General features: G+C 46.0%; 4 non-coding genes across 4 annotated transcripts; 2 read left to right on the plus strand and 2 right to left on the minus strand.

The window, feature by feature from the left end:
• Positions 1-1,620: 1,620 nt before the first annotated feature.
• Positions 1,621-1,702, minus strand: trnas-gcu (transfer RNA serine (anticodon GCU)). The gene has a single exon. It is a non-coding gene; the product is annotated as a tRNA-Ser (tRNA).
• A 24,968-nt stretch (positions 1,703-26,670) lies between these two features.
• On the minus strand, positions 26,671-26,743 carry trnaf-gaa (transfer RNA phenylalanine (anticodon GAA)). Its single transcript has one exon. It is a non-coding gene; the product is annotated as a tRNA-Phe (tRNA).
• Positions 26,744-33,078: 6,335 nt separating this feature from the next.
• On the plus strand, positions 33,079-33,169 carry trnar-ucu (transfer RNA arginine (anticodon UCU)). The gene is given in 2 exon segments: positions 33,079-33,115; positions 33,134-33,169. It is a non-coding gene; the product is annotated as a tRNA-Arg (tRNA).
• A 24,043-nt stretch (positions 33,170-57,212) lies between these two features.
• Positions 57,213-57,295, plus strand: trnal-uaa (transfer RNA leucine (anticodon UAA)). Its single transcript has one exon. It is a non-coding gene; the product is annotated as a tRNA-Leu (tRNA).
• Positions 57,296-72,089: the final 14,794 nt, after the last annotated feature.

Consider the following 72,089-nt stretch of genomic DNA (forward strand, 5'->3'; position numbering starts at 1 on the left):
ATACCTAGCACAAAACAAGATGTTGTGGTTAGTGGAGGCCAATCATCTCAGCCCAGGACATTGCCTCAGGAGTTTCTCAGGGTAGTGTCGTAGACCCAAACATCCCAGCTGTTTCATTGACGACTTTCTCTTCAACATAAGTCAGAAGTGGGAATGTTAGATGATGATTCACAACTCTTCAGATACTGAAGCAGTCTGTGCCTGCAAGCAGCAAGACCTGAGCAACATTAAGGCTTGAGCTGATAAGTGACAAGCAACCTTCTGGCCACACAAGTGCCAAGCAGTGAACATCTCCAATGAGAGAGAAAAAAAATCTACCTTTTGATATTCAGAAGCATTATCATCGTTAAATCCCCCACCATCAACATCTTGACCAGAAACGTAACTGGACCAGTCACATCTATGCTGTGGCTATAAGCGCAGGTCAGAGATTACGAATTCTGCAGCAAGTATCTCACTTCCTGACACCCCAAATCCTGTCCACCATCTACAAGGCACAAGTCAGGAGTGTGATGGAATACATTCCACTCAACAACACTCAAGAAGCTCAACACCATCCAGGACAAAGCAGCGCACTTGATCGGCACCTCACCCGCCACCTTAAACATTCAATCCCTCCACAACCAGTAAACAGTGGCTGCAGTGTGTACCATCTCCATATGCACTGCAGCAACTCGCCAAGTATCCTTCAACAGCACCTTCCAAACTCGTGACCACTACCACCTCGAAGGACAAGGGCAGCAGATGCATGGGAACTCACTACCTGCAGGTTCCCCTACAAGTCACTCACCATCTTGACTTGGAACGATATCGCCATTTCTTCACTGTTGTTGGGTCACAATCCTGGAACTCCCTCCCCAATAGCACTGTGGGTGTTCCTGCACCATATGGACTGCATCAGTTCAAGAAGGCAGCTCTCCACCACCTTCTCAACGGCAATAGGAATGGGTAATAAATGCTAGCCTTATCAGCGATACTCACACCCAAGAATGAATAAAAACCAAATCACTCTCCACAGATTCCCCACAATCTGGGCTTGGACATATACTTCAGGAGCACAGAGCTTTATATCACGACAACATGAGTTCCAAACTTCAGATTCTGTTCACTTTTCACATTATTTTCTACCAGCTTTTATCAATTCAGTATTCGGGTCTCTGCTCCTCAACCGTTTCTAACATTTCACCTCTTACAAAAAAACACTCTGATCTATCGTAGGTAGTAGATGACCCCTCATTTTAAACTCCATCTGCCAAAGCATTGCTCACTCACTTAATCTATCAAGAAGATTTGAAAATACATTTCTTGCCAAAGGATAATTTTCTGCATCTGCTCCCTCGCCATTTGCTTTTTCCATTTGTCTTTCACTTGGTGCAAATCCAGAGAAAGTAATGATGGAAGGAAGGAGGGGAGGAAAAATCCTGCTCCGTTTCGTGATCCCTATTTGATCTTCATTCCAGTGCAGTTTGGGTGAAGAATTCCAATTGTCTGTCTCAATTTTAATAAAGTATAACAAATTCTGGAATCACTGTCTGGACATTGACAAGAACAGGTTTCGAGGCTGACTTGACACATAAGCTCACCCAACATAAGTAATACACGAAACAGCTCATAAACTAGCGACAAGGCTGAGATTCGAACCCACGTGTGCAAAGCACAATGGATTAGCAGTCCATCGCCTTAACCTCTCGGCCACCTTGTCAGTTGCAGAAACACAGCTGTCACCTTCAGCACAGCTTCTGGCTGTGCAGCCAGCTGTGGAATGATGGAAATATATCTTCTGTCAGTAAATGAAGTTGTGTATGGAGCAGTGTGAAACATTTCCAGACCATGTCCAACACGTTTCTACTCAGTGTGAAAACCCACCACGGAAAGACTGGAACATACAATCATTTCATCACATCATGATTAACATCACTCAGACACCTGAACCATTCGGTCACTGATGAAGTCATGATGACCGAATTTCTCATGAAATGAAAACTGAACGAACTGACTGGAAGAATTGCTTTAACCCCACATGATCAGCGAGCCACAGCATCAGGCCGACTTGTCGGGTGGTGTAAACAGATATCACTGCTTCTGATCTTCACCAGAACAGAGAGTGAGATGTAACATTGATCATCAAACAGACTGTGAGAGAATACAACAGAATAAAACACATGGAGAGACACTGTGGAATAACAAATAGATTTGATTGGAATGTTGAAATTTTGATTGGAATGGATAAAACACCAGAAACAGCAGATTAAATTGGGATTCTCATCATTATATTGATCTGGACAGAAAAGAGAAACTGATGGAAAGAGGAGAAGAAGGAAGAAAAGAAAGGATGGAACTGTTCAATCTTTTCAGTTTTTTCACTCGCCCATCAAAGCTGATGAAAAAAAGTTGCAAATAACAGAGAATTTCACCAAAAAGGGAGATTAAATGTTGCTGAAACCTTGGATCGAAGGATGCCCCAAAACATCACCTGTTTAACTGTCTCCTCACTAGGGGATTTCAATCAGTGAGCAATATTATTCTCTACTTTTTTTGTTAATTGGTCCCAGAACTGTCACTTGGAATTAATATCTGTGTTCCGACTCCTGAATAATAAAATTGTGAGTTTCTCGATATTTTCTGGACACAGTTCCTGCTGAAAGAACTAAGAACTCTTTTCTAATTTGCACAATACTCTATACACACTCATCAAGCCTGCTAAGCTAGCATCCTTGGTGCTGCTCTCTCTTCTCCAAAACTTCATCTCATGTGACTGTTCTATCATCACTCTGACAGTGGGAGGGGTTGATCCCACTATCTTCAGCATTAACCCTTTACATCCTTATACCACACTGTCTGTCCAAAAAAAATGGGTGGAGGGAACTTCCTTCATTTATCAAAACACCAACAGCAGCAGAGTGGCGCAATGGTTAGCACCGCAGCACCGCAGCCTCACAGCTCCAGCGACCAGGATTCAGTTCTGGGTACTGCCTGTGTGGAGTTTGCAAGTTCTCCCTATGTCTGTGTGGGTTTCCGCCGGGTGCTCTGGTTTCCTCCCACCTCCAAAAGACTTGCAGGTTGATAGGTAAATTGGCCATTGTAAATTGTCCCTAGTGTAGGTACGTGGTAGGAGAATGGTGGGGATGTGGTAGAGAATATGGGATTAATGTAGGATTAGTATAAATGGGTGGTTGCTGGTTGGCACAGACTCGGTGGGCCGAAGGGGCTATATCTCTAAATAAGAAAAGTAAAATAAAAGCTACCAGTCGTAAATCAACTCAAACCCATTAGAGAGATAGAGGGAGACTGTCAGAGAACTTCCTGCATCCAGTCCTGACCCTGTCACACTCAGCAGCTTCTCACCCAGACCCCACTCTCATCAACACTGAACATTGTTACCGAGACCCTTCAAATACTGTTTATAAAAGGGAGAAAAATTCAAACTTTATCACAGCTAGATTGAATAGAACAAAGTTTAATATCTTCTCGTCGTCACTCGGTAACCACATGAGACAGTCCTGAAATCAGTAGCATAAATTATCAGCTGGAAGAATGTTTGTCATTGGGTTGAATCATTTCTGTGTGAGGAATGTTCCAGCATCATAAACCAGGGGAACGTATTGACTGAGCTGTGTCTTCATCTCTTCTGGACAGTTCACCCTTCATTCTGCTCTGATTCACTTTCCCAAAGCGGAACTACAGATTCTCAAATCCGGAGACTGGGATTTCTTATTTTGTTCCTTTTGATTTTTCTTGCTCCTGAATGATAATATATTCCAACCTCGGATCAACCTTGCCCTGTCTCCCAGTCTTGGTTAAAAGCGACAAATAACGGCAACAACATTCTGAAACAAACAACACGGTCACATTCTGCTTCAGTGAGATTAATGCTGAGGCCGTTTCTGTGTCGAATGCGATTGTGAACAAATTCCTCTCAAGGAAATTGTGAGTGATCAAGTATTTGCAATGAATTTCTGTGCAAGAAGGGACAGTTTCAACCAGCCATTCCCAAATCACTTCCTTCACAAAGACAAAGACTGTGCTGTCTTAACGTGTGAATCAACTTCACAAACAAATTTGAACTCGAAGTTCAGGAGAAGACAGAGATGTGAATGATTGACAGTGTAATCTTTAAATCATAATTTTCCGTTTCTTCGTTGACGTGAGGCTCAACCCTAAGCCACTAGAGATCGCGGAAAGCTGCAAACTTGGATCCAGAAATCAGAAAAGTAGTGAAACAGTTGGTGAGTACATTGTGACACTGAAGAATTTATCACCACATTGCAACATTGGCACATTCTTAGACCGTACATTATGAGACAGATTTCTGCTTATATTGGTGGATGAGGAAAGATACTAAACACACAAAATCCCAATTTGAGCTAGTGTGTAAGATTGCTCTTTCCACGGAGATAGCATCAAAGAATGCTCGTGAATTTCATCCTATGCCAGTGACAGTAACACTCTTCAGAGGAACTTAAACACACTGGTAAAATGGGCTTTCACACAACAGATAAAATTTTACACAGAGACTTGTGAAGTGATACAGTTTGGGAGGAAGAATGAGACAATGTACACCAATCTTTTTTGATCAAGGTTTGAAAAGGTTGCTAAGAGCAAACAGGACACTTGGCTTTATTAATAGAGGCATAGAGTAAAAGCAAATAAGTTATGCTAAACCTTTATAAAACACTGGGGCTGAATGACCTACTCCTGTACCTCCACGGAAAGCTTCCACTCCAGGCTCGGACACCCTCTTCAGGATCACTCTCGATACGTCCCGCCACACCACACACGGATATCTCCCTCAGGATCAGATCACAGCTCTACAGTCCTGCCACATCCAGTCGTGAATGGTGGTGGATAATTAAATAACTAACAAGATGAGGAGGCTCCAAAAACATTCACATCCTCAATGATGGTGGTGCTGAGCACGTCAGTGCAAAAGATGAAGCTGAAGCATTTGCAACCATCTTCAGTCAGAAATATTAAGTGGATTTGATCTGTGCTAATTTCAGCTCCTCATGCTCGCTGGTGCCTTGGTTCTCTGGTGCTAATTTCAGAGTAAATCATGCAGCTTGACAATTGGAGCCAAAGAAAAATACACAGGAGAGTTTGAAAGTGCCAAAACCTGGTATTGAACCAAGAACTGTTTAACTGTTAGTACAGCACGAACTCAACAAAGCTATTTCAACAACACACTAAAGCCACCATTCTGTCACTGCTTTGGAAGACAATATTTACATTAAAGTGTTTGTAAAACGTTACAGAACACAACATGTGAGTAACATTCCCCATTGTTTTCTCAGTACTGAGGGATTGTGAAGTGGGACACAGCCAGAAGTCCCACTGTGCCACACTGACCCTGAGCTGTGAGTGAAATGAGATAAAGTTCAATCTTTAGCAGAGAGATTCTGGAGAGAGGTAAGAGTCCTGAATCAAGGAAATACTTTCTGACACAATAAAAGCAAAATACTGCAGATGCTGGAAATCTGAAATAAAAACAAAAAGTGCTGGAAATACTCAATAGCTCTGGCAGCATCTGTGGTGAGAGAAACAGAGTTAACGTTTCTGGTCTGTGACCTTTCATCAGAACTGACACAGGTTAGAAAAGAATTAGGTTTTAAACAAGTGACGGGGAGGGGCATGTGGGAGAGAACAAAGGGGAAGGTGTTTGATAGTGCAGAGGGAAGGAGAGATTAAATAACAAAGCTGTCCTGGGACAAAGGCAAAGAGTGTGTTAATGCTTGTGGTTGCCTGACACCAGTCATGCTCTGATGTTATTGAACACAATGTTCAATTCACAAGGCTGTAGACTGCCGAATCAAAAGGTCAGGTGCTGCTCCTCGAGCTTGGGTTGATTTTCACTGGAACACTGGAACAGGCCAAAGACAGAAATGTTGACATGAGAGCAGGGGAGAGTGTTGAAATGGCAAGCAACCCGAAGCTCAGGATCATGCTTTCGGCCTGAGCAGAGGTGTTCCATCTAATCTCCGTTTGGTCTCCCCAGTTTAGAGGAGCCCGCATTGTGAGCATTGAATACAGTATACATAATTGAAAGAAGTACAAGTAAATCGCTGCTTCACCTGAAAGGAGTGTTTGGGGCTTTAGATAATGAGCAGAGAGGAGGGAAAAGGGCAGGTATTATATCTCCTGCGATTGCATGGGAAGGTGCCTTGGGAAGGGGACGAGGTATTGGGGGTAATGGAGGAGTGGACCAGGATGTCGAGGAGGGAACAATCCCTTCGGAATGCTGACAGGGGAGGGGAGGATGCGTTTGGTGGTGGCATCACGCTGGAGGTGGCGGAAATGGTGGAGGATGATCCTTTAGATGTGGAGGCAGGTGGGGTGGAAAGTGAGGACAAAGGGAACCCTGTCGCAGATCTGGGAGGGAGGGGAAGGGGGAAGGCAGAGGTTGAGAGTCCTGTCAACTACACTGGGAGGGGGCGGGATGGGAGTAGTTGAAATCTGGTGATGTTGTTGAATTTAATTTCAACCACTCCTTGAATTCTCTGCTGATGAAGACTGAAAAAGGGAAGAACAACCACACAACAAGGGTCTCAAATCCAAGACCCTGAGATTAAAAGTCCCATGCTCTACCAACTGAGTTAACAAGGCCTGATACAGTACTTCTACTCTGTCTGTTATTGGACAGATGCAGCTTTTGGCTCCACCCCAAGGGCGGGAATTTGTTCCACCAACTATGAAGCAGCTTCCTATCAATTCCTCATATTATCAGTAAATCCACTTCCAGAAGCCCCAAAGTGTGATATATTCCTCTCACTCATCAATAATAAAACTGAAATATTTTTACCTTCCAAATTCTGCCATCCATTTTGTCAGTATTTATTTCTCTCTCCTTTTTATTTAGTTCATGCATTTCTTCAGAATTTTTTTTTCAATTATATCTGAGGGAAGAAATGAACAGATCTGGCAGCTCTAAACTGGACATCCATGAGGCACTGTGGGTCATCAGCAGCAGCAGAATTGTATTTAAACACAATATGTTACCTCATGGCCTGGCATATCCCTCACTCTACCATTACCATCAAGCCAAGGGAGCAATAGTGGTTCAATGAAGTGTGGAGGAGGGCATGTCAGGAACAGCACCAAGCAGACCTAAAAATGAGTGAAGCGACAACACAGGATTACTTGCATGTCATATAGCGGAAGCAGCATGCAATAGACTGAGCTGAGTGATCTCACAACCAACAGATCAGATCAAAGCTCTGCAGTCCTGCCACATCCAGTCCTGAATGGTGGTGGATAATTAAACAATTAACAGGAGGACGAGGCTCCACAAATATCCCCATCCTTAATGATAAGGGAGACCAGTATATCAGTGTAAAATACAAGGTTGAATCATTTGCAACCATCTTCAGCCAGAAGTGCCAAGTAGATGATCAATCTCGGCCTCCTCCTGAGGTCCCCAGCATCGCAGGTGCCAATCTTCAGCTAAATCCACTTCACTCCACATGATATCAAGAAATGGCTGAAGGCTCTGGATACTGACAACATCCTGGCTGCAGTGCTGAAGACTTGTGCTCCAGAACTAGCCACACCGACCGCCAAGCTACAACACTGGCATCTACCCAGCAATGTGGAAAATTGCCCAGGTATGTTCTGTATACAAAAGGCAGGACAAATCCAACCCGGTCAATTCCTGCCCGATCAGCCTCCTCTTGATCATCAGTAATGTGATGGAAGGTGTCGTTGACAGTGCTATCAAGCAGCACTTACACAGCCATAACCTAGTCACCAATGCTCATTTTGGGTTCCGCCAGGGCCACTTAGTTCCTGACCTCATTATGGCCTTGGCCCAAATATGGACAGAAGAGTTGAATTCAGGAGGTGAGGTGAGGTGACAGTGACTGCTCTTGCCAAGGGCATCAAGGAGCCCTTACAAAATTGAAGTCAATGGCAATCAAGGAGAAAAATCTCCACTGGTTGGAGTCATACCTTGCGCAAAGGAATATGGTGCTGGTTGTTGGTGGCCAATCATCTCAGTACCAGACATCGCTCAGGAGTTCCTCAGGGTAGTGTCCTCGGCCCCAACCGTCTTCAGTTGCTTCATCAAAGAACAAACAAAGAACAAAGAAAATTACAGCACAGGAACAGGCCCTTCGGCCCTCCAAGCCTGCGCCGATCCAGATCCTCTATCTAAACATGTCGCCTATTTTCTAAGGGTCTGTATCTCTTTTCTTCCTGCCCATTCATGTATCTGTCTAGAATCAATAAACTTCCTTCCATCATAAGATCAGAAGTGGAAATGTTCACTGATGATTGCAAAATGTTCAGTTGCATTAGTAACTCCTCAGATACTGAAGCAGTCCGTGTCCACATGTAGAGAGACCTGGGCAAGATTGGGCTTGGACTGATAAGTGGCAAGTAACATGCACGCCACAAAAATGCCAGGCAATGACCACTTCCAACAAGAGTGAATCTAACCATCTCCTCTTGACAGTCAATGACATTACCATTGCTGAATCCTTCACAATCAACATCCGGGGGGTTTCCAATGAGCAGAAACTGAATAGGATCAGTCATATAAATACCGTAGCTACAAGAGCAGGTCAGAGGCTGGGAATTCTGCTGCAAGTAACTCACCTCCTGTCCACCATCTGCAAGGCACAAGTCAGCAGTGTGATGTAATACTCCCCACTTGCCTGGATGAGTGGAGCTCCAACAACACCAAAGAAACTCAACACCATCCAGGACAAAGCAGATCACTTGATCAGCACTCCATCCACTACTTTAAATATTCACTTCCTGCACCACCAGTGAACAGTGGCAGCAGTGTGTACCATCTACAAGATGCACTACAGCAACTCACCAAGCCTCCTTCGACAGCACCTTCCAAACCCCCAACCTCGACCACCTAGAAGGACATTGGATGAATGGGAACACCACCATCTGCAAGCTCCCCTCCAAGTTACACGCTGTCCTGACTGGGAACTATATCACCATTCCTTCACTGTCACGGGATCAAAATCTTGGAACTCCCTTCCTAACAGCACTGTGGGTTTACGTACAACACATGGACTGCAGCAGCTCCAAAAAGGCAGCTCACCACCACCTTCTCAAGGGCAATTAAGGATGGACAATAAAGGCTGCGTTTGCTGACAACGCAACCACTAGGTGGCACAACTCGCTTTCTCCCCCTGCTTTGCACCGGCCGCTTCCACCCTCCATAGTCGCTCGCTCCAGACCTCGCTGCTCCCCCCCCCCTACTTCCCTGGCCGATTGTCTCCCGATCATGTCACCCCATTCTCCAGTCGTTCGCTCACTCCCCACCCCCCTCCCCTCCAGCCACTAGCTCTAGGCTGCGCTGCTTCCCTTCTGTCGGCCACTTGCTCCCACGTTTGTCCAGTCTCCACGCGCCGCCCGAAGAAGCAAGGTGGGCTGCAAAGTGTGACGTAGGAGTGAGTAGTGAGTGGCCTAGAGGAGGGAAGTGGCATGGCCTAGAGCTGGCGGCTGGAGCGTGGGTTGGGGGGCAGAGAGCAAGCGGCCATAGAGCTGGATGACGCGAGTGGGGAACAATTGTCCAGGGGAGCATCGAGGTGTACAGCGAGCGGCTGAGGGGAGGAAGCGTCGAGGCCTGGAGCGAGTTGCCGACGGGGGAGAGCTCCAGCCTCAAAGTCTCCTATTCAGCCGCTTCCTCCAGCTGAGTGAGGGGCTGGATACCTGATGACGCTTTAGCGCACATGTGCGAAGATGGACCAAGCGCGGATCTGCGATGATGTTGGCGCTGCGCAATGACATCATCCTCCACATGTGCCACTTAATCCTGGCAAGATGTAGCTGTGCCTATGCACAGCTTGGCACAGCCCGATGATGTCAGCGGGCCGCTCCGTTGATAGGAATCACATTGTGTCAGCAGTGCCCACATCCCATGAAAGAATAAAAAAGAGATTTACCACAATGGTAGCAGGGTGAGGGATTTCAGTTATGTGGAGAGATTGGAGAAGCTGGGGTTGTTCTCCTTGCAGCAGAGAAAATTCAGAAAAGATTTGACACATTTGTTCAAAGTCATGAAGTTCTTCAATAGTTTAAATCAGGAGAAACTGTTTCCAGTAGTAAAAGGGTCAGTAAGCAGAGGACACAGATATCAGGTGATTGGCAGAAGAACCAGAGGTGACATGAAGAACCATTGTTTACACAGCAATGTGTTGTGATAAAGAAAGAAAAGACTTGCATTTATATAGCACCTTTCAAGACCACTGGACATATCAAAGCACTTTGTAGACAATGAAATACTTTTGAAGTGTTATCACTGTTTTAATGTCAGAAATGCAGCAGCTAATACCCACAAACCGCAATGTGATAATGACCAACTGATCTGATTGAGGGGCAAATATTGATCACAACACCAGGGAGAATTGCTCTTCACTTGTTTGAAATTGCAGCATGGGATCTTTTACATTCACCCAAACATGCAGACCAGGTCTTGGTTTAACATCACACCTGAAAGGCAGCACCTTCAACACACTCAGTGCTGCACTGGAGTGTCAGCTGTGAAATCTGAACCCAGAAGCTTGTGATTTCGAGGTGAGTGTGACCAACTGAGCCACAGCTTTTACCTGAGTCTCAATCCTTCTACCAACAATTTCTATCTGGTCTGTCACGACCCCTCATGATTGTGAACACCTCTATCATATCTCCTCTCTGAAGAGAACAACCCCAGCTTCTCCAATCTATCCACATAACTGAAATCCTAACCACATGTTTCAGAAATCGATTTTTCCTCAAGTTCCTTCTGGTTTTGTGAGTCACCTTAAATCTATAACCTTCGGTTGTTGACCTTTCAGCAGTTAGAAACAGTTCCTCAGTATTTACTCTACCTCAAACCTTCAAGGAAGCTCTGCAAAGTAACTGAAAATCAAGTTGTCAGAAGTGGGATTTAAACACATGCCTCCAGTGAAAGCTGCAACCTAAACAGAGAAGCTGAAACCGCTCAGTCACCTCAACTGTTCAGACCTTTTTGACCTCGTCCGCACTTCTGTACTTTGAAAGGTTCACTCAGTTCAGGAACTTATTCAATGTTGCTGGAATGCTCAGTGACTGGGATATTAACTCCCCCGGGTTTTCCTGAGCTTGTTCTCGGTGTATGGGGATGTTTATCCTGGGCTGTGGAATCTTGCATCCCTGTAATGGACATTAACCCACTGATTGAATCTGTATTCACTGCTTTCCACTGGTGCTGGGTAATTGCAGAGTGTGGGGCCGGAATGTTGCTGCTTGTCCTGGCCTCACTCACTCTGGGAAAGAGTGAATAATTGATGCATCTGTTTCTGTATCTGAAATGTGGCTTAGATCTACTATTATTAACCGAGGCAGCGCTGCAGAAGGATACGTTAATAATCTCTCACTAATCAACTGCAAATAGTCAGAATGTGTAACTTTGAGCAGCGCTTTCTGCACCGTCAGGGCTGGAAAGTTGAGGGAGGGAGAGACACTGTCAGTATCTGAGTGTATACAGCACTGTACAGAGAAAGAGCCAATATACCGGGGCTGAGACACAGTGCATCTTTTCACATTTAATCACAATAATATCCACAGTCAGGAGCTCAAAATGATGAAAAACCGAATAGCAAGAGCAAAATTAAGAAATGTAAGTAATTATAGATTAGCTGATCAGCTTTCACTGTGTTACCTGGTAGTCTACTGTTTTATATTCAATGCTGTCTCCACTGTGGCCAGGGAATGATTTCTTCTCAAAGGCTGAACATTAACAAAACTGCTTGTAATTTAAAATCTTTTAAAAGTAATTCCATGGAGCGAATGGGGCAAAGTCAAATAACTGCACCAATTATAGGAGAGCTGGTTGGTGATGACGTGGATGTGTCTGCAGTGTGCAGGACCAGACTGTTTCTATAGATTCACAATGAATGTTCTACCCTTTATTTATAACAGTAAAACTGATAGTGGACAATGGCTATTCTGGTTGCAGCAACCTGAAGCTTTAACTCATTAACACCCTACTTTAGGGTAATTTAGAAAGCACAACATGCAGCTCTGTCAGTTAGTATGTTTGTTTGTTAACCCACAATTTGATGGTTCAAGCACATAAATGGATGAGGCTTCATTAACTTAAACTCTTCTACATCTGCTATATTACTCTTGCTGTTGATTTTTCAAAGATAAGGTTCATCAAGTCTTTCTTTATGAAATCCATGCTGACTGTGTTTTATTATTTTTCATTTCCATCTGTATTTTCTACTTTGGAGGATTACAGGATATTATCATTTTTTTAATTCATTCATGGGAGGTGGGTGTCGCTGGCTAGGCCAGCATTTATTATCCATCCCTAATTGCCTTGAGAAGGTGGTGCTGAGCTGCCTTCTTGAACCACTGCAGTCCATGTGCTGCTGTTATGAAGAGAGTTCCAGGATTTTGACCCAGCAACAGTGAAGGAACGGTGATACAGTTACAATTCAGGATGGTGTGTGGCTTGGAGGGGAACTTGCAGGTTGTGGTGTTCCCATGCATCTGCTGCCCTTGTCCTTCTAGGTGATAAAGGTCGCGGGTTTGGAAGGTGCTGTCTCAGGAGCCTTGGCACATTGCTGCAGTGCATCTTGTGGATGGTACACACTGCTGCCACTGTGTGCCAGTGATGGAGGGCATGAATGTTGTAAATGGGGTGCCAATCAAGCGGGCTGCTTTGTCCTGTTGAGTTTCTTGAGTATTGTTGGAGCTGCACCCAGCCAGACAAGTGGAGAGTATTCCATCATACCCCTGACTAATGTCCAGGCTTTGGGGAGTCAGGACGTGAGTTACTTGCCGCAGGATTCCTAGTCTCTGACCTGCTCTTGTAGCCATAATATTTATATGGCTACTGCAGTTCAGTTTCTGCTCAATGGTAACCCCCAGGTTGTTGAGAGTGGGGGATTCAGCGATGGTAATGCCATTGAATGTCAAAGGGAGATGGTTAGATTCTCTCTTGTTTGGGATGGTCATTGTCTGGCAGTTGTGTGGTGAGAATCTTATCCATCTTTATTGTAGGGTACTCTATTGTACTGTTGAGTGACTACACTTTAAAAGTCCTTCCTTCATTGGCTGTAAAAGGCTTTGCAATGTCCTGTGGTCGTGAAATGCAAGTCTTGCTTTTTCCCTTGTTATCAGTGTCATTGTGATCAAAAGATAGGATTCATGATCACAAAGTTTAAATCAATTTTGATTAAAATAATGTAAAAGCATCTATATTTTTGCACTGTACTTAATAATCTCCATCTTCCTATCCTAACCAAGTACAATGTCTTTGACCCTGAAATTGATTCCACAATCGCAGTCCCTCAGACAATTTCAGCTCTTTTCTGATGAAAGGTCACAGATCTGAAAAGTTAACTCTGTCTCTCTCTCCACAGATGCTGCCAGACCTGCTGAGTATTTCCAGCATTTTCTGTTTTTATTTCAGATTTCCAGTATCAGCAGTATTTTGCTTCTGTGTTACTTTGAAAGTTAAAACTGACCCACCTGTCTACAATTCACACTGGGGTCTCCCATGAAATGATTCTGTATAATGTTGATGTAATGAATACAGACTCCGAGCACAGAGCTTCCTGTGGGGAATTGGGGATATGAAAACCAGCAGACTCTGCAGGAATTTCCACTGGGAGCACAAATTCACAAAATCTACCTTTTACATATCGATTCATTTTGATTGTCCTTCTGGAAAATTATTTTGAAGCAATTTAAACATCAACCCACAGCTCCATGACTGGGTCAATTATGAGGTCATCCTCTGACAGGTCATGTGACAGCTGGAGCCACAAGACATCAGAACCAGATTTGTGACTGGATTAAAACCCGGAATCCTGTCCCAATGGCTTTTCAAATAAAGCTGTTGCTGTTTGAAAACACAGCAGTTAAACTTTCTGCCTGACCATGAGGGGAGCGAGGGAGAAATTTACAAAACTAAATCCTTTTACAAAATAGTTCAAAAACCATTCACTGAAAAATCATGTGAGGATTCATCTGCAGTAGAGAAACAAGCAGAATACAGAAAGTACAGAGGAGAGCTGAAAAAGGAAATGAGATCAGCAAGAGAATGTATGAGAAACGATTAGCAGGTCACATAACTGGGAACACTGAAGTCTTTTACCAACATATGGACAGTCAATGAAAGGGTGGGTCAATAAGGAGATCCTGTGGAGGCAGAGGGTGTGGCTGAGGTAATAATTAAGTACATTTCATCTGTCATCACAAAACAAACAATTGTGCTGCAAATGTCACAGTAAAGGAGGAGGAAGTGGAGAATTTGGAGGGAATGAAAATAGTTAAAGAGGAGACAATTACAAGGTTTGCAGTGCTCACAGTAGAAAAGTCACCCGGTCTGGATGGGCTGCATGCTGGGTTGCTGAGGGAAGTCAGGGTGGAAATAGCAGAGACTCGAACCACAATCTTTCAATCCTCCTTGAATATGGGAATGATGCCAGAGGACTGGAGGATGGAGGTAAGCTTGGGTAGTTCGATCTCAGTTTAACTTGACCATTTTTATCATGTATCCATTGTCATAACTAACAACGTTAAGAAAGCCATTTTATAATGAACACATGACCAAAGGAACCATTTTGTGTTCAGTACTAACGTTTATATCCTGTATAATTAATGAGTAGCTACCCATCCTGAAACAGATGATTGTAAAAGTAATGAATCTTGATTGAGTTATAATTAATGAATCAATAAACATTTTAGAGAGAATGGGTTTTCATTTAAAGTTAGTTCAATCTAATTACTGTGAGTTTCTGTGTCTGTGTGGGAAAGGACAGTTTCAGCTAAATGTATTCAAACAATGGACCTTTCTCGGACCCCTGATAAAACCCATGGTGTGGTACATCGTGACCTTCAAGAGTCTAGATTTAATGGACAGGAAACTTGTTTCAGATCAGATTGGGAGACAGTGTGAAACCACTCCATTGTACTCATGTCTGAGATTCTGAGGACAGGTGACTGTTAGTGGAAGACATTATTAAGAACCAATTAAATGTACCTAGCAACAGTTAGGACCAATTATTATTTTACATGGTGGTGTGATGGCCATCCAGGGGTTAAAAGTAGGGATCTTGTAAGGTTTCAGTGTGCAGGAACACTAGAAGGTCTCAGGGGTAAAGACTCAGATCATCAACCAAGTTCTCCATCTGACGAGGGATCTCGACTGGACAAAGAGGACCGTGACACTCTGAGACCAAGCTCGACCAGTCCCCAGAGCTGTAAAGTTATATTCCCCAAGTTTGTTAAGTATAATTTTACTTTCAATTATTAAGTACTATTTTACTCTCAATAAAAGTTCTGGACTTATTAATCAAGTATCCTGTTGCTTTAATTGGTTAAAGTCATGCCCAAAGTGATTGTCTGCAATAGACTTTGCAGAATTAAAAGATAAGTCTGCAAGGGTTGTGAATATTACAGCCCTGTTTAAAAAGAGAGATAAACCCAGGAACTACAGACCAATTAGTCTAATGTCGGTGGTGGGGAATCTTTTAGAGACAATTATCCAGGAGGAAATTAACTGTCACTTGGTAGAACATGGGCTGATAAATGACAGCCAGTACAGATTGGTTAACAGAAGATTGTGTCTGAAATAATTAATGAATTAATTTCTTTGATGAAGTTTCAGAGAGAGTTGACGAGGGTGGTGAGGTTAATGGTACGTGTCTGGACGTCAAAATTGTGTTTGAAAAGGTACAATAAACTAGACTTGGGGCAGCACAATGGCACAGTGGTTGGCACTGCAACCTCACAGCTCTCGCACCCCAGGTTCAGTTCTGGGTACTGCCTGTGCAGAGTTTGCAAGTTCTCCCTGTGACTGTGTGTGTTTCTGCTGGGTGCTCCGGTTTCCTCCCACAAGCAAAGACTGCAGGTTGATAGGCAAATTGGCTGTTGTAAATTGCTCCTCGTGTAGGTAAGAGAATGGTGGGGATGTGGTAGGGAATATGGGATTATGGTGTAGGATTACTATAAATGGGTGGTGGTTGGTCAGCACAGACTCAGTGGGCCGGAGTGCCTGTTTCAGTTTTGCATCTCTCTATGACTTGCTAACAAAATTCAAGCAGATGGGATTAAAGGGGCAGTGGCAGTGTGGATCCAAAATTGGCTGCAGGGTAAAAAGTAGGGTGAATGCTTGTTTTTCAGAATGGAGGGAGTAATACAGCAATGTCCTTGTTGTTGCAATATGTTCAATGTCAAACCCCGAGCTGTCCGAGGGATGGGGCAATTTGTGATGTTCCTGTGGTTGCAATATTTGCAGTGTCTGACCTTGATCTGTCACAGGGACGTGGCATTTATGAGGTCCCTGTGGGGTGCTGTTTGTTTGGTGTATCACACTGACCTCTCCCAGAGAGCGGGAAGGTTGTGATGTCCTTGTGGGTTGCAATCTGTTCAGTGTCTGACTCTGATCTGTACCAGAGATGGGGCAGTGTGTGATATCCTTGTGCATGTCATACAGGCCCACTGGTGTGTGGTTCCATCCTGATGCCAAGAAACAGAGCCCCGTCTCTGGGCAAAAAGTCTCACTTCTCAAGGGGTGTCTGGAGAAGACACAGTGGCGCAGTGGTTAGCACCGCAGCCTCACACCTCTAGTGACCCGCGTTCGATTCTGGGTACTGCCTGTGCAGAGTTTGCAAGTTCTCCCTGTGACTGCGTGGGTTTCTGCCGGGTGCTCTGGTTTCCTCCCAAACCAAAGACTTGCAGGTTGACAGGTAAATTGGCCATTGTAAATTGCCCCTAGTGTAGGTAGGTGGTAGGGGAAGTGAGGGGATGTGGTAGGAATATGGGATTAATGTAGGATTAGTATAAGTGGGTGGTTGATGGTTGGTACAGACTCGGTGGGCTGGAAGGACCTGTTTCAGTACTGTATCTCTAAATAAATAAATAAGAAGGCTGAGGCAGTAAACCTGGACAGTTAATCCGGAGTGGAGTCATGGGGTTGGTTCCCTGTGACTTATCAGGCAGTTTTCCAGCAACTCCTACAACAGAACTGGTAACAAACAGTACTGGTTTTTCCTTTCCTTTGGACAATACGAGCAATGCTGAGAGGGGGTCCTGATGGTCAGGGTCTCCATACTGTTTGCCCAGGCCTGTGCCCTGGAGAGGACACTCCAGCTTCGTGGTTAAACATGAGCACAACCCGGGAATAAACAGTTACTGATTATAAGCTCTCATTCAATTGGTGTAGAGTATGAGCGCCAGGGGTTACTTCGGACAGTGGGAGAGCTCTTAGTGTCTCATTGGATAGCTACCATTCATTCCAAGCTGGGCAGCCCCCAGTCAGTTAGGTGCTGTGAAGCCACGACCTGCTTGCTTCAATGGGTGCTTGGAGCTTGGAGAGTCATCTCTCAACAGACGCATTGATAATCTATGCACCAAGAAAAACAAACTCAACAAAGAAGACACCAGTCCTTCGCATCACAAGCTGGAATGTGAGGACCATGTGTCCTGGCCTTACCGACAACCTTCTGCAGGTTGATGACACACACAAGACAGCTGTGATCGACAAGGAACTCACAATGCTCAATGTGGACATTGCTGTGCTGCAAGAAACTAGACTCGTTCAAAGTGGATCCCTCAAAGAGAAACACTACACCTTCTTCTGGCAGGGGAAAGCCCAAGAGGCAACTCGTGAGCATGGAGTGGGTTTCACAGTAAAATACACGCCACTTCAAATGAGTGAACCACCCACAGTAGGCTCAGAGAGACTTCTTACTCTTCACTTGTCAACAAGTGTGGGCCCAGTTAATCTCATGTGCATCTATGTCCCGACACTCACCTCCACCCCAGATGTCAAGGATCAATTCTATGTGACACTTGACACTGCCATCAGTAGAATTCCCAGCACTGAGGGACTGTACCTTCTAGGAGACTTCAACACAAGCTTGGGTACTGACTACACAGCTTTGCCAATGTGCATAGAGCACCAGGGGATTGGCAAGATGAATGAAAATGGACAGAGGTTGCTGGAGCTATGCTGTCACCATGGATTCTGTGTGATGAACAGCTACTTCCAGGTCAAGCTGTGCTAGAAGGTGTCCTGGAGACATCCGAGATCATGCCATTGGCACCAGCTAGACCTTATCTTCACCAGACATAACACCCTCAGCAGTGTCCTCATCACTCGCAGCTATCACAGCGCTGACTGTGACACTGATCACTCCCTGGTGTGTAATAAGTTCAGGCTTCAGCCAAGGAAGCTTCATCCATCCATGATAAAAGCTCGTCTTCTGATCAACACTTGCCGAACCACTGATCCAGAAGGGACCCAGGAGTTCCTCAACATCCTCGATCAGGCTCTTTCAGACAACAATGCTCAAGGCCTCAGTGCAGTGTCAAAGTGGAATCATCTGCACACCACCATCTATCACTCTGCACTCACTGTGTATAGGAAAAGAGATGGGAGGAATGCTGACTGGTTTGAGGCTTATTGGACTGAATTGGAGTCAGTTACTGCAACTAAGAGGAGAGCCCTCATGAACTACAAACAAGTCCCCAGCAAACAACATCTAAATGCTCTCAGAGCTGCCAGAAACATGTCTCTGCAGACTGCTCGGCACTGCACCAATCAATACTGGTTAACACTCTGCTGATGTATCCGGGGATGCTATGTTTGAAGGAATTAAGAAAGCAATGGGCCCAGTGGTAACTAAATCAGCACCTTTTGAAGACAAAGAGAGGGGTGATCATCACTGAACCTAACAAGCAGATGGAAAGGTGAGTGGAGCATTATCTTGAACTCTACATAACGGAGAACATTGTCATTGAAGTAGCTCTCAGTGCCATTCCAGACTTCCCTGTCATGGAGGAACTGGACAGTGAGCCCACCATAGCCCAGCTCAACAAGGGCTCAAAACATGCGTGATGCAAACATTGTCACCTTGTACAAAATTAAGGGGGATCGCAGTGACTGCAGCAATTATCGGAGCCAGCTACTCAGTTCCACTCACCTGCTCGATCCCTTTCCTCCTGCAAGTTCCTTTGCTTCAGGTATCCATCCAATTTCTTTTTCAAATCATTGATTGTCTCTACTTCCACCACACTCGTGGGTCAGGACATTACCACTCACAGCATAAAAAAATTCCACCTCACCCAAGGATGGGAAATATTTATATCTTCTATATTTAGCTTATTCCCTATCTCTACGAGAATAGAATGGCAGTCAACATGAAAGGGAACCCAAAAATCTTCGAGCAGTATATAAATAATAAGCAGGTAGTCAGCGGTGAAGTGGGCCCCATTAGGGACAAAGAGGGTAATATATACTTAGAGCTGCAGGGCAATGTTAATCTAGTTAATAAGTACCTTGTATCAATGATCACTAAGGAAGTGGAATTTGACAAAATATCAGGAGAAGTGGAGAGTGTAGAGGCAATGGAGAGGGTACAAATTGAAAGAGGGAGGTACTGAAAAGGCTGGTTATGCTTCAGGAAGATAAATTACCTGGTCCGGATGGCTTTCATCCCAGATTGCGAAAGGAAATGTGGATGCAGATTACAGAAAGGCTTGCTATAATCTTCCAATCTTCCCTGGATACGGGGGAGGTGTCAGAGGATTAAACAGTGGCAAATGTGACACCGTTATTCAAGAAAGGGTGTAAGGACAGTCCGGCTAACTACAGGCCAGTTAGATTAACAGCAGTGGTGGGTAAGGTTTTAGAAAGAACAATCAGGGAAAAAATCAACAGTCACTTGTAGAGGTTTGAGTTAATTAAGGAGAGTGAGCATGGATTTATAAATGGGAGTTCATGCTTGACTAATCTAACTGCATTTTTTGATGAACTAACAGAGAAGGTTTATGAAGGGAATGCAGTGGATGTTGTTTATATGGATTTTAAGAAACGACACATAAAAGGATGATTAACAACATTGAGGTTCATGGAATAGGAGGGTCAGTGTCCAATTAGATAGAAAATTGGCTTAAGGACAGAAAACAGCAAGTCGTAATAAATGATTCATTCTCAGACTGGAAGGTTGTCGACAGTACTGTTCCCCAAGGGTCACGTTTGGAACCATTGCTTTTTACTTGCGACAGATAAATGACTTGGATCTTGGAATATAGAGTAGAATCTCAAAATATGCCGATAACACCAAACTTGGAGAAGTGGCAAGCAGTGAGGATGAAATGAACCACCTGCAACAAGACAGTGATAGGCTAGCAGAATGGGCAGACAGGTGCAGATGGATTTTAATAGTGACTAGTGTGAGGTGATGCATTTTAGCAGAAGGAATAGGGAGAGGCAATATATACTTAATGGCACAGTTCTAAAGAGTGTGCAGGAATAGAGGGACCTGTTCACTGAACAATGAACAACGTGAACAATTACTTCTTGTTGTGTGCTCTCAGATTTGTCACCTTCACTGTACTGGAGTGAGGTGACATCTACTGGCAGGAAGCAAGAACTGCAATCAAGCAGCAGAAATTCCATCGTCTGTCAGGGTGAAAGAAACATTGCAATGTGAGGAAATAGTGAATGGGTTTGATTGGGTTGGTGGAGACATGATTCCACTTGTGGTGGAGTCCAAAGCAACGGCCAGAAATATAAAATTGTCATTATTAAAAGATATGAGGAATTCATGATAAATGTATTTAGGTAGTGAGTGGTTGGAATCTAGAAAAAATGGAAAGTGAGATTGGGTGGACAGAAGCAGTGTGAAAGGATGGCTCAAACAAAAGGTAAACGCTCTGAAAGGTGAACTCTGTTTGTCTCTCCACAGATGCTGCCAGAGTTTCTGAACACTTCCAACACTTTCTGTTTTTATTTCAGAATTTGCAAGATGTTGCTTTGCTCTGAAAAATAAATGGATGGTCGGCTTTGGCTGCCAGTGAAATTCCACAGGAGCTAAAAGGAAGATCTGATATCAGTGGCATGTTGATTTAGGGGTATGATCCTTGCTTAGGGTGAGTGATTAATTAATGTGTGAGAGATCCTGGGTTCAAATCCTGGACAAGTCCTTCTTCTTTGGCATTTTTAGTTTAAGGTCATTGATTGGTTTCAGCCTTGCAGAAGGCGGAAATGATTTCCATATGGAGCCTGCTTGAGGACCAGAGAGCTGGATTCAAAGAGCTTGATTAACTAAATGAACAGATAGCCAAGTGGGAATATTACGTTGTTGCAGTAATTGTGACCTGACTCCAAAAACAACAGGACTGGGTTCTGGACTGGAATGGAATGGAATTCTTCAGTGTTTCTGTTGTTTGGCTTGCATTGACTCATCGATTTTCTTGTTTTTCACTTTGTCGATGCCTTTGAATAATTGTGGATCCTTCTTCAGATTGTCATCTTTCACCAGGTAGTTCTGACCTCTGATGATGATGATCGTAATGAGCTTCAACTCACTGATAGTTTTGGAACTGAACAGATTTCCTTTGCTTGAGTCTACAACATGGAACTCAGTCTGACATGTGGACCCATGGGAGGATTTGAATGCCACCCCTGCGTTGGAGAATACAGTTGCATCCATCCAATAAGAGACCGAGTAGAAGTGACAGTTCAGTCAGTCAAACATTAAACTTTTAATTTCAGGGTGGTGAGTTTGAGTGCCATTTTGTTTTTCCCTTTTTTAAGGCTTCATTCGCAAAGAGTATTATGGGCGGCACAGTGGCGCAGTGGTTAGCACTGCAGCCTCACAGCTCCAGGGACCCGGGTTCGATTCTGGGTACTGCCTGTGCGGAGTTTGCAAGTTCTCCCTGTGTCTGCGTGGGTTTCCTGCGGGTGCTCCGGTTTCCTCCCACATGCCAAAGACTTGCAGGTTGATAGGTTAATTGGCCATTATAAATTGCCCCTAGTATAGGTAGGTGGTAGGGAAAATATATAGGGACAGGTGGGGATGTGGTAGGAATATGGGATGAGTGTAGGATTTAGTATAAGTGGGTGGTTGATGGTCGGCACACACTCGGCGGGCCGAAGGGCCTGTTTCAGTGCTGTTTCACTAAACTAAACTACAAGGAGTGTCTGAAATGAAATTCAGCAAAAGTATGAGAAAGTCTCTCTTTGATTCGGGACTCATCTCTCTGCAGCATCTCGCTGTGAAAGATTGAACTTCATCTCATTTCATTCCCAGCTCGGGGTCAGTGCGGCTCAGTGGGACTTCTGGCTGTCTCCTGCTTCAAAATCCATCAGAGCTGAGAAAGCAATGGGGAATATTATTCACGGCTCTATAACCAGAGGACACCAATTTAAGGTGAATGGCAAAAGAACCAAAGGCAACATGAGGAAAAACTTCTTTTGCACAGCGAGTGGTTAAGATCTGATATGCACTGCTTGAGAGTGTGATGGAGGCTGATTCAACCATGGCTTTCAAAATAGTATAAGATAATTATCTGAAGTGGAAAAATTGCATGTTTTCATGGAATACATGAGTCTGTGGCATGAGCTGAGTTGCTCGTGCAGAGAAGCAGCACAAGCACAATGAGCTGAATGGCTTCCTTTTGTTCTGTAACTATTCTATGATCTATGATTCTTTTCAGAGTGAAATCAACACTCACATGCAAAAAACTGACAGGTACACTGTGAACTTCGCATTACCAGACAAGAAATTGACAGATACAGTGTGAAACCCACAGTCACGTAGCAGCAGTTGGCAGGTAACGTGTAAAAATCTTTCTTTCATATCCCAACTGCAAGGTACAAAGGAAATTATGTTCAAACCCAGGCTCACACTTCAAAGACTGAGAGATACAAAGCAAAACACATACTCACCTACAAGTACAGAGACGAAGATACACTCAGAGGAGGTGCAGATTAAAGACACATGCATGTAACAGAAACTGATAGGGATAGAATCAAACCCTTTCTCACTTCTCAGAAACTGATAGATATAGACAAAAGCTGATGCTCACATACAAGTTGTTGAAAGATATGTGGTGAAACTCACAGAGCAATAGCAGAAACAAACAAGTACTGAATAATACCCACAGTCACAGACGAAAAACTGAAATATACTGAGTTAAACACCACTTTCTCACACCAGAGACTCATGGCTGCAAAGTGAAGCTGACTCTATCCTCCCAGGCACTGACAGGTGCAAAAGAAAACACTCACAACGATTCCAGGTCATGAAATGTACGTAATAAAACCTTTCAGCTGAAAGAATAGCATTAATGACAGGTGTGATACCCAGAATGCTCAGCGGCCTAGAATCCGCCCTATCTGTGACAGGAGCGGGGCGCGCAGGCGCGGGAGGGAGCTTTGTCAGCAACTCGAGCTGCGGGTTCGGTGTTGGAGCGGGATATTCACAAAGTGCGAGAAGACTTTGCGGGCTCACACAGCTGGAGCAGGGCCTCAGGGCCACAATAAGATGGAACAATCCCATCTGTATCCCTGCGGATGGCGGTGGTGAAGCTTTTCCCGGTGAGGCTTCCCGAAACGGCGTCCATAAATGGATAAGAATTGGGGACTGGTCAGGGAGCGTCTCGAAATGAATAAAATTTGGGTACTGGTCAGGGAGCGTCTGTAAATGGATAAGAATTGAGGACTGGGCAGGGAGCGTCTGCAAATGGATAAAAATTGGGGGACTGGGCAGGGAGCGTCTCTAAATGAATAAGATTTGGGTACTGGTCAGGAAGCGTCTGTAAATGGATAAGAATTGGGGACTGGGCAGGGAGTGTCGATAATTGAATTAGAGTTGGAGACTGGGCAGGGAGCGTTTCTAAATGAATAAGATTTGGGGACTGGGCAGGGAACGTCGAAAAATGCTTCAGAATTGGGGACTGGTTCGGGAGCGTTTTTTTATTCGTTCGTGGGATGTGGGCGTCGCTGGCTCGATCTCAGCTCGAGTAATGTGTCCAGTTCTGGGCACCAGGCTTTAGAAAGGACATCAAAGCTTCTGAGACAGTTCAGAGGAGATTTACTAGAATGATACCATAGATGAGGGGTGTCAGTTCTCTGGACCGGCTGGTGAAGCTGGGATTGTTCTCCTCAGAGTAGAGAAGGTTAAGGGAAGATTTAATAGAGGTGTTCAGAATCATGAAGGGTTTTCATAGGGTAGAGAGGGAGAAACTGTTTCCACTGTCCTGGGGGTCAGTAACCAGAGGACACAGATTTAAAATAATTGGCCAAAAATGTCAAGGGGAGGTGAGGAGAGATCTTTTTACCCAGTAACTGATTCGGATTTGGAATGAATTGTCTGACAGGGTGGTGGAAACAGATTCAATTATAACTTTCATAAAGGAATTGGACAAATATTTCAAAGTGAAATTCTCCAGGATTATGGGGAAATAGGCAGGGGGTTGGACTAATTGCATCTTTTTGTCAGAGAGTCAGCAGAGGCACAATGGGGCCGAATGGCCTCCTTCTGTGCTGCATGATTCTATGAACATAAGAACGAGGAGCCGGAGTCGGCAAGTCAGCCACTCGAGCCTGCTCTGCCGTTCAATACAATCATGGCTGATCTCATCACGGCAGTTCTTGTTTCTTGCCAGTAGATGTCACTTCACTCCAATACAGTGAAGTTTACAAATCTGAGAGAGACAGAACAGGAAAGAATTGTTCACATTATAGTGAATGTGTGGGATTTAGAAATACTAGGAGTGGAGACGAGTTATTACTTGTCTGCTCGATCCCCATAGCCCTGTAAAATTATTTCCTTCAAGTGCCCATTCAAATTCCTTTTGTAATCCTCGATTGTCTCCATTTCCACCGCCCTCTTGGGCAGCGAGTTACAGATCATCACCAATCAGTGTAAAAAAGTTCTTGCGCACATTCCCCCTGTGTCTCCTGTCCAAAACCTTCAATCTGTGTCCCCTAGTCCTTGTACCAATAGTTAACGGGAACAAAGTTTCCTTGCCAATTTATTTAAAACTGTCATAGCCGAAAACACATCTATCAATTCTCCCCTCACTCTCCTTTGATGCAGGTAGAACAACCCTAGCTTTTCCAACCTAACCTTGTAACTAAAATCCTCCATCCCTGGATCCATTCTGGTGAATTTCCTCTGCATCCTCTCAAGGACGCTCACATTCTTTCTTCAGTGTGGTAAGCAAAACTGGAAGCAACACTCCAAATGGGGCCTAACCAGAGCTTTATAATGGTTCAGCATAACTTCCCTGCTTTGTACTCAATGCCTCCTTTTTTCAAGCCCAAGATCCCATATGCTTTGCTAACCACTCTCGCAATATGTCTTGCCACCTTCAAAGATTGATGCACATGAACCCTAAGTCCCTCTATTCCAACACACACTTTAGAACTGTGCCATTAAGTAAATATTGCCTGTCCCTATTCCTTATGCTAAAATACATCACCTCACACTTGTCACTATTAAATTCCATCTGCCACCTGTCTGCCCATTCTGCTAGCCTATCATTGTCCTGTTGCAGGCAGTTCATATCATCCTCACTGTTTGCCACTCCTCCAAGTTTGTTGTCATCGGCATATTTTGAGATTCTACTCTGTATTCCAAGATCCAAGTCACTTACCTTGAGCAAAAAAAGCAGTGGTTCTAGCACTGACCCTTGGGGAACACCACTGTCGACTATCCTCCAGTCTGACAAAGAATCATTTAATAAGACTCGCTGTTTTCTGTCCTTAAACCAATTTTCTATCCAATTGGACACTGACCCTCCTATACCACGAACCTCAATTTTGTTAACCGCCCTTTTATGTGGTACCTTGTCAAACGCTTCCTTAAAATCCCTATAAACAACATCCACTGCATTCCCTTCATCAACCTGCTCTGTTAGTTCATCAAAAAATGCAGTTAGATTAGTCAAGCATGAACTCCCATTTATAAATCCATGCTCACTCTCCTGAATTAACTCGAACCTCTCCAAGTGACTGTTGATTTTTTACCCTGATTATTCTTTCTAAAACCTTACCCACCGCTGCTGTTAATCTAACTGGCCTGTAGTTACCTGGACTGTCCTTACACCCTTTCTTGAATAAGGGTGTCGCATTTGCCACTGTTTAATCCTCTGGCACCTCCCCCGTATCCAGGGAAGATTGGAAGATTATGGCAAACTCTTCCATTATCTGCATCCGCATTTCCTTTCGCAACCTGGGATGCCAGCCATCCAGACCAGGTGATTTATCTTCCCTAAGCACAGCCAGCCTTTTTAGTACCTCCCTCTCTCAATTTGTACCCTCTCCATTGACTCTACTCTCTTCACTTCGACTGATATTTTGTCAAATTCCACTTCCTTAGTGATCACTGATACAAAGTACTCATTAAGTAGATTAACATTGCCCGGCACCTCTAAGCTTATATTATCCTTTTTGTCCCTAATAGGCCCGACTCAACCTCTTCCTACCCACTTATCATTTACATGCTGCTCGAAGATTTTTGGGTTTCCTTTCATGTTGACTGCCAGTCTATTCTCATAGAAATAGAGAATAAGCAAATATAGAAGATGTAAGTATTTCCCATCCTTGATGAGTTGGAATTTTTTATGTTGTGGGTGGTAATGTCTTGGCCCACGAGTGTGGTGGAAGCAGAGACAATCAATGATTTGAAAAGGAAATTGGATGGATACTTGAAGGAAATAAACTTGCAGGAGGAAAGGGATCGAGCTGGTGAGTGGAACTGACTAGATTGCTCCGGGGAGAGCCAGCATGGACGTGATAGGCCAAATGACCACCTTCGATGTTGTAAATGACTCTGTGTTGTTTCTCAAATTCAATCCACTGGTGCTTGGGAAATAATCTCAAAGTAAATTGTGCAACTGGAAAATCAGAACCAAGGCAAGGGACGCATAAGAAAGTGAAATTGCTGAAACCGGGGATTGAACCAGGGACCTTTAGATTTTCAGTCTAACGCTCTCCAAACTGAGCTATTTCAGCCCTACATTAACAGCTGCTTGGTGTCCTTGTTTTGGAAGAAAATACATACATTCAAGTTTTCCAAAAAATTAAAGAACACAACATGTGAGTAATATTCCCCATTGCTTTCTCAGTACTGATGGATTGTGAAGCGGGAGACAGCCAGAAGTGCCACTGAGCCGCACAGACCCCGAGCTGAGAATGAAATGAGATCAAATTCAATCTTTCATAGTGAGATGCTGCTGAGAGGTAAGAGTCCTGAATCAAAGCGAGACTTGCTCATTTCAAACACTCCCTGTACTCTCTGCTCATGAAGCCTTAAAAAAGGGAATAACAGAATGGCACTCAAACTCACAACCCTGCCATTAAAAGTCTCATATTCGACTGACAGAACTGTCACTTCTACTCGGTCTCTTATTGGATGGATGCAACTCCAACGCAGGGATGGCATTCAAATCCTCCCATGGGTCCACATGTCAGACTGAGTTCCATGTTGTAGACTCAAGCAAAGGAAATCTGCTCACTTCCAAAACTATCAGCGAATTGAAGCTGATTACAATCAACATCATCAGAGGTCAGAACTACCTGGTGAAAGAAGACACCCTGAAGAAGGATCCACAATTATTCAAAGGCATGGACAAAGTGAAAAACAAGAAAATCGATGATTCAATGCAAGCCAAACAACAGAAACACTGAAGAATTCCATTCCATTCCAGTCCAGAACCCAGTCCTGTTGTTTTTGGAGTCAGGTCACAATTACAGCAACAACTTTATATTCCCACTTGGCTATCTGTACATTTAGTTTATTGCAATTTTGTCGACAAGCTCTTTGAATCCAGTTGTCTGGTCCTCATGCCAGCTCTGTTTGCAAGTCAATTCCACCTTCTGCAAGGCTGAAACCAATAGATAACCTTAATCTAAAAATGCCAGCAGGCCAGGGTTCATCTTGGATTAGAACCCTGGATTTCTTACCTGTTAATCAACCACATTCCCTAAGCGAGAATCATACCCCTAGACCAACGAGCCACTGACTAGTCAGGTTTCTTTAGCTGCTGTGGAATTTCACTGGAACCCCCCAGCCAATCATCCATTTTTTTTTCAGATCAAAGCAACATCCTGCAAATGCTGAAATAAAAACAGAAAGTGCTGGAAATGTTCAGCAGCTCTGGCAGCATCTGTGCTGTGAGAAACACAGTTAACGTTTCTGGGCACTCACCTTTTGTTTCAGCCATCCTTTCAGACTGCTTCTGTCCATCCAATCTCACTTTCTATTCTATCCACATTCGAACCATTCACTACGTTACTACATTTTTCATGAATTCCTCATTTCTTTTATTAATGACAATTTTGTATTTCTGGCCTTTGCTTCAGACACCACCACAAGTGGAATCATGTCTCCATCTACCCAATCAAACCACTTTGCTGCATCCTCACATTGCAATGTTTCTTTAACCCTGACAGACTGTGGAGTTTCTGCTGCTTGATTGCAGTTCTTGCTTCCCGCCAGTAGATTTCACCTCACTCCAATGCAGTGAAGTTTACAAATCTGAGAGAGACACAACAGGAAATAATTGTTCACATTATAGTGAATGTGTGGGATTTAGAAATACTAGGAGTGGAGACGAGTTATTATTGCACTCTGCTATTACATCTTTTATAATGGACACCAGCATTTTCCCCACGACTGATGTCAGGCTAACCGGTATATAATTCGCTGTTTTCTTTCTGCCTCTTTTTTTAAATAGTGGAGTTACATTAACTACCGTCCAATCCATTGGAACTGTTCCAGAGTCGATAGAATTTTGAAAAAAGACCAGAAATGCATCTGCTATTTCAAGGGCCACCTCCTTAAGTACTCTGGGATGCAGATTATCAGGCCTTGGGGATTTATCGGCCTTCAATCCCATCAATTTCCCAAACATTCCCTACTAATACAGATTTCATACAGTTCCTCCTTCTCATTAGACCCTATGTTCCCCAACATTTCTGGGAGGTAATTTGTATCGTCCTTTGTGAAGACAGAACCAAAGTATGTATTTAATTGGTCTGCCATTTCTTTGTTCCCCATTATAAATTCCCACGTTTCTGACTGTAAGGGACCCACATTTGTCTTCACTAATCTTTTTCTCGACACATATCTATAGAAGCTTTTACAGTCAGTTTTTATGTTCTCTGCTAGCTTACTCTCATACTCTATTTCCCACTTCTCAATCAATCCTTTTGTCCTCCTCTGCCAAATTCCAAACTGCTCACAATCTTCAGGTTTGCTGCTTGTTCTGGCCATTTTATATTTCTCCTCCTTGGATCTAATACTTTCCTTAATTTCTTTTGTAAGCCACAGTTGAGCCACCCTTCCTGTTTTACTTTTGCACAGACAGGAATGAACAATTGTTGGAATTCATCCATGCTCTCTTTAAATGCTAGCCATTGCCTATCCACTGTCAACCCTTTAAGTAACGTTCCCCAATCTATCATAGCCAACTCCCGCCTCATACCTTCATAGTTTCCTTTGTTTAGATTCAGGACCCTAGTCTCGGAATCAACTCTCTCACTCTCCATCTTAATGAAGAATTTTATCATATTATGGACGCACTTCCCCAAGGGAGCCCACACAACAAGATTGTTAACTAATCCTTTCTCATTACACAATACCCAGTCCAGGATGGCCTGTTCTCTAGAGGTGTTATACACCTCTATCAATTCTCCACTCAATCTCCTTTGATATAGGCAGAATAATCCTAGCTTTTCCAACCTAACCTTGTAACTAAAATCCCCGATCCCTGGATCCATTCTGGTAAATCGCCTCTGCATCCTCTCAAGGACCCTCACATTCTTTCTAAAGTCTGCTGAGCAGAACTGGAAGCAACACTCCAATTGGGGCCTAACCAGAGTTTTATAATGGTTCAGCATAACTTCCCTGCTTTTGTACTCAATGCCTCTATTTATAAAGCCCAGGATCCCATATGCTTTCCTAACCACTCTCGCAATATGTCTTGCCACCTTCAAAGATCGGTGCACATGAACCCCAAGTCCCTCTATTCCAGCACACTCTTTATAACTGTGCCATTAAGTATATATTGCCTCTCCCTATTCCTTATGCCAAAATACATCACCTCACACTTGTCACTATTAAATTCCATCTGCCACCTGTCTGCCCATTCTGCTAGCCTATCACTGTCCTCTTGCAGGCAGTTCATATCATCCTCACTGTTTGCCACTCCTCCAAGTTTGGTGTCATCGGCTTATTTTGAGATTCTACTCTGTATTCCAAGATCCAAGTCACTTACCTTTAGCAAAAAAAGCAGTGGTTCTGGCACTGACCCTTGGGGAACACCACTGTCGACTATCCTCCGGTCTGACCAAGAACCATTTAATATGACTCGCTGTTTTCAGTCTTTAAAACAATGTACTATCCAAATGGACACTGACCCTCCTAATCCATGAACCCCAATTTTGTTAACCACCCTTTTATGTGGTATTTTATAAAATGCTTTCGTAATATCCATATAAACAACATCCACTGCATTCCCTTCATCAGTATTCTCAGATAGTTTATCAACAAATGCAGTTAGATTCGTCAAGCATGAACTCCCATTGATAAATCCATGCCCACTCTCCTGAATTAACTCAAACCTCTCCAAATGAATTGATTTTTTTCCCTGACCTGTTGATCTCATGCTGATAGCAAGCTCACCACATAGCATGTTTTTGGCAATGTGACCGTCATCCATTTGGCCCAGTCAACAGAGTCACCGCTGACTCAAGAGGGCAAACATGCTTCGGATCCCTGCACGCTGGTGTACTTCCGCATTCGGCACTCTGTCCTGCCAGGAGATGCCCAGTATCCATCTGAGGCAGTGGAGGTGGAAGCTGTTCATCCGCTTTTTTTGGCTTGTATAAGTTGTTGATGCTTCTCTACTATAAAGGAGGGTGCTGAGAACACAAGCCTGGTACACGTGGAGCTTTGTATTTTCGGTCAGTTTGCTGTCGGTTCACACTTGTCTTCTCAACTTTGACATGACAGCTGCAGCATTGGCAATCCTGGTGCTGATTTCAGCATCAAGGGACAGATTGCTGGTGATTGTTGATTGAAGGTATGTGAAGCTGTTGACAACCTCCAAAGTGAGGTTGTCGATGTTGATGGAAAGTGGAGTCTCTACGTCCTGGCCCGTAACTTTCATCTTCCTGATGCTGATTGTCAGTCCAAACTCTTTGCAGGCCAGGGAGAACCGATCTACAAGCTGCTGTGACTGAACTTCATTATGGGATGTCAGCACAGCATCATCAGCAAATAGCAACTCACAGACTAGGAATTTACCCACTTTGGTCTTGGCGCACAGTCTTGCCAAGTTGAACAGCTTGTCGTCAGCTCTGATGTGCAGGTGAACACCTATATCTGAGTAATTGAAAGTGTACAATAGCAGCATGGAGAAGAATATGCCAATTATAAAGGATGTGATAACTAGACAGTTCGAAAATGATGACATGATTGGGCAGAGTCAACATAGATTTATGAAAAGGAAAACAGGTTTGAAAAACCTGTTGAGATTTTTGAGGATGTTGCCTATAGAACAGATAAAGGAGAACCAGTGGATGTGTGGTATTTGTATTTTCCTTTGGTAAGGTCCCACACAGGAGGTGAGTAAACAAAATTAGAGCACATAGGCTTGGGGATAATATACTGATATGGATTGAGAATTGGTTAACAGACCGAAAACAGAGAGCAGGAATAACGGGTCCTTCTCAGGATGGCAGGCTGTTACTATTGGGGTACTGCAAGGATCAGTGTTGGAGCCACAGCTGTTAACAACCTATATAAATGAGTTGGACGTGGGGATTAAATGTAATATTTCCAAGTTTGCAGATGACACAAAGCTCGGTGAAGTGTGAGTTGTGAGGAGGATGCAGAGAGGCTTCCAGGGGACCTGGAGAGGCTAAGTGAATGGGCAAGAACATGGAATATAATGTGAATAAGTGTGAAGTTATTCACTTTGGTAGAATAAACAGAAAGACAGAGTATTTCTTAAATGGTGAGAGGTTGGGAAGTGTCGATGTCCAAAGGGACCTGGGTGTCCTTGTTCCTGAGACACTAAAAGCTCTGCTGCAGGTGCAGCAATCAATTAGGAAGGCAAATGGTATGTTGTACCCACACGAGGGGTCATGAGTACAGGAGTAAAGATGTCTTGCTGCAATTGTCTAGACCCTTGGTGAATCCGCACTGGAGTATTGTGTACAGTTTAGTCTCCTCATCTTATGAAGGATACACTTGCCATAGAGGGGGTGAAACAGAGGGTCAACAGACTAATCTTTTTTTTGCATTTATTTCATTTCATCTCAGTTTGTTCAGTTTGCTTACCTGCTGTTTTTTTTCAGGTTTGTACTTCCTGCTGTTCAATATTCAGTCCATTAACACCTAATCTGTACTAATGCTTTGTCTTTCAACACACCATTAACATATTGTTTGCCTTTGCTGCATGACCTTTTGGTCAGCTATGTGACCTTCTCCTTTGTTATATCTTGCCCCACCCCCACCCCACTTGCTTATAACCTGTGACTTTTCTAATATATGTCAGTTCCGAAGATGGGTCACTGACCTGAAACGTTAACTCTGCTTCTCTTTTCACAGATGCTGCCAGACCTGCTGAGTGGTTCCAGCATTTCTTGTTTTTATGTCACCAGACTAATCCCTGGGATGGTGGGATTGTCTTATGAGGAAACTGGGCCTGTATTCCTTAAAGTTTCGAAGAATGAGAGGTGATCTGATTGAAGCTGACAAAATTCTTACAGGGCGTGACAGTGTGGATGTAGACAGGATGCTTGCCCTGGTTGGTGAGTCTAAAACCAAAGGACATCGTCTCAGAATAAGGAGTAGGCCATTTAAAACTGAGATGGGTGGAATTTCTTCACTCAGACGGTGGTGAATCATTGGAATACTGTGCCCCAGAGGGCTGTGGCAGCTCAATCATTGAGCATGTTCAAGACAGAAACTGATAGAAATCTTGATACTCATGACATCAAGGGATATGGGGATAACATGGGAAAGGGGCTTTGAGGTAGGTGATCAGCCATGATCGAATTGAATGACAGAGCAGGCTCGACGGGCTGAATAGCTTACTCCTCTGTTCCTCTATTCCTAAGAGAGTTGGCGCCAGCGCGCAGCCCTGCTTTACCCCACTGCTGATCTTGAAAGCGTCTGATGTTGCTCCATTGTAACTGATGGAACTGTGCATGTTCTCGTGGAAAGAAGAGATGATGCCCAAGAGGTCAGGAGGGCAGCCTGTGTTCCATTGCAGTTTGAAGAGGCCGTCTCTGCTGACAAGATCAAAGGCCTTAGTGATGTTGATAAAAATGTGTGAGGCTCTGTGGCGCAATGGATAGCGTGTTGGACTTCTAAATAATGATTAAGACGATATTCAAAAGTTGTGGGTTCAAGTCCCACCAGAGTCAGATTTTGGACCAGAAACAGAGGAGCACAACGGAACAACAAATGAAGAAATGCGCCAAAAGCACAGACTCGGAGACAGAGCGAGAGGGAGAGGAGCACGGCAGGAGCAGAGCAGGGGGGAAAAAAAATCGATGAGGGACGTCATAATGGAGAGTGAGAGCAGGGAAGCAGAGAGCCGCTGGGGTGAGGACACAGGATTTGGTTCTTTCTTCGGTGCAGTGGAAGGAGCTGTTTGGTGAGGATCTGGTAAGCTGTGACATCACAGGCAAGCAGGTAGTTGATTGGTTTGGAAGAACCGACCTGCTTGATGCGCATCTGGTCAGTGATTCAGATCCATTTAAGTCCGAACGTTTAAAATAGTAAACTAACTAGTGGTAAGTTTAATAAAATATGCAATAAAATGAATAATTGAATAAAATATTTAAGTAGTTAATTGAAACACGTTCAGGATGACAGGACAGGTGATGTGTCACAGCTGCAGCATGTGGGAGTTCCTGGATGCCAGTGTGATCCAGGGCAAACACGTCTGCAGTAAGTGTTTGCGGCTCAAAGAGGGAGAAAAAAGGAATGTAGTGGTTGTAGGGGACAGTATAGTAAGGTGGATTGACTCTGTTCTCTGCAGCAAAAGCAAGAGTCCAGACGGCTGTGTTGCCTGCCGGTGCCAGGATTCAGGACATCTGCTCAGGGCTGGAGCGGAACATACAATGGGAGGGGGAGGATCCAGTCGTCGTGGTCCATGTCGGTACCAGCGACATAGGCAGGACAAGGATAGAGGTTCTGCAAAGTCAGTATGAGGAACTAGGCACCAAATTAAGAAGCAGAACCTCAAAGTTAATCATCTCTGGATTATTACCTGAGCCATGTGCAAATTGGCATAGGACAAATAAGATTAGAGAAAGTAATGTGCGGCTGAAAGACTGGTGTGGTAGTAGTGGGTTCTGGTTCATGGGGCATTGGCACCAGTACTGTGGAAAGAGGTGGCTGTACCGTTGGGACGGTCTACACCTGAACCGTGCTGGTGCCGGTGTTCTAGCGAGCCACATAACGAGGGAAGTAGAGACGGTTTTAAACCGAATAGTGGGGGCAAGGGATCAAATTTGGGAAGATATGGTGAATCAAGGAGGAGAGACAAGGCAAGAGAGAAAGGTATAAATATGGGAAATGATAAACAGACTGTGTCAGGAAGGGACAGAATGTACAAATCTAAGAGTAAATCGACAGATAAGGCTAGAGGTGACAAAAATAATAAAAGGACAAAACTAAATGCTCTGTATCTGAATGCATGGAGCATTTGAAACAAAACAGATGAACTGGGAGCACAAATAGAATAAATAAGTACGATCTGATAGTCATTACAGAGACATGGCTGCAGGGCGACATAGATTGGGATGTGAATATTGGAGGTGACATGGCATTTTGGAAGGACAGGAAGCTAGGAAAAGGTGGCGGGGTAGCTCTGTTAATTAATGATGGTATTAGCGTAATAGAGAGGGATGACCTGAGTTCTGGAGATCAGGATGCAGAAGCAGTTTGGGTACAAATGAGAAATCATAAAGGCAAGAAGTCACTTGTGGGAGTGGTGTACAGGCCACCTAACATTAACCACACTGTCGGATGGGATATAAAGGAAGAAATAATGGCAGCTTGTCAGAAAGGTACTGTGATAATTATGGGGGATTTTAATCTACATATAGATTGGAAAATTCAGATGGGCAGAGGTAGCCTAGATGAGGAGTACATAGAATGTTTTGGGGATAATTTCTTGGAACAATACATTCTGGAGCCAACCAGAGAGCAGGCTATACTAGACCTGGCATTCTGCAACGAGATAGGATTAATTAATGACCTCATAGTTAAGGTGCCCCTAGGTAGTAGCGATTATAATATGATTGAATTTTACATTCAGTTTGAGGGAGAGGAGAGTGGGTCTCAGACTAGTATTTTAAATTTAAATAAGGGCAATTATAAGGTCATGAAAGCAGAGCTAGCTAAAGTGAACTGGCAAATTAGGTTAAGGGATAAGTCAATAGAGATGCAGTGGCAGACATTTAAGGGGATATTTCAGAATACACAGAATAGATACATTTCAACGAGAAAGAAAAGTTCCAAAGGTGGGACTCACCATCCATGGTTCACGAAAACAGTTAAAGATACTATCAAACTTAAAGAAAAAGCCTATAATTGTGCAAAGGTGGGAGGCAGGTCAGAAGATTGGACAGAATATAAAAAAAAAGCAAAGAATTACTAAAAGATTGATAAGGAAGGTAAAATTAGAGTATGAGAGAAAGCTCGCAATGAATTTCAAGACAACTAGTAAGAGTTTCGATAGATATTTTAAAAAGAAAAGAGTTAACAAAGCGACTGTTGGTCCAATAGAAAGTGTGTCTGGGGAGTTAATAATGGATAATTAAGAGATGGCAGATGAATTGAACAGATACTTTGCATCGGTCTTCACTATTGAGTATACAAATAACATCCCAGTATTCGCCGGCGATCAGGAAATTGAAGGGATGGAGGAACTCAAGAAAATTACAATCACCAGGGAAGTGGTACTAAACAAATTGTTGGAGCTGCGGGTTGACAAGTCGCCAGGTCCTGAATTGGCTAGTGAGATCGTTGATGCGCTGGTTTTAATATTCCAAAATTCCCTAGATTCGAGAAGGTTCTGTTAGATTGGAAAAGAGTGAATGTAACTCATTTATTCAAAAAGGGAGGGAGACAGAAAGCAGGAAACGACAGGCCAGTTAGCTTAACATTTGTCTGAGGGAAAATGTTTGGAGCTATTACAGAGGATGTTATAGCAGGGCATTAAGAAAAAATTAAGGTAATCAGGCAGAGTCAACATGGTTTTTTGAAAGGGAAATCATGTTTAACCAATTTAAAGGAGTTCTTTGAGGGAGTTACATGTGCTGTGGATAAAGGGGAACCAGTGGATGTATTGTATTTCGATTTCCAGAAGGATAAGGTGCCATATCAAAGGTTATTGCAGAAAATAAAAGCTCATGGTGTCGGGGGTAACATATTGGCATGGATAGAAGATTGGCTAGCTGACAGGAAACAGAGAGTCAGCATAAATGGGTCATTTTCTGGTTGGCAAGAAGTAACGAGTGGTGTGCCACAGGGATCTGTGCTGGGGCCTCAACTTTTTACAATTTATATAAATGACTTAGATGAAGGGACCGAAGGTATTGTTGCTAAATTTGCTGATCACAAAGATAGGTAGGAAAGTAGGTTGTGAAGAGGACATAAGGGGGCTACAAAGGGATATAGATAGGTTAAGTGATTGGGCAAAGACTTGGCAAATGGAGTATAATGTGGGAAAGTCGGAAATTGTCCACTATGGCAGGAAGAATAAAAAAGCATATTATCTAAATGGTGAGAGATTGCAGAGCTCTGAGATGCAGAGGTATCTGGGTGACCGAGGGCATGAATTGCAAAAGGTTAGTATGCAGGTCCAGCACGTAATTAGGAAAGCTAATAGAATGTTATCATTTATCACCATGGGAATTGAATACAATAGTAGGGAGGTTATGCTTCAGCATTACAGGACATTGGTGAGACCTCTTCTGCAGTACTGAGTACTGTACTGGTCTCCTTATTTGCGGAAGGATGTAAATGCATTGGAGGTAGTACAGAGAAAGTTTACGAGACTAATACATGGAATGGGTGGGCTGTCTTACGAGGAAAGATTGGACAAGCTAGGCTTGTCTCCGCCAGAGTTTAGAAGAGAAAGAGGCGACATGATTTGCTATTTAATTTATTAATTAACAAATTAGCTATCCTCCAGTCTTCCGGTACCTCACCCGTGGCTAACGATGATACAAAAATCTCTGCCAGCGCCCCAGCCATCTCCTCCCTTGCTTCCCATAGCATCCTAGGATACATCTGATCAGCCCCTGGGGATTTATCGACCTTAATGCGCTTCAAAACCTCCAACACCTCCTCCTTTGTAATGTTGATATGCTGCAGGATATCGCTGTTCCCTCCCTTGAACTCACTAGCTTCCATGACCTTCTCCACGGTAAATACAGACGAGAAATATTCATTTAAGACCTCGTCCATTTCGCGTGGCTTCACACATAGATTGCCACACTGATCCTTAAGGGGACCTACTCTCTCCCTAGCTACCCTTTTACTCTTAATACACTTATAGAATCTTTTAGGATTCTCCTTTATCTTATCTGCCAGGGAAATCTCATGGCCCCTTTTCGCCCTCCTAATTTCCTTCTTAAGTATACTCCTATATCCCCTATACTTCTCGAGGGACTCGCTCGATCCCAGCTGCCTATACCTGACTTATGCCTCCTTCTTTGTCCTAACCAGACCCTCAATATCCCTCGTCAACTAAGGTTCCCTAAACTTGCCAGCCTTGCCCTTCCATCTATCAGGAACATGCTGGCCCTGAACTCTTCCTATCTCACTTTTAAAAGCCTCCCACTTGCCAGACGTCCCTTTACCTGTAAACAGCCTCTCCCATTCAACTTTTGAGAGTTCCTGTCTGATGCCATGGAAATTAGCCTTCCCCCAATTTAGGACTTCAACCTGAGGACCAGTCCTATTCTTTTTCATAACTATCTTGAAGCTAATAGAGTTATGGTCACTGGTCCCAAAGTGCTCCCCCACTGCCATATCAACCACCTGCCCATCCTCATTTCCTAAGAGGAGATCGAGTGTAGCCCCTTCTCTAGTCGGGCCATCCACGTACTGCTTCAGAAAACTATCCTGGACTCACTTAACAAATTCTTCCCCATCTGATCCCTCAGCACTAAGGCAGTCCCAGTCAATATTAGAGAAGTTAAAATCACCTACTATTACAACCCTGTAATTCCTATACCTATCTGTGATTTCCCTACATATATGCTCCTCCACTTCCCTCTGACTATTGGGGGGCCTATAGTATAATCCCATCAAAGGGATCACCCTTTTATTATTTCTAAGTTCTGCCAGTATGGCCTCACTGGACATTCACCCCGGGATATCCTCTCTAAGTACTGCCGTGATGTCCTCCCTAATCAATAGTGCAACTCGCCCTCCTCTCTTACCTCCACCTCTGTCACGCCGGAAGGATCGGTACCGCGGAACATTGAGCTGCCAGTCCTGCCCATCCCTCAACCACGTTTCCCTAATAGCTACAATACCACAATCCCATGTACCGATCCATGCTCTGAGTTCATCTGCCTTACCTGTAAGGATGCTTGCATTAAAGTAAATGCAGGTTAGCCCACCAGACCTTCCACGCTCCCTGTCCTGCCCCTTCCTGGCCTGCCTACTGGACTTCCTTGCTTTAACCTCTCCATTTGCCTCAACTATCTCATCGGAGAGACTACTACTTTGGGTCCCACCCCCGCTGCAAGACTAGTTTAAACCCTCCAGTGTATTACTATAAAATCTCCCGACAAGGATATTGGTCCCCTTCCAGTTCAGATGCAACCCGTCCCTCTTGCACAGGTCACCTCTGCACCAGAAGAGATCCCAATGATCCAAGTACCTGAAGTCCTCCCGCCTTCGCCAGTCTGCAGCAAACATTCATTTGCCTAATCCTCCTATTCCTACCCGCACTAGCACGTGTCACAGGGAGTAATCCTGAGATTACAACCCTAGAGGTCCTGCTCTTTAACCTTCTGCCTAACTCCCTATATTCACTTTGCAGAACCTCATCTCTCTTCCTGCCTATGTCGTTCGTACCAATATGGACCACGATCTCTGGCTGCACACCCTCCCCTTTCAAAATTTCCGGCAGCTGCTCCGAAACATCCTTGACCCTAGTATTAGGGAGGCAACATACCATCCTGGAGTCTCGTTTGCGGCCACAGAAACGCCTATCTGCACCCCTTATGATAGAATCCCCTATCACAATAGCTCTTCCACCCCTTTTCCTCCCCTGCTGTGCAGCAGAGCCCTCCGTGGTGGCACGGACCGCGCTGTTGCTCTTTTCCCCTGGGAGGTCATCCCCCCAACAGTAACCAAAGCAGTATCTCTGTTTGAGAGGGGGATGGCCACAGGGGACTCCTGCACTACCTGCCTGCTCCTACTATTCCATCTGGTGGTCACCCATCCCTTTTCTGCCTGTGCATCCATTACCTGCGGTGCGACCACCTCACTAAACATGCTATCCATGATGCCCTCAGCTTCGTGGACGCTCCACAGTGAAACCACCCGCAGGTCCAGCTCCATAATGCGAGTAGCCAGTAGCTGCAGCTGGATACACTTCCTGCACACATGGTCGTCATGGAGACTGGGAGGGTTCCTGAATCCCCACAGAGCGCAGGAGGAGCATATCACGGGGCTGAGCTCTCCTGCCATGACTTACCCTTAGATTAATTAGTTACTCCCTTAATTAAAAAATACTAATGACACTAGGGGCCTTGTTCTACCCACTACAATCTCAAGTCCTTCATAAGCGACACTGAATAAAAAAAACACTTTAGTGGTACTCATCTTATCAGCAGAGGTTTTTTTTCAAGTAAAAAAACTTTGCCCTTTTCTTTAAGATATTTAAACACACTAACAGCAGTGACTCACCAACCAATCACCTTGCAGCTCTCCTCTGACATCACAGTTGGCTTCTTTTTTTTCAAAACTCCAGCACACTGGAAGAGCTCCACTCCACTCCTGGAAGGGAAGAGACTGGGCCTCGATCCTCGGATTGGATTTATAGGCTCCGCTCTCAACGTTCTCCTCATATCGGTCCATATAGGTCTGCTCCGCTCCGCTCCTCTCCGCTCCCGGAAGGTAATTCACCAGCTTTTGCAGAAAAGTAGGTCTTAAGCTGTTGCAGTACCTGTTAGAAAGATAGTCTAAGCTATTCTGAAGTCATCTTCCAATGTCATCTACATGGAAGCAGGATTTTAAAGGATAAGATGTAGTTTTTAAAAGTCACTTCAATCTTGCTCAAGAGTCTTTACAAAGAAGCCAAGTAAATCTTGATAAAAAGTCATATACATTTAGAGATCTTTTAAAAGCACTTCAATCTTGTTAATAAAAAGTAAGATGTAAATTTAAGAACTCTGATCAGGCTATGCTAAAAAGTTACATACAATTAAGAAATAAAATACAACATTTAAAATGTCTGAATTCCCTCTGAAAGTTGACCACTGCTGCTGCCGGTGTCTTCCTGGAATAGTGGAGCTGTTGTGTCAACAGAAAAGTCTTTCCCGAGCAGCCTGTTGGTACCGGCTTTAATCCAACCCAGGTAAAAATCAGGGTACATTGTGGGCAATGAGCCCAAATTGCTGAACTACAGGTCCCTGTCACTTTAAAGAGTGGGCTGGTGCGATTATGATCAGAGGCTCCTTCTAAGCACATTTCTCACCACCACAACTTCCAGATGCTGGTGTTAGTGTGTGCATGTACCAGCAGTTGCAGTGCTGTTCAGACCCTCAATAGCTGTTAAAGTCTCAGAATTCACCGCAATTGGGGCTGTAAAATCCAGGCCAATATCTCACAGTCCTGTTAGATTTGCTCTCCCTCTGTACAAAATCAAACTCCACACATTGTCTTTCACTCACTCCTGTTTCCAGCCCTGATGGTGCAGAAATCCCCTCTCAAAGGTACACAATCCAGTTGATTTCTGATCAAATACCTCCTTCCTCATTCAATAGAGGAAACAGAGACATGAACAGGAGTCAGGTGCAAGAAAGTTTCACCAACAGAGCAAAGAAAACACCAACAAAAGTCACACCTACTTTCCAAATCATTTCATTGGAATATTCTTTCACTTGTTTTCTCGGATGACTGCAATAAATCTGAAAATGAGCACCATGAGGTTTGTGTTCACTGGTCACTTGTTCTCCTGTGTTTGTCTGTCATGTTTGTAATTCAGTTTGTATTGGATATTGAAGAGAATCTCTTTTCAAGATGATTGCACATCGTACTGTGTTTAAAGCAACCAACTTGTAAAATGGCAGAAAATGAATGTTTCAATACCTGTGTGACCAGATTCTTCCAATGCTTTTCAACAGCGAGATTGATGATGCTTGAAATCTGTATCCTGTGGAGAATGGGAGAGGAGAACAAAAACATGGTGCATGAACAGGACAGACTGTGTAAAATGGGAGCACAGAAATACTGCCACCTCATTGAAAGTTAATGAGATTTATTCTAAGTCAGAACCTGTCCACAATGAACAAGTGAATACATTAATTGTCCACTTTCAATCTAAATGGGACTGAGGTTCCAACAGAGAAGTTTTCTGGAAAATACCTGCTGCAGTTTTAAAATTGATGAACTGGAACATCTTATACTAACTTTCAAATAACTGTAGTGATTGTATAGTACTCATAGTGGAGAGAAGGAGTTGTTTATAAATATAAGCAGAAAGACACATTTGTGGATTGGTGAATGAGCTTTATCTTTCTGAAATGTATTTGTCCATTGGTTGCAGGTCACTGGAAATTCTTTTTTACATTTCAATTGTAGCAGCAGCGGTTAGCAGCAAAATGTCTGATTAATCAGAGTAGTGGGTCTGGGAAACACTTAAACAGCCGAGACCCTGTAAAACAGAACTCCAAGTAATAGTTTAAATAAGGCACTGAACTGTCAGGAAAAAAAAAATCCGACACGAACCTGACAGAACCACATTGGACCCGAGCCCGACCCGGCCCGAGTATCTCCGTTTATTCCCGCGCCCGAACCGACCCGAGCCTTACCCGACCACTGGAATGTTCACTTTATCTTCCTCCCGATTCCGAATCGACAGGAAGCTGCAGCATGAGCGCAATGACGTCATAGAGATGCTCACTTGCTCACTGAGCAGACTCAGAGTTTCCCTCCTTGATGACCCGGACTCCCAGCTTAGGTTGGCTTTTCAACTTTTGACACTTATTAAACTCAACTTCCCAGCAGAGTTAAATGTAATACTTACTGTGTGTGTCCGACACGGACTCAGCCCGACCTGGACCCAGCCCGACCCGAACCTGGCCCGACCTGACCCGAGCCCGAAAGCCAGACCCGGAAGAGCGACCCAACACGACCCGGACCCGACACAGGTCGTCGGGTCCCGTTGGGTTCAGGTCGGGTGGCAGGCCTTTTCAGAGCGGAGGTCAGATGAGGATGGAATTAATTTCAATCACTGAATCTAAACAAGAAGTAAATCTGCCAGGAATGGAAGACTTTGCTTTATCTGTGAGCTTGTGGCGCAACGGTAGTGCGTCTGACTCCAGATCAGAAGGTTGTGTGTTCAAATCATGTCAGGCTCGCTTATATTTTACAGCAGCTCAAGTTCCTGGATTTTCTATCAGAAGAGAGTTCGTTCTCTTGGAATGTTCGTGCATGGTAGAATTTCAAGATCAACTTTAATAGATTAAAGTCCTGATTTCTGGTTCCGTTCCATTTCCATGCTGAATTCTTATTTCACACTGTTTTATATCAGAACAATGTTTCAGGGATGTGATGTGTCCATTGTTTGGACAATCGCTCTGTCACCCAGCGTGAGAAACAAAACACAAACCGCACAGCGTGCGGCTCAAACCCATACCTGGCTCTGTCTATAGGCCGCTTAGTTCAGTTGGTTAGGACGCAGTGTTGATAACAACAAGGCTGTGGATTTGATCCCCATGTGCGCTGTCACATGGTCAGTCATTAATTTGACACATTTTTGTTACACTTAAAATCCAACTTTTAGATGCAAACAAGTTTACATCAAATGTCAAAGGGAATTTATTTTGAATAACATCCATTGCATCTTTGTCACTGGTCTGGAGTAACACAGAATTCTTTCCAATTATCTTCCGTTTGCTGATAAACATTGAACTCGTGGCCTGTTCTCGTTAATGGTCACGAGCAGCAAAAACAGACAGAGCAAGTCTAACCACCCAGAGATGTGGAAAAGGCTTCAGTTTGGGACAAATGCAGCAAATCAAATGTTCTCCCGGCCCCGAAAGATTCAAAAACTGGGGAAAAGGACACAAGGAGATAGAGAATAAGCAAAAGCAGACAATGTAAATATTTCCCATCCTTGATATCTCTCTATTCCAATCCAACCTTCAGAGTTGGGTAAATAATTTCAGTGTAAATTGTGCAGCTCAAGAGTCAAAACCAAAGGGCGATGCAGAATAAAGGAGAACTGCCAAAACCCCAGATTGAACCAGGGATCTTCAGTCTAACACACTCCCAACTGAGCTATTTCAGTCTCACAGGCTTGGGATGATAAGTGGCAAGTAACATTCGCACCACACAAGTGCCAGGCAATGACCATCTTCAACAAGAGAGAATCTAACTATCTCCCCTTGACATTCAATAGCATTACAATCACTGAATCCCCCACCATCAACATCATGGAGGTTACCATGGGGAGCCATACAAATAACTTGACTAGACGAGCAGGTCAGAGGCTTGGAATCCTGAGATGAGTAATTACAGTGCAGCTGTTGGCTCCACCCCAGGGGCTGAATTTGTTCTGTAAACCATGAAGCAGCTTCCTCTCAAATCCCAGGTTTATCAATAAATCCTCTTACAAAAGCCCCAAAGTGTGATATATTCCTCTCACTCATCCATGACTCCTGACTCCCCAAAGCCTGTCCTCCATCTGCAATTCACAAGTCAAGAGTGTGATGGAATACTCTCCACTTGCCTGGATGGGTGCAATTCCAACTCAAGAATCTCAACACCGTCCAGGACAAAGCAGCCCACTTGATTGGCACCCCATCTACAAACATTCACTCCCTCCACCATCGGCACACAGTGGCAGCAGTGTGTACCGTCTACAAGATGCACTGCAGCAATGCACCAAGACTCCTTCAACAGCACCTTCCAAACCAGCGACCTTTACCACCGAGAAGGGCAAGGGCAGCAAATGCACGGGCTCCCACCACCTGCAAGTTCCCCTCCAAGCCACACACCATCCTGACTTGGAACTATATCGCCGTTCCTTCACTGTCGCAGGGTAAAAATCTTGGAACTCCCTTTCTCACAGCACTGTGGGTGTACCTACCCCACATGGACTGCAGCGGTTCAAGAAGGCAGTTCACCACCACCTTCTCATGGGCAATTAGGGATGGGCAATACATGCTGGCCTAGCCAGCGATGCCCACATCGCATGAATGAATGAATAAAAATGTGAAGTATCCCTTGTGTCATTCCTTTGGTAGAAAATATAACCCTGGTGGAATTGCCCCGCCCAATCACACCTCACTTCATAGAACATAGGAAATGGAGAAAATTTATGGCACAGAATGAGACCATTTAGCAATCGTGTCTGTGCCAGCTGAAAAAGAGTGATCCAGCCCAATCCCACTTTCCAGGTCTTGGGAATGGGATCTGAACAGATCTCAGAGCTCACATTATGTGAATGTTCTGTTGAAGTGTTGGTGAGCTGATATACCAGGGGAGATTCACACTGTTGGACACAGTGTGAAATACATTCAAGTATTTATAAAACATTACAACATGTGAGTAATATTCCCCATTGATTTCTCAGCACTGATGGATTGTGAAGTGGGAGACAGCCAGAAGTCCCAGTGATCCACACTGACCCTGAGCTGAGAATGAAATGAGAAAAAGTTCAATCTTCAGCAGCGAGATGCTGCAGAGAGGTAAGAGTCCTGAATCAAGGACAGACTTTCTCATACTGCTGTTGAATCTCATTTCAAACACTCCTTGAACTCTCTGCCGAGGAATTCAGAGCTGGAGAATGTCTGTAAAATCAGCCTAAAAAGGAAATAGAAAACACCCACCGTGGGCTCAAACTCAAAAACTTGAGATTCAGAGTTTCATGCTTTCATCGACTGAGCTCACCAGGCCTGAGACAGTGTCCCCGTCCTGTCTGTTATTGGACGGTGCAGCTGTTGGCTCCACCCCAGGGGCTGAATTTGTTCTGTAAACCATGAACCAGCTTCCTCTCAAATCCCAGGTTTATCAGTAAATCCTCTTACAAAAGCCCCAAAGTGTGATATATTCCTCTCACTCATCCAGAATAAAAGTTACATCTTTTGCTCTTTTTACCTTCCAAACATTGACTTCTATTTTACTCAGCATTTATTTCTCTCTCCTTTTTATGTTGTGCATTTCCTAATAAACATTTCATTTCAATTATTTATGAGGGATGAAATGAACAGAAAAGATTTTCTGCAATGGTACCGGGGTGTGGGACAGAGTGAGTGGTTCGGATCTGGAATACACTGCCTGAGAGTGTGCTGGAGGCAGATTCAATCGTGGCTTTCAGAAGGGAATTGGATAAACACCTGAATAGAGAAAATTTGCAGGGCTACAATGAAAGGGCAGAGGAGTGGAATTAGCTGATCTGCTCTTGCAAAGAGCTGTCATGGACATGATGGACTGAATGGTCTCCTTCTGTACTGTAACCATTTGATTCCTTGATTCTAACTCTGTCAAAGTTGTTCTGAACTTGCTCTGCTCCAAGGAGAACAACCCCAGCTTTTCCAGTCTCTGCACATAACTGAAGTTATGAGGAACCATGGGGAACCCACTGTAAACCTTCCTCCAGACAGAAATACAACTGTTCACCACCACACTGTGACCCAGCTGTTCACATGATTTGGATGCGGGGACCAAATGTAGTATTTCCAAGTTTGCAGATGACACAAAACTAGGTGGGAATGTGTGTTGTGAGGAAGTTGCAAAGTGTCTTCAAGGGAATTTGGACAGACTTAGTGAGTGGACAAGAAAGTGGCACATGAAATATAATGTGTAAAAATGTGAGGTTATCCACTTTGGTAGGAGAAACGGATGTGCAGATTATTTGTTAAATGGTAAGAGTGTGAATGTACAAAGGGGCCTGGGTGTCCTTGTCAATAAGTGACTGAAAGCTAACATGCAGGTGCAGCAAGCAATTAGGAAGGCTAATGATATGTTAGCCTCTATCGCAAGAGGATTTGAGTACAGGAGTAGTGAAGTCTTGCTTCATTTGTATATAACCTTGGTTGGACTGCACTTTGGAATACTGTGTGAAGTTTTGTTCCCCTTACATTAGGAAGGATATCATTGCCATCGAGGGAGTGCAACGAAGGTTCACCAGACTTGTTCCCGGGATGGCGGGACTGTCAAATGAAGAGAGATTGGGGAAACTGGGCCTGTATTCTCTAGAGTTTTGAAGAATGAGAGGTGATCTCATTGAAACTTACAAAATATTTAAATGGATAGACAGGTAGATGAAGCTAAGATGTTTCCCCCGGTTGAGGAGTCCAGAACCAGGGGACACAATTTCAACGTAAGGGGAAAGCCACTTCGGACAGAGATGAGGAGAAATTTCTTTACTCAGTGGGTTGTGAATCTTTGGAATTCTCTACCTCAGAGGGCTGTGGAAGCTCAGTCATTGAGTATGTTTAAAGCAGAGATTGACAGATTTCTAAATGCAAATGACAGAGGGGATATGGAGATAGTGTGGGAAAAAGGCATTGAAGTGGACGATCAGTCATCATCATATTGAATGGCAGGGTGGGCTCGACGGGCTGAATGGCCTACTCCTGCTCCTATGTTCCTATCAGTCTGCAAACTTCATATGCATGCTGTCATTGTCCGTTTTATTCCATGGGCTTCAGTTTTACTGGCAGTCTAGTATGTGACATCATCAAGAAGGTTTTCAATAAGTTAAATAAGGAGAAATTGTTTCCAGTGGCAAAAGGGTCAGTAACCAGAGGATGTATTTATCAGGTGATTGAGAAAAGAACCAGAGGCGAAATGAGGAATGATTTTTTATCCAGTGATGTGTTGTGATCTGGAATGCACTGTCTGATCAGGACTTGAAAGCAGATTCAGTCGTAACTTTGAAAAGCGATAGGGATAAATACTGGAAGGAAAAATGTACAGATTACAGGAGACAGCACTGACACAATGGACCAAATGGTCTCCTTCTTTGGGTATCATTCTATGGTTTTATGAACATAATGTTGATACAATTCGCTGAGTTGGAAGGGAAGTGAACCCAGATTCCGGGTATTCTAAACACCAGCCCCAAACGAAATGAACAAGCCCGTTGTTTAATCTCTGTTTTTCACACCAGCTTCTCCTCGCTCTTTTTGTGTTTCCAGCCTGGTCTGTTCCTCTGACCTTCATTCCTGACACTCTATTGAGAATGGCCAACTCACTGCACCTCTCACTCACACCGTCACTCCACCCCTTCACCCACTTCCAAACCTCTCTGTTCAACAGTACCTCACATCTGCTCCTCTGCTCCATTAATATAACAGGAAAACATTTTCAAACAGACGTCTCCAGACAGTGAACGTTCCAGTAAGACAAGGTAAAGAGCAGATTCATTCACTTTAAACACAGAGAGAGCAGCTCTCCCTGTTCAGTCTAAGGAGCAGCTGTAGTTTCACTCCCATTAGTCTTAGAGACATGGGCCAGAATTTTAAGGGACCGTTGGAGACGGGAATAGAGGCCAGGGAGGGGGAGGGGGGTGCATAAAATAGGGATGGAAGACGTTGGACCGGATTTTTCTGTCGGCGGCTGACATGGAGGGCAGACTTCGCACATCCACACGGCAAGAAGGCATTTAAAGTATTTATGAGGCCAATTGTCAGCAATTTTATTCACTGGATCCAATTGAACTAATAGCACACGGGAACCACGGGGCTTCAGAGCCTCGCCTGGTTAAAGGAGGTGACTGGGAGGTGGGAGCTGAGTGTTGTCTTCACTGGGAAGCTATCGGGTGAGACAGCAAAACTTGGCAGCAAGGGTGGAGGGGGAAAGGGCATCGGGAAACACTGTCAGGAGTGGGGGCCAATGTGCCAGCTCTGCAGGGTGACCCACACCAGGGTGTCATTGGGGCAGTGCCACCTCATTGAGGATGACAAGTGAGGTAAATGTGGCTGGGTGTTGTTTACTGTGAAGGCCTTGCACTCAGGGAGGGGAAACCTGTCATGGGCCTCATTCGAGGCTCTCATTGGATTCGAGGCTCCCATTGAGGAGGAGGAGGAGGAGTAGAGAGGAAGGGAGGGAGGCGCAGGCACCAGCAGGGGCACCACAGCAGCTTGGGGGCCCACAGGAAGGCCAGCCTCGAACATGAGGCTGGAGAAGGAGGCAGAGGAACACGTCAGCCGAGGTTCAACTACCTGCAGATGTCCGAGTGACAGTGTCTTCGCAGACTGCACCTCTCCACGGAGGTCGTCACTGATCTCTCTGCCATGATGCAGCTGTGCCCCATGCGACTTGGTGGGCACCTGATGCCAGTGTCACTGAAGGTCACCGTGCCACTGAACTTCTTCACCACCAGATCATTGCGGGGATCCACTGGAGATATGTGTGGAATCTCACAGTCTGTAGTGAATCAGTGCATCAAGGAGGTCACCAATGTCCTGTTCAGGAGGGCCGGTGACTATGTGCACATTGATCCAAACAGTCAAGCTGAGAGAGCTATAGGATTCGGGGCCATCGCTGGATTCCACCAGGTGTAGGGTGTCATTGACTGCACCCATGTGACCATCAAGGCTCCTGCAGACCAGCCAGAAGCCTTCAACAGGAAGGGCTTCCACTTGCTCAGTGTGCAATTGGTCTGCGACCACTGCAAATGGATCCCATAGGTGTTTGCACAAATCCCGGGAAGCAGCCACAACGCCTGCATACCAAGGCACTCCCAGGTGCCAGAACCTTTCCGCGGCCCCATCCGCTTTCAGAGATGGATCCTTGGAGACAAGGGCTACCCACTGAGGACATGACTACTGACGTCTGTGAGGAACCCACGCACGGATGCAGAGGAGAGGTACAACACCTGCTGCGGGTCAACCCGAGCGACCATCAAGGAGGCCATTGGTCTCCTGAAGATGAGATTCAGGTGCCTAGATCGATCCAGTGGAGCCCTTCAGTATGTCCCGGCGAGGGTCTCGCATATCGTGGTGGTTTGCTGTGCACAGCACAATCTGGCATTACAGAGGGGTGAGGTGTTGACTAGTGAGGATATCGTGGAGTGTGGTGTCTCCTCTGATGATGAGGATGTGGAGGAGGATGCTGCCCAAGCAGTGCCAGATGAAGAACCTCAGGCACAGCAGGAAAGGGGCCATGAGATACACACAAGGGAGACATGAGACACCCTTATACATTCAAGTTTCCTTTGAGCCTTACCACCTTCTGGAACCACAGCAATAAAGTCTTAGCTTTAAGCAGCCCTGTTGTCACCTCCTTCCTTCTGTTCTGCAGCGTCCAGGTACACATCGCACAGTGACAAGGCCGAAGCTTTGCAAACTCAGGGCTTGGTCCCTCACTTCCAGCCCCTTGGGAGGAAGGGTTTAAATGAAGTCCCAAAGGGTATCAACAATAAGAAGGAGACATAGTGAGAGAACATCATTTCTATATTCCGTGTGACACCAAAAACAACCCTATCCATCTGGAATGTACATTCACCCGTGAACCCCTCAGTGAATCTAGGTGCTCTTCTTAAATCTTTTCCGGGTGCTCCTACGTGGTGCTCCCCCTGCTCTGTCAACTGAGATGGAGACAGGCTGCTGACCTTGCTGCCCCATGGCTTGGGATGACATTGGTGGCCGTCCTCTTGCTGCCTGAGGCCTGGAGGGCCCCGGCACACTGAGGGCCTCCTGCACAGGTACAGGGACCCCACTCTGTCATCGAGGATGATGGAGGCAGGCACTGGCATCACTTGTGTCACTCGCAGAGGGGCTTTGGAGCTACTGTCCACACCAGGAACACCCTGAGAGGGGACCCCAGATGTAACAGCCAGCTGCTCCTCCCCCTTATAAGACACACTTGTACCTCGCTGCTGACATGAGAGGGACGTGGACCTGGTGAAGAGTTCAGGTGCCACGTCCCCCCTCTCACCTTGTCACCGCTGGATGGAGCTCATGGACAAAGCGATGGAGTGCAAGTCTGCGCACATCTCCGGCAGCCACTGATTGGTCGGCTGGATCTGGCTCTCCATCAGAGTCACCAATCTCTCAAGGAAGGAAGCCAGACACACCCCCATCAGAGACAGTACAGCATGCAAGGCCTGGATGGAATCCTCCATCATCCGAACTTGGGTACACATAACCTCTGGCAACTCTGCCAGATGTTGCCTGACCTCTTGCTGCAGCTGCAGTATTTCCCGTGTTGCTGGTGACACCAGAGGCACGTCATCAGCCTGGGACTCAGCATGGGCCTGGCCTCCCACAGACTTCCAACTGCCAGTGGCCTCGGCTATCACAGCCTCCGTCAGCTGCCCGGGCCTGTCTGTGACGTGCTCACCAGCTTGCGTGGCCAAATCTAACAACAAGTGGATACCCACCGAGTGAGGGTTTCTGTGCTGGTGGAGGGTGCAGGGGAATGAGGTGATGGTGCACCATCTGAGGCTCCCTCCTCCTCCTCAGAGGTGTCTGGATGTCCCCCAGTCTCTCCAGCTCTTCGCTCTTGTCGTTCATCCTAGCCTGCATGTGAAAACAGGGACATTGAAGGGTTAGGGTCTGCCCATCGTGACATTCCTACCACCCCTACTGTGCAGCTCCATTGATGCAGTGGTGAACAGATGAGCAGTATGGCTCCTTTGCAGCGGATGCTCCCTTGTGCCCCAGGAGATGTTCACTCACTCTCTTAGGTAGGTGTCCCTGTCTGTCCATCAGCTCTGGAGCAGCTGCTTTGCTGCCCTGCCTGTTCCATGGCCTCCTCCTCCATCGGAATGAGGACATGGAGATCAGGCATCCACTGCCAGTCTTGACATGCTCTTTCCGATTGTGGACTGTCTTCTCCTGCAGCCACTATGATCAACAAAGTTAGTCTCCCAGCGGGGACAAACCCAATATCTCTGATGGTGATAGTCCAGCAGTCCATGATGTGGACACACATATTCCTCCTGCATGTGGCCCCTCTCGAGGGACTGTGTGAGGTTATACAATGACTGACGTGCACCTCCCACCGAGATGCAGCCAAGCCTCAGGTAGCATGTCCTGCTGCCCTTCCCCAATACACATGACTGGGTGGTCACTCCCTTTCCACCAAACACTCCCTCTCACTCTGCCATGCGCAATGTCCAAAGGGTCCAAAGTGTTTTGAGTTTGCGCCTGAGCAGCCCGGATCCGGTCATTGACCCACTTCGTGCACTGGATCCATGTCTTGGGGGTGACCCCACGGCTGCTGACTTCACCTACTATCTCAAAGCAGCTTTGCTTGGTCAGGTGGACAGGTCTCCACCTCCCATCCCTGGGGAAGAGGATCTTCCACCTATCTGTTGTCACCTGGAGGCGAACCTGCAGGAAGGCATCGCCAAACCATTGGACCATGGTCACTGCAGGTTCGCATTCAGCTCCTTACCTATCAGGCAGCAGAGACAGCAGAACGCGTCCTGGGGCATCAGTGACAGCAGAACGGGTCCTGGGCAGCAGAGGCAGCAGAACAGGTCCTGGGGCAGCAGATGCAGCAGAACAGGTCCTGGGGCAGCAGAGGCAGCAGAACAGGTCCTGGGGCAGTGGAGGCAGCAGAACAGGTCCTGGGGCAGCAGATGCAGCAGAACAGGTCCTGGGGCAGCAGATGCAGCAGAACTGGTCCTGGGGCAGCAGAGGCAGCAGAACAGGTCCTGGGGCAGCGGAGGCAGCAGAACGGGTCCTGGGGCAGCAGATGCAGCAGAACTGGTCCTGGGGCAGCAGATGCAGCAGAACAGGTCCTGGGGCAGCAGATGCAGCAGAACTGGTCCTGGGGCAGCAGAGGCAGCAGAACTGGTCCTGGGGCAGCAGAGGCAGCAGAACAGTTCCTGGGGCAGCAGATGCAGCAGAACTGGTCCTGGGGCAGCGGAGGCAGCAGAACAGGTCCTGGGGCAGCAGAGGCAGCAGAACAGGTCCTGGGGCAGCAGATGCAGCAGAACTGGTCCTGGGGCAGCGGAGGCAGCAGAACAGGTCCTGGGGCAGCAGATGCAGCAGAACGGGTCCTGGAGCAGCAGAGGCAGCAGAATGGGTCCTGGGGCAGCAGAACGGGTCCTGGAGCAGCAGAGGCAGCAGAACGGGTCCTGGGGCAGCAGAACGGGTCCTGGGGCAGCAGAGGCAGCAGAACGAGTCCTGGGGCAGCAGAACGGGTCCTGGAGCAGCAGAGGCAGCAGAACAGGTCCTGGGGCAGCAGAACGGGTCCTGGAGCAGCAGAGGCAGCAGAACGGGTCCTGGGGCAGCAGAACGGGTCCTGGGGCATCAGAGGCAGCAGAACGGGTCTTGGGGCAGCAGAACGGATCCTGGGGCAGCAGATGCAGCAGAACGGGTTCTTGGACAGCAGAGGCAGCAAAATGGGTCCTGGGGCAGCAGAGGCAGCAGAACAGGTCCTGGGGAAGCAGAACGGGTCCTGGAGCAGCAGAGGCAGCAGAACGGGTCCTGGGGCAGCAGAACGGGTCCTGGGGCAGCAGATGCAGCAGAACTGGTCCTGGGGCAGCAGAGGCAGCAGAACTGGTCCTGGGGCAGCAGAGGCAGCAGAACAGTTCCTGGGGCAGCAGATGCCACAGAACTGGTTCTGGGACAGCGGAGGCAGCAGAACAGGTCCTGGGGCAGCAGAGGCAACAGAACAGGTCCTGGGGCAGCAGATGCAGCAGAACTGGTCCTGGGGCAGCGGAGGCAGCAGAACAGGTCCTGGGGCAGCAGATGCAGCAGAACGGGTCCTGGAGCAGCAGAGGCAGCAGAATGCGTCCTGGGGCAGCAGAACGGGTCCTGGAGCAGCAGAGGCAGCAGAACAGGTCCTGGGGCAGCAGAACGGGTCCTGGGGCAGCAGAGGCAGCAGAACGAGTCCTGGGGCAGCAGAACGGGTCCTGGAGCAGCAGAGGCAGCAGAACAGGTCCTGGGGCAGCAGAACGAGTCCTGGAGCAGCAGAGGCAGCAGAACGGGTCCTGGGGCAGCAGAACGGGTCCTGGGGCATCAGAGGCAGCAGACCGGGTCTTGGGGCAGCAGAACGGATCCTGGGGCAGCAGATGCAGCAGAACGGGTTCTGGGACAGCAGAGGCAGCAAAATGGGTCCTGGGGCAGCAGAGGCAGCAGAACGGGTTCTGGGGCAGCAGAGGGCTCTCAGGAAGACACTCCTTTAAACCAGGCAGCAGTGAATGCAGGTCTGGCAGCCCTTTCAATATGGTGCCAGCACCTGCCGTTGTGTCAGATGTCGGTGCCATCGGTGCCTCGTTCCCTACCTCTGGTCCTTGTTTACATGGGCCCCACGCCTCCCCTTCATTAATTGGTCGGCTGCTCCGTGATCGGGGTCGGTCGGCCACATTTCACTCGTGTGGTGACGACACCCACTTCCGGTGCCTCTGCCGAGAGCCGCACCGTTAGTTTAAAATTCAGCCCATGGGGTCAAGAGTGGAAAATCTCCCCTCTGATTCTCTCTACTTAAAATGAAGGAGACACCAAATTAAAACTGATGAAACCAGGGATTGTATCCTGGTTCTTCAATCCAGTGTTCTCCCAACTGAGCTATTCCAGCCTCACTGTGAACTCATCTTCATTGGAGACAAATATAACTCCAGGCGGAATTTCCCCACCCGTTCATTCCTCACTTCAGGGGAATGGGACCCGACCAGATCGCGGAACTCAGATTATGTTAATGTTCTGCTCTTGATATCTTAATATTATCTTGCGTTTGAGCCACTTTTAATCAGGTTCACGGACAAATTCTTCCATCATCCCTTCTCCCACATTCCCTCTCTCTCATTCATTCTTTATTCCTCACAATCCAGAAAGGGTTAGGAATCAGAGCTCACCCCCAAACCCTCTGCACACAGACCTCTATCTGTTACCCTGTTTGATCCAAGAGACCAGTCAATAAATTACACTCTTTATAAACACAGAAAGCTGCCTCAGAGTGTTGGACAGAGATAAATACACTGAAGTCTTTTGAAAAAAGTTCATCTTACGGGTTGTTACTGAGCCCACAGAGCAGGGCGGGCCCAGGCTCCAGCCCCAGCCCCAGCCTGTGCTGTGTTAGCTGATGCCACCTGGTGTGATACTGAGCCACACGGAGCAGGAAAGGGCCTGGTTGTATTCATGGCCTGTGTTGTGTTAACTGATCCCACTCAGTGTGGTAGGAGCCACACAGAACAGAATGGGCCCAGGCTCCTTCCTGAGCCTGAGGGATGATAGTTCTTCTCACACGTTGTTGTCCAGAGCCCCACACAGAACAGGGAAATCTCAGGCTCCATCCCAGGCCTGAGGTATTTTACTTCATCGCACCTGGTATGGTACGGAGTCCCCAGAGCAGGAAAGATCCAGCTTCCATCTCCGGCCTGTGCTGAATTAGCTGATCTGACCTGGTTGGCACTGAACCGCAATCAGGGAAGGATGGGCCGAGGCTCCATGGCCTGTGGTGTGTTAGTTATTCTCATTTGGTGAGGTACTGAGCACCATATAGAGCAGGATGGGCCTGTGCTCAGTGAGCTGATCTCACCTTGTGTGGTCCTGAGACCCACACACAAAGCAGGACAGGCTTAGGCCTCATCCCCGGCCTGTGTTCAATTAGCAGATCTCAGTCAAAAGATTTTGATAAGGTTCCACACAAGAGGCTTCTCTATAAGATTAAAGTCCCTGGTATCAGTGGTAATATATTGATCTGGATTGGGAACTGACTGGCAGACGTAGGCAGAAAGTAGTTACAGATGGATCTGGATCTGTTTGGAGACCAGTTACCAATGGTATCTCACAGGGATCGGTGTTGGGACTGTTGCTCTTTACTATTTTTATTAATGATCTGGATGTAGGTGTAGGGGGCACCATCTGTAAATTTACAGATGATTTGAAGATCTGTGCGAGTGTTCAGACTGTAGACGATACTCGACTATTTCAGGCTGATCTTAATGTGTTGGGAGATTGGGTTCATGACTGGTAAATTATGTTTAATTTGGGTAAGTGCAGTGTTATTCATGTGGACAGGGCGAATGCTCAACATTCATACACCCTTCAGGGAAAAACATTAAAGTAGGTGGAAAAAAGAAAATAATTTTGAGCAGAGATCTGGATGTTCTAGTGCACAGATCTCGAAAGTTACAGCAGCAATGCTGTGAAGTGATAGTTGGAGCAAATAGAGGGTTGGGCTGCATTCAGAGGACAATTGAGTATAAAATGAGGCATATTCTTTCATGGGATGTGAGCGACACTGGCAAGGCCAGAATTTGTTACCCATCCCTAATTGTCCTTGACAAGGTGGCGGTGAGCTCCCTTCTTGAGTTGCTGCACTCCATGTGGTGTAGGTACACCCACAGTGCTGTTAGGAAGGGAGATCCAGGATTTTGACCCAGCATCAGTGCATGAACAGCGCTATATTTGCAGATCAGATGGTGTGTGACTTGGAGGGGAGCTTGCACATGGTGGTGTTTCCATGCATCTGCAGTCCTTGTCATTCAAAGTGGTGGAGGTCTTCGGTTTGGAAGGTGCTGTCTGCGGAGCCTTGGTGAGTTGCAGCAGTGCATCTGGTAGATGGTACACACGACTGCCACTGTGCGTCAGTGATGAAGGGAGTGATTGTTTCAGGTGGTGAATGGGGTGACAATCAAGGCGGCTGCTTTGTCCTGGACAGTGTCGAGTTTCTAGAGTATTGTTGGTGCTGCACTCATCCTGGTTTGTGCCTTGTAGATGGTTGACAAGTTTTGGAGAGTCAAAAATCACAAAATTATTGCAGTGCAGAAGGAGGCCATTCGGCCCATTGTGTCTTCATAGAATCATAGAACATAGAAAGTTTACAGCACAGGCAGGCCAAAAAACGAGCCACCCCGCTGAATCCCATTGCCCAGCAATTGGACCGTAGCCCTGCAGGTTCAGGTACTTGAGGTGCACATCCAGACACCTTTTAAATGAGTTGAGGGTTTCTGCCTCAGCTACCCTTACAGGCAGTGAATTCCAGACTCCCACAGCCCTCTGGGTGAAAAAACCTTTCCTCATCTCCCCTCTAATTGTTCAACACATCACTTTAAATCTATGCCCCCTCGTCACTGACCTCCCTACTAAGGTAAATAGACCCTTCCCATCCATTCTATCCAGACCCCTCACAATTTTGTACATTTCAATCAAATCTCCCCTCAGCCTCCTCTATTCAACCCCAGCTGATCCAATCTTTCCTCATCGCTGCATTTTTCCAGAGCTGGCAACATCCTCGTAAATCTCCTCTTTAACCTCTCTAGTGCAATTACATCCTTTCTGGAATGAGGTGACCAGAACTGCACACAGAACTCAAGTTGTGGCCGAACTAATGATTGACACTGTTCCAGCATAACCTCCCTGCTCTTATATTCTATACATTGGCTAATAAAGGAAAGGATTCCATAAGCCTTCTCAACCAACTTATCAACCTGTCCTGCTACTTTCAGGGATTTGTGGACATTCACTTCAAGGTCCCTCACTTCCTCTACACCTCTCAGCATTCACCCATTAATTGTGTATTCCTTTGCTGTGTTTGACCTCACCAAAGGCATCACCTCACACTTCTCCAAGTTGAGTTCCATTTGCCACTTTTCTGCCCACCTGACCAGTCCATTTCTCCAGCTCTCCGAATGAGCATTTCACCACGTGCCTTGAGCTGAGTTACTCATCACAGAATTCCCACTATCTGATTTCCTCTTGTAGCCAGTGTATGTATATGAATGGTCCAGTTAAGCTTTTGTCAATGGTAACCCCCAGGATGTTGATGGTGGGGGGATTCAGCGATGGCAATGCTGTTGATCGTCAAAGGGAGATGGTTACATTCTCTCTTGTTGGAGATGGTCATTGCCTGGTACTTATGTGGTGTGAATGTTACTTGCCACTTAGCAGCCCAAGTCTGAATGTTGTCCAGGTCTTGCTGCTTCTGGACACGGACTCCTTCAGTATCTGAGATGTCCTGAATTTGTCCTTTTATGAAACCTTGGTCAGGACTCACTTGGAATATTGTATCCAGTCTTGGTCTCCTCACATGATGGGTGATATTGAGGCTTTGGAAAGGGTACAGAGGAGAGACATTCGACGAATTCCCAGTATAAGACATCTTGGTTACCAAGTTAGACTAAAAGAGTTGGGACCCTACACCTTAGAGAAACCTAGACTGAGGGGTGATCCGATTGAGGTTCATAAATAATGAAGGGTCCAATTTAGCATGGGAGAGGAGTCAGAACTTTATATTGGAAAAGACCAGATGGCACCCGGATCACATTAAATTTCATTTTCAGCGGTGGGCTAACGTACCAGCATGGCCGAGTGGTTAAGGCGTTGGACTTAAGATCCAATAGACATGTGTCTGCGTGGGTTCAAACCCCACTCCTGGTATCTGTGCTTACAAAATGTTATTTATTCTTTCCCTGACTTTTGCCTTGCACCATCATCTCTTCTGTCATTTAATCATTCTTGCCTTCCAACTGATCACAGCTTCCTATTATTTGATCTGCCCCAGCACCGTTCCTTGGCTCTGCGCTTGCTTATAAACTGGTAAATCTTTAACTTAATCTCCTCTGTACCCTGACAATGACCTTCTCATCCTTCCTGGATTGTGGTTCCTCACAGGATCCGCTGCCTCTCCGACTCCCCTCCAGGTAACTGAAGGCCCTAAGCCTTGGTCTCGCTTTGTACGCTAGCTGGTAGTTGATTCCTTGCAGGTCTGCCACCGCTCAGGAGAAGCTCAAGACCCAGATCAAGCAAAGTATCAAGAGGAATGTGAACAAAGGCTCCCTGGTGCAGAGCAAGGGACAGGGCGCGTCCGGCTCCTTCAAAATCAGCAAGAAGGAAAACCCAGGGAAAAGTGGGAAAGAAGGTGAAGAAACCAGCAGCCAAGAAATCTTTAGTGAAGAAACCAGCAGACAAGAAATCTTCAGTGAAGAAACCAGCAGACAAGAAATCTTTAGTGAAGAAACCAGCAGACAAGAAAGTGACAACAAAGAAAGTAACAGCCAAGAAAACGAGCAGCAAGGCGGCGGCAACGCCAAATAAGGCGGTGAAGAAAGCAGCGCTTCAGAAAAAGTCTCCTGCGAAGAATGTCAAAAAAGGCAAGAGTGCGGCGGGCGGAAAGGCGCTGAAGAAAGTGCAGACATGGAAGAGCAAGGTCAAGCCGAAAGCAGCGAAGTCTCAGAAAACAGGGTCTGGAAAGAAGTGAAAGCGCGGGAAACTTGGAAACATCTGAACACAAAGGCTCTTCTCAGAGCCACCCACATCTCTCAGGAAAGAGCTGATCCCCTGATCAAATGATCCCTGTCCAGGCCCCGCCTGCAGATTCCACATGGAAATGATTTGGAGTAAATCCAGGATCCCTGGTGACTCCCCTCCACCCAGCCCTTTCCCCACTCTCTGTCATAAAACAGAGGGATGTCCGGCCCTCACTCTAACAGGGGATGTGTTCGGTGCAGTCTCAGTTCACAAATTCAGGGGGTGAGTTTGTAAGACAGTAACACTGGCGGAGAAACCCCACCTCACAACTCAAACCCCAACACATGAGTTTCTCCAATTCAGCTGGAGTCGGGTGACAACAGGAGCTGGGATAGGCTGTGATCGGGAATGTTAGGAATGGATTTGTTCAGGGAGGAATGTACCTGGAATCTCCGAAAATAATAGTTCCTTATTTCCCCAGATGACACATTCTGCAGTGAGAATGAAAAGTCTCTTCACTGCTTCACATTTACTAATTGTTTGGTTCGAGATGAATAATGAGTCAGAGAATAATGACAGGATCTGAAGCTTCTCTCACACCAGCCCTTGAATGACTCAGTGTGAAGTGTCCAATGTGTGAAGCTACTGCCAGGGTTTGTCAATCTGAACAGTTTCAGCTCAGTTACTGGGGGCCTGGAATCCCCGCAGTTTGACTCTGTCTCTGATTGGTCACCCGCTTCTCAATCCAATTCTTAACCAATAGGAGAATCACATATAAGTAAATAGAAGTTCTCATTGGCTTAGATTTTCCAATTGGAAAAAGCCTGGCAATTCCAGAGCAGGAAGGAATTGAAGTGATGGAAAATTTCAATTTTCAGGCAACAATTTTAAAACCTCTCATTTTATGTTCTGTTTTACTGTATTTACCGTCACAAAATCCTGACGCGATTTTAGGAATCGTTTTCATTTGTCAATCTGTTAACTGTAAGCGGCGGGAGGAAGGTCCGGTTCAGCAATTTAAAACGGGACAAATATCAGCTTCCACTCTGTAAAAGGAACAAATTAGCGACTAACCGCTTCTCACAGGCTTCTCGGGGACTGACAGAAACGAGCGGTTTCTGATCTTTTCTCCTGAAAGAGGCGGATAATGCTGCAGGGAACAATGAACTGCCCTTCACTTTCTGGCTGCTAATACACCCCTGACTTTAAACAGTTCAAACAGCGACTGATGCTTCAGCCGGAAAATGAGCAGATTCACCAGAATGATCCCGGTCCATCATGGCCAAAGACATCCAGCTGGCCCGCCGCATCCGCGGGGAACGCACCTAAAACCCAGCTTCAGTAACAAGTGTAACAAGGGCTCTTTTCAGAGCCACCAAATCAGCAAAGGAAAGAGCTGCCATCTCTGTTCATCATCAAACCCATTAGATTGGAGGGGCGGCCACATGGTTTCTGTTTTGTCACATCACTTTCCCGAAAGGCCTGTCGGACTGAGAGCTGATCTGGAATTTAGAAAGCAGCATTACTGGAGACTCATTGCTGCTCAGCACAATCTCAACCCCGCTCCTGGGATCCGTTAGCTGGCATTTGGGGAAAAGAAATGGATCCCAGTTTTATTTGGAAGGCATTAATGGAGCCGGGTCCGTTCACATGAGGGTTATTTACTAACATTACCCAATGAGTTCACTAATATTTGAATCTTTTGGAGATTAGTACACAGGATATGTAAGGCAGCTCGGTCACTCTGACTGAAACCGCCAGTTCCCCGGGGTTGCAGACCCTGACACTGCGGGGAGAGAATCCCCGACTCTATCCCGCCGCCGGGGGAAACAGACAGCTCTGTGTCCGGAGAATAGGGAGGGCCGGGGGGAAGGCACATATTAAAGCGCTGCAATGGACTCAGCTCCTGTGTGTGCACAACTCTCACTGATTCCGTCCTCTGGGAACAGTGCGGTCGAAACAGATCAGGTTAGGAGAGAAACACACAGCCCGAGAATGGCCTCTTCCTTCCTGCATTTACTCTGTTCCGGGAGCAGATTCTCATTGAGAAGCGGCGCTCAGATCACCAGTGAGAAAAAAAAAAACACAATTCAAACTGTCCAAATGAAAAACAGAGAATTAACCCGGACACTTCCATTACTAAATTAATTCATCAGCTCCGAACCAGTTCCCGTTAATGTACCGGGATAATCTCGGGATTTATCAAATCGAAGGCAGCGGGATTTATTAAATTGTTGATTCTGACACCCTGTCGTTCAGTTCTTCACTTAACTAGAGGGGGAGATGTGTGAGCAGAGAAACAGAGCGAAATCCAGAGAGGGAACTGAAAACACACCTGGACAGATGTGAAACAGGTCAATCCACTGTTCCAATAACTCCATCTCTGACTCCCTCCTGACAGTAACCAGCCCTTTCACAGAGACTGTGAGTGGCTCTGAAAAGAGCCTTTGGTTTATTAGATGACATTTTGGCCGCTTTACTTTTTCTGGGAGCTCTTGAGTGCTGGTTTTCTTAGGCAGCACGGCCTGGATATTAGGCAGCACCCCGCCCTGAGCGATGGTCTCCCCTCCCAGCAGCTTGTTGAGCTCCTCGTCGTTGCGGACGGCCAGCTGCAGTTGTCTGGGGATGATGCGGGTCTTCTTGTTGTCCCGGGCCGCGTTCCCGGCCAGCTCGAGGATTTCAGCGGTCAGATACTCGAGCACAGCAGCCAGATCGACCGGGGCTCCGGCACCCACACGCTCAGCATAGTTACCCTTTCTCAGGAGCCTGTGAACACGGCCCACCGGGAACTGCAGTCCAGCCCGGGAGGAGTGAGACTTGGCCTTGGCCCGAGCTTTCCCGCCGGTCTTTCCTCTTCCAGACATTTCCACAATCTCACAAATACTTTCACAAAGAATGAATAATTTCCTTAGCATTGATAATACATTGCAGGCAGTCAGGATGACTGAGCGGTCTCAAGCGCTATGTTCAGGTCGCAGTCTCCACTGGAGGCGTGGGTTCGAATCCCACTTCTGACAAGTTGTGTTTTGACTGAACTGGAGGCGTTTGGGAGCAGCGGCAAAAAGCAAAGAAAAAGCATGCAAGAACATGGACAAACAAAATAACAATGGACCCAAAGATGTTGCATTAAAACATTAGAGTAAGAGGCTACTAAACAAACAGCAGGGCACATAAAAGATCAAAAATGTCTCCTTTGTATCGGGGTGGAAGATGTTGCCAATATCCTTAATGAATACTTTGCTGTTTTCCCGAATGAGGGGGTGATGCAGATATTGTTATTAAGGAGGAGGAGTGTGAAGTATTGGACGTGATAACTTAAGGAGAGAGGAAGTCTTAATGGGATGAGCATCCTTGAATGTGGATAAATCATCAGGACCAGATGAAATGTACCCCAGGCTGTTGAAAGAAGCCAGGGAAGAAATAGTGGAACAAAAACAAGAAATGCCGGATTCACTCAGCAGGTCTGGCAGCATCCGAAGAAGGGTCACTGACCCGAAACGTTAACTCTGCTTCTCTTTCCACAGATGCTGCCAGACCTGCTGAGTGAATCCGGCATTTCTTGTTTTTGTTTCAGATTTCCAGCATCCGCAGTATTTTGCTTTTAAGAAATAGTGGAAGGTCTGACCATCATTTTCCAATCCCTCACTGGATACAGGTGTGGTGCCAGAGGATTGGAGGTCTTGTAACGTTGCAATAAAAGCAAAATACGATGCAGATCAAGCATGGCTGATCCTTTCGAGTAGAGAAACAGGGCTGAATTCCCTGAACCAGTGCTACAGCTTTCAGAATAGAAGGAGCCTAATCAAACCTGACGGGTTCCACTTAAACAAAAGAGCTGGAGGTGTTGACGGTCAGAACAGATAAAATGTGGATGAGTGTTTGAAGCAGATTCTGTGTGGTTACTGTAGTTGTACTATGGAGTTATTTCAAGGAGGTGATTCTGAATGTAATGGATCAACGTGGACCCATCCAAGGCAAAGGTTCTAAGCTTCCCTGTGGTCCAGCCTGGTTGAATGGAACTGAAGCAAACAAATCATCCAGAAGAGGAAAAGATATGTAAGGCCATGAAAGCACAGAATTCAGATGGATGCAATACCAGATGGTATGGCAAGAGTGTAAAACAGCAACAGACTGGTGAATAAAACTTTCCCATTGAATGAGACAAGAGAAAAGAAGGGTAATAATAGTGTCAGAGGTGAGTTGTGATACTATTCACATTCCACCTTGATCTGAATAGGACTGTTGAAGGGAGTGATTGAGAAGAATAGAGGAGAAATGAAAAGAAAGGAGAAATAAACAAAAGGTCTTTTGATTTTAGAATGCTTGTTTTTGGAAATGACAGACTGTAAAGTGTGTGTGTCAGAAGATATAGAGCGAAGTTGGGTATGACAAGATCACAGGAAAGTTGTGCCCTGAGACAAGGTGTGTGTTGACAGGAAAGCTGCTTTCTTTTGCACAATATGTATTTTATTCGTATAATTTGTGCAATTACATTGCAAAGCAGTTCAAATTTAATATTACATAAGGTACAATACAGATCAGTTTCCTTCAATAATGTACATGATGTATCTCACTATCCCTGCCTGCACAGGTTATATTTACAGTAGTTACATTACACATCAAACATTCTCTGGTGCAAACAGCCCGAGGGGTTTTACACGGGTTCCAGCCCCTCACTGTACTATGGCCTACTAGGGCCTCAGACTGCAGCCTTTCCCCATTGAGTCTCCATGGTGGCTTCCCCAAGCTTTAATGCCGTCCCACAGCACATAGTCTTGGACGTTGCAATGTGCCAGTCTGCAACACTCGGTCATGGACAGCTCTTTGCACTGGAATACCTGTCCCACGGCCGGGCTCGTTCTCAATAGAGATCATTTCAAATGAACATTTCCTAAATCCGTGCTTTCTCTCTCGCAATAAAGAGAACAGGATGTCTAGCGGATTCAGTGTGAGACAATAACACTGCCGGGTAAAGGCCGCTTTCCAACTCCAATCTTAACACAGGAGATTCCCCAAGCAGCTGCAGTAAGGTGTTTGTAAACTGTTGGAAGCGGATGTGTGTGGAAATGGTGATGTTACTGAGGAGGTTTCTTGTTATAGAATGGACTGTGTTTAGGTGGGAATATTACTGAGCGTTAATTGCATCGGGACCATATTTAAAAGCTCCGGCTTTCTGGAAAGCCTTGACTATGAAGACCGAGTCTGGAAGGCTTTGTGTGGAGAGCTGGGTTTCGGTTCTACTGTTAATAAAGGGTTTGAAATTGGCAGCCCGGAGGAAACTGGAGGTGGAGCTGAAAGATGAGGGGCCGTTCTCTCTCCGTCTGTCACTCTGGGTGTCTCCTCCCCATCTGCTCTCTGTTCAATCTTCACTCTGTCTCCTCCCCTTCCTGCTCTCTCTCTGCCATTCTCAGCCCGGTCCGGGTGGCCTGTATAAAAAGGAGCCTGACGGAATCAGTCTCTTTTATTGTGCACTGATTTGAGGCAAGAATCAACTTGTCTGGCAGTAAACAAGAGTATGCTCCAGGCTGGCAGTATGTTAGAATCCATGAGGAAAGGCATCATCACCCTCATCGACAAGCGGAAGGGGGAGAGGACAGAAATAAGAAATTGGTGGCCCATTTCACTGCTTAATGCTGACAACAAGATTCTGTCAAACGTCATAGCCAGTCGATTCAAGTCTGCTCTGGAGTTGGTGATTCACGCTGATCAGACCTATACTATACCAGGCAGGACAATCTCTGATAGCATTGCGCTACTCAGGGATATGATCACCGATGTACGGGACAGGAGGGTGGACACCTGCCTCATCAGCCTGGACCAGGAGAAGGCTTTTGACAGGATATCGCACACTTACATGATGGATGTGCATTCCAAAATGGGGTTTGGGGAGGGAATCTGCAATTGGGTCAAACTACTCTACACAAACATCAGTAGTGCAGTCTCAATCAATGGGTGGGAATCAGAAAGTTTCCAGATCCAATCTGGAGTCAGACAGGGCTGTCCTCTCTCCCCTGTCTTGTTTGTTTGCTGTATTGAACCCTTTGCTGAGTCTATTAGGAAGAATGCGAGCATCAGAGGGGTGACAATCCCAGGCAGCGGAGGCACTCAGGTGAAAACCTCCCTGTACATGGATGACATTGCCATTTTATGCTCGGATCCACTGTCTGTGCGCAGACTGATGAGCACCTGCGACCAGCTCGAACTGGCCTTGGGAGCCAATGTTAAACACGGCAAGAGCGAGGCCATGTTCTTTGGGAACTGGGCTGACCGATCCTTTGTCCCCTTCACCGTTAGGTCAGACTAACTGAAGGTGCTGGGGATATGGTTTGGAAGGGCTGGGACGTGCACCAAAACCTGGAAGGAGCGAGTAGCCAGGGTACAACATAAGCTGAGCATGTGGGAGCAGCGATCTCTCTCCATTATGGGTAAGAACCTGGTCATCAAGGGCGAGGTGCTCACATTGCTGTACGTGGTGCTGGTCTGGCCCATACCGCATTCCTGCGCTGTGGCGATCACCTGAGCCATTTTCTGCTTCATCTGGGGATCCAAAATGGTCCGAGTCCGGAGGGACACGATGTACAAACCTCTGGATAAGGGCGGGAAAAATGTACCCAACGTCGCCCTCATCATTATGGCTACCTTTGTGTGCGGCTGCATCAAGCTGTGTGTAGATCCCCAGTTTGCAAACTTCAAGTGTCACTACGTGCTGTGGTTCTATCTGTCCCCGGTGTTGCAAAGGATGGGCCTGGTCATATTGCCGCGGAATGCTCCATCCAGTTGGACTGTGCCGTACTGCCTATCCTTCATGGAAAAGTTTCTGTGGAAAAACACCTTTGACCACCAATCCATCAGGCAGTGGTCTGCACGGAATATCCTCAAGGCCCTACGGGAAAAGAAGATGGTGGATCCTGTCGGATGGTCCCCTGAGCAGAAGTCCAAAGTCATTTGGCAGAATGCCTCATCACCAGAACTTTCAAACAAGCACCAAGATGTAGCCTGGCTGATGATGAGAAGAGCCCTCCCTGTCAGATCCTTCCTGCACACCCGAAGTCTCACCCCATCCACACGCGGCCCTCGAGGTGGCTGTGGTGGAAAAGAGACGTTGCCCACCTCTTTCTGGAATGTGTCTTTGCAAAGCAGGTGTGGAAGAGATGCAGTGGTTTTTGTCGAGGTTCATCCCAAGCAGCTCTGTAGCACAGGAGTCTGTGCTCTGTGGGCTGTTCCCAGGGACGCACACCAAGATAAAAATCAACTGTTGCTGGAGGACTATCAATTCGGTGAAAGATGCCCTTTGGTCTGCCCGAACCTTGCTGGTCTTCCAGTGCAAAGTGTTGTCCACGACCGAATGTTGCAGACTGACACATTCCAAGGTCCAGGACTATGTGCTGAGGGACGCACTAAAACTTGGGGCAGCCGCAGCAAAGGCTCAATGTGGAAAGACCACTGTGTAAGGTCCCCTCACCACGCTGAACTGAGGGGCCGGATCCATGGGAAACCACTCGAACTGTAGCCAGAAAATATTTGTTTGCTGTAAAATGTACATGGCATGACAATGAAATGGAAGGGTTGTGAGGCAACTCACTCCTGTATTGAAGGAAACTGATCTCCTTTGCATTCTTTGTATTGTTTGACTTGGTGCTTTTGGGAACTGTTTTGTAATGTATTTTTTTTTACAGATTTTAATGAATAAAGTATATTTTGGAAATTAATAAAAGAAAGTCTGGCAGAGGTAAAGGAGGGAAAGGACTGGGCAAAGGCGGAGCAAAGCGGCACCGCAAAGTGCTTCGTGATAATATCCAGGGCATCACCAAACCAGCAATCCGCCGCCTGGCTCGCCGTGGCGGGGTCAAGCGGATCTCGGGTTTGATCTATGAGGAGACTCGCGGGGTGTTGAAGGTTTTCCTGGAGAATGTGATCAGGGATGCGGTCACCTACACTGAACACGCCAAGCGCAAGACGGTCACTGCCATGGATGTGGTGTACGCTCTGAAACGGCAGGGCCGCACTCTCTCCGAATTCAGCGGCTGAACAACTCGACCCTTTCCAGCAAACACAACAAAGGCTCTTCTCAGAGCCACCCACCGCCTCACAGAGAGAGCAGTGACCTGGAAACGGGAGCTGGGATAGGCTGTTTAGAACTGTCTGTAATAAATCTGTGCTGTGTTCGGGATACAAAACTAGAATCCCCAAATTTGACATTTCATTTGTAGCAAGGATATGCAGTGGATTTGATTTTCTGAACGGGCTGTGTCAACAGCGCCTGAGGCTCTTCAGTTAGTTATTTCTCCAGTCGACACATGCCCTCAGTGAAAAGCCACATCACTCCTCCAGAATCACTCATTGTTTTCATAGAATTTCAAAATGATTTCGCTGCAATGAGGGAATCCGGGAGTTTTGCAGCAGCCATTGAACCAGACCCACTTGTGATGTTATTTCCCCCGAGACGGTGTTTCCTGCACTGAAACTGACAGGGTTTGTGAAACTGATCAGTTTCAGCTCAGTCATTCAGGGACCTGGAATTCCCGCAGTTTGAGCCCGCGCCATCCAGAGCCCACTTCTGATTGGTCACCCTCTTCCCATTCGCATGTCTTAACCAATTGCCGAGCCTCGAATTAGAAAATACAGCAAATCATTGGCTTAAATTGTCGTCCTGGCAGAAAGGTTGAATTCAAAAAAGCCGCCAATTTCAGTGTTGGGCAGAATCGAATTACTCAATGTTCTCAATAACGAAATTGGCGGCACATTTTAAACTTTCCCCGATTTTCCTTTCCATCGATTGGGGTGCTAATTCACTCGGGTGCGTTTGCTAATACTAACTGTAATCCTCAGATCCATTTAACATTTCAGTAATCCTATTAAATACAAAAGGAATTTTATGATTGAATTTCCATTGGAAGATAGTGAATTAGCACCCCGATCGATGGAAAGGAAAATCGGGCAGAGGATAAAATGTGCTGCCAATTCGTTATTGTGATTTGTTTATATAACTGACAAGGATTGACTTCACCCGAACGCAGCTACTAGCTCCCACCTCACTGACCGCTCTCCCCCCTCTGCAACTCGCTTTCTCCCCCTCCTCCCGACTGGCGAAATTCCGCACTCTGGCTGTTCGCTCTCCGCACCCCCACCCCCCACCCTGTCCCAGCCCAGCCCACAGCTGCTAGCTCTGGCCGTGACACTCGCTCCCACATTTCTTCACCAGGCGCCACCTGTAGAAGCAGGAGGGCCGCAAGGAGTGACAGGGCGACGGAGGAGTGAGTAGCTGAGAGGAGGGAAGCGGCGCGGCCTGGAGCGAGTGGTCAGAGAGTGGGGTAGTGCGAAGCGAGGAACAACTGGCCAGGGGAGTGGGGGGGTGGGGGAGCAGCGAGGTCTGGAGAGAGCGGCTGAGGGGGGGAATCGTCGAGGCCTGGAGTGAGTTGCCGAGGGGGGAGAGCTACAGCTTCAAAATCTCCCATTCAGCCACTTCCTCCAGCCAAGTGGTGGGGGGATGGGGTGGCTAGATACCCAATGACGCTTTATCACGCATGCACGAAGATGGATTTGTTGCGGAAATGTGATGATGTTGGCGCTGCAAAATGACATCATCCCGTGCACGCGCCACTAAATCCTGGCAAGATGTCAAAAATCACTGTGATTTTTTGGTCTTTTCAGTGCACTCCTCTTTCTTTAGTTGCCTCTACCTTAATGTATTGAAGAAACATCTTTGGGTCCATTTTCATTTTCCTTGTCAATATTCTTCCATGCTTTCCCTTCACCGCTGCTCCCAAATCCCTCCAGTTCAGTCAAAACACAACTTGGTAGATTTGGGATTTGAACACACGCCTCCAGAAAACACTACGACCTGAACACAGCCCCTTAGACCACTCGGCCATCCTGACAGTTTCAAGCTTCCGACAAAAGCTGAGAAATTATCCATTCTTTGTGAAAGTATTTGTGAGATTGTGGAAATGTCTGGAAGAGGAAAGACCGGCAGGAAAGCTCGGTCCAAGGCCAAGTCTCGCTCCTCCCGGGCTGGACTGCAGTTCCCGGTGGGCCGTGTTCACAGGCTCCTGAGAAAGGGTAACTATGCTGAGCGTGTGGGTGTTGGAGCCCCGGTCGATCTTGCTGCTGTGCTCGAGTACCTGACCGCTGAAATCCTCGAGCTGGCCGGTAACGCGGCCCGGGACAACAAGAAGACCCGCATCATCCCCAGACACCTGCAGCTGGCCGTCCGCAACAACGATGAGCTCAACAAGCTGCTGGGAGGGGTGACCATCGCTCAGGGCGGGGTGCTGCCTAATATCCAGGCCGTGCTGCTGCGCAAGAAAACCAGCGCTCAGAGCTCCCAGAAAAAGTAAATTAGATTAGATATACAGCACTGAAACAGGCCCTTCGGCCCACAGAGTCTGTGCCGAACATCAACCACCCATTTATACTAATCCTACACTAGTCCCATATTACTACCAAACACCCCCACCTGTTCCTATATTTCCCTACCACCTACCTATACTAGTGACAATTTATAATGGCCAATTTACCTATCAACCTGCAAGTCTTTTGGCTTGTGGGAGGAAACCGGAGCACCCGGAGAAAACCCACGCAGACACAGGGAGAACTTGCAAACTCCACACAGGCAGTACCCGGAATCGAACCCGGGTCCTTGGAGCTGCGAGGCTGCGGTGCTAACCACTGCGCCACTGTGCCGCCAAAATAACATCTAATAAACCAAAGGCTCTTTTCAGAGCCACCCACAGTCTCTGTGAAAGGGCTGGTTACTGTCAGGAGGGAGTCAGAGATGGAGTTATTGTAACAGTGGATTGACCTGTTGCACATCTGTCCAGCTGTGTTTTCATTTCGCTCTGTTTTTCTGCTCACACATCTCCCCCTCGAGTTAATTGCAGAACTGAACTACAGGGTGCAGAATCAACAATTCCCAGGATCGGGGGTGAGATTGTGCTGAGCAGCAATAAGCCTCCAGTAATGCTGCTTTCTAAATTCCAGATCAGCTCTCAGTCCAACAGGCCTTTCGTATTTTAAATATCACAACAGAGCTGAGCGGGGGTAAGCGCAGCCTCAGCTGCACCGAGTCTCAGGGGCTCTCAGGACCCCAATCAGAGCCACCAGGCCTGGCGGACGTGCAGCGAGGACCCCGGGGGAGGGAGGGTGCACCATTAAAGTGATGGTGCAGCACCTCCCCCATCCTCGCCGCCACTTCCCGGTTTCTTCTCCCGTTTATCTCAACAGTAAGAAGACGCTTTTGCTCTGGACTACACTGGTTATAAAGTAAGACCCAACTTTGTCTCTGAAAGTGATGAATAGCCGCAACAACAGCAGAATCCAACCCCTGCAGTTACATGTGAACTTGCTGATGTTGCAGCAGATTGAATGACTGAGTGAATCCCTTCCCACACACATGGCAGGGGAACGGCCTCTCCCCAGAGTGAATGTGTTGGTGTTTCAGCAGATCATTGCTGCTTTTCAAGCTCTTCTCACAGTCAGGACATTGAAAAGGTCTCTGATCAATGTGAACAAGTTGATATTCAGTGAGGTTGGATGACTGAGTGAACCCCTTCCCACACACGGAGCAGGTAAATGATCTCTCCCCAGTGTGAACTCACTGGTGTTTCAGCAGGTTGACTCTGGCTGGGTTCAGTTCTGCACTCATTGGTTCCTCTCTCTCTCCTCCCCTGAAGGTGCTGATTCTGACTGTATGTACATGCTCTCTCCCCCTCCGACCCTCCCTGTCCAATGTAGTATCTCCAGTTTTGGTGATGTGCTCTCCCTGACCTGTCTCCATTTCTCCTTCTTATACAGACTTGCCCTGACTGTCACTATTTCATAGAATCAAACAGCACAGAAGGAGGCCAATCGGTCTCTTGTGCCTGTGCTGAATCTGTGAAAAAAATGATGCAATTAGTCCAACACACTGCCTATTTCCCCATAGTCCTGGAGAAATTCACTTTGAAATATTTGTACAATTCCTTTATGAAAGTTATAATTGAATCTGTTTCCACCACCCTGTCAGACAATTCATTCCAAATCCGAGTCAGTTACTTCTTAAATGTTGTGAGGGTTCCGGCCTCTACCACCTCTTCAGGGAGTGCGTTCCAGATTCCAACCACCCTCTGGGTAATTTCTTTTCCTCAAATCCCATCTCAACCTCCTGTCCCTTACCTTAAATCTATGCCACCTGGTTATTGACCCCTCCGCTAAGGTAAAATGTTTCTTCCTATCTAACCCATCAATGCCCCTCATAATTTTGTAAACCTCAATCTTATCTCCCCTCAGCCTTCTCTGCTCGAAGGAAAACAACGCTAGCCTTTTCAGTCTCTCTTCATAGCTGAAATGCTCCAGCCCAGGCAACATCCTGGTGACTCTCTTCTGTACCCTCTCCAGTGCAATCACATCCTTCCTATGGTGTGGTGCCCAGAACAGTACACAGTACTCCAGCTGTGGCCTAACTAGCATTTTATACAGCTCCGTCATAACCTCCCTGCTCTTATATTCTCTGCCTTGGACGATCTATATTGGCCTGTAATCTAAGGCTTTCCTCCTCACTATTTACGACACCACCAATTTTCGTGTCATGTGTGAGAAAGGGTTTGATTCTATCCCTATCAGTATCCGTTGCATGCATGTGTTTTTAATCTGCACCCCCTCTATTTTATTCTCTGTACTTGTCAGCCTCTTGTAGGTGAGTCTGTGTTTTGCTCTTTATCTCTCAGTCTTCGAAGTATGAGCCTGGGTTTGTACCTAATTTTCTTTGTACCTTGCAGGATGGATATTGAAGAGAGGTTTTTACACATTAACTGCCAAATCCTGATAAGCGATTTTTGTGTTTCACACAGTATCTGACAGTTTCTTGTCTAGGACTGTTGGTTTTACTCTGTCCCTGGCATTTGCTGGTTTGTTAGTGTGGGGTTTACACTGTACCTGTCAGTTTCTCATATGTGAGTGTTGGTTTCACTTTGTATAGAATCATAGATCACAGAATACTTACAGCACAAAAGGAGGGATTCAGCTCATCGTGCTTGTGCTGCCTCTCTGCACAAGCAACTCAGCTCATGCCACATCCTCATGTATTCCATGAAAAGCTGATTTTTTTTTGCTTCAGATAATTATCATATATCCTTTTGAAAGCTATGGTTGAATCTTCCTCCGTCACACTCTCAGGCAGTACATATCAGATCTTAACCATTTGCTGCATAAAAAAGGTTTTTCCTCATGTTGCCTTTGGTACTTTTCCCATTCACCTTAAATCGGTGTCCTCTGCTTACTCAGCCATGAATAATATTTCCCATTGCTTTCTCAGCACTGATGAATTGTGAGGTGGGAGACAGCCAGAAGTCCCACTGAGCCGCACTGACTCCCAGCTGAAAAAGAAATGAGGTAAAGTTCAATCTTTCACAGCGAGATGCTGCATAGAGTTAATAGTCCCGAATGAAAGAGAGCGTTTCTCATACTGTTGTTGAATTTCATTTCAAACACTCCTTGTACTCTCTGCTCATGAAGCCTAAAAAGTGGAAAAACTAAATGGCTCTCAAACTCACAACCCTGAGATTAAAAGTCCCATGATCGACAGACTGAACTGAATATGTCACTTCTACTGTACCTCTGTTTGGATGGATGCAACTGTATGCTCCAATGCAAGGGCAGCTTTCAAATCCTCCCATGGGTCCACACGTCAGACTAAGTTCCATGTTGTAAACTCAAGCAAAGGAAATGTGCTCACTTCCAAAACTATCAACAAATTGAAGCTGATTACGATCAACATCATCAGAGGTCAGAACTACCTGGTGAAAGAAGACACCCTGAAGAAGGATCCACAATTATTCAAAGGCATCGACAAAGTGAAAAACAAGAAAATCGATGAGTCAATCCAAGCTAAACAGAAACACTGAAGAATTCCATTCCAGACCAGAACACAATTAGAGGCATTTTTTGTATTCAAAGCTGGGCATTAGTATTTAATAGTTGATATATAATTTTGAATATATTTGAATTT

The sequence above is a fragment of the Heterodontus francisci genome, unplaced genomic scaffold (assembly GCF_036365525.1).
Source record: "Heterodontus francisci isolate sHetFra1 unplaced genomic scaffold, sHetFra1.hap1 HAP1_SCAFFOLD_43, whole genome shotgun sequence".
In the NCBI taxonomy this organism is placed as follows: domain Eukaryota; kingdom Metazoa; phylum Chordata; class Chondrichthyes; order Heterodontiformes; family Heterodontidae; genus Heterodontus; species Heterodontus francisci.